General features: G+C 44.3%; 2 protein-coding genes and 1 long non-coding RNA gene across 8 annotated transcripts; 2 read left to right on the top strand and 1 right to left on the bottom strand.

Annotated features, from left to right (window-relative positions):
• On the bottom strand, positions 1,413 to 2,437 carry LOC110437399. Its single transcript, XR_002455499.1, has 2 exons — positions 1,799 to 2,437; positions 1,413 to 1,704 (listed from the first exon to the last, which is right to left on the bottom strand). It is a non-coding gene; the product is annotated as an uncharacterized LOC110437399 (long non-coding RNA).
• LOC8080641 (probable serine/threonine-protein kinase PBL12) lies at positions 12,946 to 15,720 on the top strand. The gene is made up of 3 exons (XM_021464535.1): positions 12,946 to 13,815; positions 14,022 to 14,158; positions 14,739 to 15,720. The coding sequence occupies exons 1-3, from the start codon at positions 13,224 to 13,226 to the stop codon at positions 15,477 to 15,479; spliced, it is 1,470 nt and encodes a 489-aa protein (XP_021320210.1). The 5' UTR covers positions 12,946 to 13,223; the 3' UTR covers positions 15,480 to 15,720.
• On the top strand, positions 45,503 to 59,214 carry LOC8080639 (putative receptor-like protein kinase At4g00960). Of its 6 annotated transcripts, none has more exons than XR_002454670.1 (16): positions 45,503 to 45,620; positions 45,708 to 45,889; positions 46,301 to 46,430; positions 47,872 to 47,943; positions 48,041 to 48,184; positions 48,281 to 48,352; positions 48,572 to 48,640; positions 48,731 to 48,798; positions 54,575 to 54,688; positions 54,793 to 55,004; positions 55,162 to 55,372; positions 55,470 to 55,707; positions 55,820 to 55,970; positions 56,059 to 56,347; positions 57,205 to 57,360; positions 57,428 to 59,212. XR_002454670.1 is itself a non-coding variant. In XM_021464335.1 (15 exons), the coding sequence occupies exons 2-15, from the start codon at positions 45,820 to 45,822 to the stop codon at positions 57,258 to 57,260; spliced, it is 1,890 nt and encodes a 629-aa protein (XP_021320010.1). In that variant the 5' UTR covers positions 45,503 to 45,620; positions 45,708 to 45,819; the 3' UTR covers positions 57,261 to 59,214. The 6 variants fall into 6 exon arrangements, 4 of the variants coding, with proteins under 4 accessions (XP_021320010.1, XP_021320009.1, XP_021320011.1 ...); XR_002454669.1 differs by having other exon boundaries at positions 57,205 to 57,800; positions 58,638 to 59,206; XM_021464335.1 differs by having other exon boundaries at positions 46,307 to 46,430; positions 57,205 to 59,214.

The raw sequence follows: 71,797 nt of genomic DNA, 5'->3' as shown, positions 1-71,797 counted from the left end.
TCATAGAGATTGACGAGAACCAAACGGTTGTAAGCACATGAAACTCTGATCTCTCTCTCAACCCGTACGTCATTATGATTGACGAGAGTCAAGAGGGGGTGGAACAAGGAGAAAAGAAAAGGGGAGTGGTCTAGTCCTTCCAATCCACTCGCCATGGTAAGAGACGAGGAATTAGAAAGAGTGACGCACAAAGAACACAAGTGCCCGAGCTACTTGTAGGGTACCACGACCTAGGTACACCGAATGCACTAAGACATTCCTAGGGTTCTTAGCAGTGCGGTTGTCACCGCGAGAACCAAAGATATGCTATGGTCGAATAGGTACAAGCATACAAGAGTTTAAGCACGAAGAACCCAAAAAGGCAAGAAAAGACACGGGTTTCACTTTCCATTGATCTGCTCGCCATAGCAGCGACGGGAATCGCAGGATTGGAGACAAAACATTAAACAAGCAAAAGGGCTCAATCCGTATCTTACTGGATCGACGGGGATTGAGACCAAGAGAGAAGAACGAAATCACACTCTTCCAACCAACACGCCATAGAACGAAAAACGGTTGGTTAAAAAGAGATATGACCCCACGATCCAAACCTACTCGTAGGGCACCATGACTGTGCATCTAAATCAACACAAGGCTATTCCTAGGGCCCGTAGCGATGCAGTTGTCACCGCTAGGTCCGAGGGAATGCTATAGTCGAAGTGGTACGAGCATACGAGGTGGTTAGGATAAACACGCGAAAACATGGTAAAGCCTGATGGCTATGGCGAGGCGACTCGCAGCCATGAGCTCCACCTAACGAGTTGGCTTTCATAAGCCCCACGATTGTCGTCCGCTAGTCTCCCACTAAACTAGGTCACGAGTGGCTCGCCAGGTGCGGGTAGGAGGCGCACCGACAGCAAGTCCATGGTGACCACGCCTGTGGGTCGAAAAGGGTCGCTAACAATCATAGCACTAGAGAGTCAATTAAACGTGGGGAAACGAGTTACGTTCAGCATCACGATCACGGTGGGACGAACCCACGATCGAGACGATCAAACAAACTACCATTTTCCCCAACCGGCTCGAAGGCTCAGTCCTCAGGCAAATAGCAAAAGAAAGAACAACGACTACACGAGAGAAGGGACATGCTTAGCATTACGACCATGGCAAGACGAACTCGCGATCGCAACACTCAAACATATCACTCTCTCAACCGGCTCGAAGGCACGGTCCACAGACGACGACAATCACACAAAGAATCACGACTCGACCGCTAACAACACAAAGACAACGATGACTCGGAGTAGCACATTCCCATGGCACAAGATAGAGATAGATAGATAGATAGATAGATAGATAGATAGATAGATAGATAGATAGATAGATAGATAGATAGATAGATAGATAGATAGATAGATAGATAGATAGATAGATAGATAAATAGACCGGCACGAAGGCACGGCACAGGCATGGGTATAGATAAATCATGTATCGACAAGTATAAACGATGATAGAAAGATGTACAAAAGCAAAAGGGGTTTTTCGTCGGCGTCGACTAGGGTTCGACCTTGGTGATGGCAGGGCAGGCGAGGCTTGTCGCGGAACGCCTGGGTGAACTTGGCTAGCTACAACATGTCCTGGACCGCTGTGGTTTGCTGCTGGAGGCCGAAGTTGATCTAGGAGACGTCGCAGCCTAGTAAAATGGTACGGCAAAGCCACTGCTCCCTGCGACAGCGGTAAAACACGGCACGAAGGCCGGTCTCAGATAGGAGCATGACAATTACGCGGAAAAGAAAAGCTTCAGGCTTTGGTTGCTCACCGGCGACAGAGGGAACGACTCTGGCGAGGACGGGGTCGGGTCGGTGATGAACGGCGTGAGGACGAGGTAGCAGGGTGACCGTGGTCACCGCGTCCAGCGTCGCACGGCCAGGGTGACGACGTCGCGGCCCCCAAAGGAAGCACGACATCGGTGAGGACGCAGCAAGGCCATAGCCTTGAGCTTCGAGGTAGAGCACGACATCGCCGAGGTGCTGCTCGATGCAGCTTGCGATGTCGCAGGGTGGCGCAGAACCGCGTCGCCGTCGGGCAGCACGACGTCGCGGGGTCGGGGCTCGGCGCGGCGAGGGCGCGGAGGCGGCTCACGGGGCTCCGGGGGCGAGCTGAGGTGCGGGAGAGGTTGGGGTCGAGGCACTTGGCGCGGCGGGTGGCTCTGGTGCGGCGGTGGCGTCCGCGGGGCCGTCCGCGGTCACGAGTCCGCGCGACGTCGCGGTCGCGGAGGACGCCGGGGCCTCGGTCGCCGATGGTGGCGCTGCTCCCGGCCTGGAGCAGGGGCGCGTCGAGCACGGAGAGGAGCTCGACGTCGGGCTCCTAGGCGAGGTCGCGGTAGAAGCTCGGTGTCGGCGTCGCGGCGGACGGCTCCGGTGCGAGGACGACGCCATGGCTCGACAGCGAAGGGTTGCGCGGGGTGGTGCCGAGGACGAGGCGCGGTCGTGACAGTGGCGTCGCAGGGCGAGGACGAGGACGCGGCGAGGGCGCGGAGCTCCTGCTCGACGATGGAGTAGAGGCGCGGCTTCGACGGCGGTGGGTGCGCGGGGGCAAGGTCGTGGTCGGGGCTCTCGGGCGCCGTGTTTGCGGGCGACGTCGCGGCTTAGGGGTAGCTCGGCAGCGCTGCAGGCAGGAGAGGAAGTGGAGACGGGGAGGGGTGGCGGCGCCATGGCTGGGAGCGGAGCAAGCAGTGGCGGCGCGATTCTTATAGCGGTGCGAGGCTAGGGTTCCAGGGGCAGCGCGTCCATCCTTGGCGTCCGTGTCCGCAGCGGGACACGCGGCGGTGGATAACGGCACGCACGCCGAGGGGAAAAGGGGCAGGCGCGCGCGGATGTCCCTCCTTGGGGCGGCGGCGGCGGCTCTGCCTGGGAGCGTTCCGCTCCTAGGGCGAGGAGGGGCGCGGCTGCTGGGCCGGCCACGACTTGGGCCAGGGCAGGGGTGCCGACTGGGCCTTGGGCCGGTGGCGCCCTTGTGCACGTGGGCCGAACAGGGAGGGGATGGAGAGCAGGCCAGGCAAAAGGGGAGACGATGGGCCGGGGGTGCGCGCGCGCGAGTTGGGCTGGGCTTGAGGAGGCAGGCTGGGCGTGGGGATACTTGGGCCACGGCGCCACTGGGCTGAGCAGAGAGGGGAGGCAGGTTGGGCTAAGAGGAGAAGGGCGAGCTGGGCTGCAGCGAGAGAAAAAGAAGGAGTTGGAGCCCAAGAGAAGAAGAAAGGCTTTTCCATTTTGTTAAAATGGTTGAGAGGAAAAGGAAAAAGAGATTGAGATGAGTCGCCAAAAATTCAAGATAGATTTAGCGGCGGAGATTTAGAGATGAGATCAACAAGAGAAAAGGTTGAGAAGGGATTCGCTTCGCCTTTGAGATAGGCCCAACGAAGATTCAAGAAGACTTGATACGGATTGTGCACTCCAAAGGAAACTCAAAACCCTAAACAAGACTAAACTCCAAACCGACTCACGAACAGGGGCACTCATCTACAAACAAATCTACATGTATGCCACGATTTGTTAGCGGGTTAGGATCGGGTTAGACTATATGCTTCACACGATAACAGGAAAAATTTTAAAAAGCTCGTATTTTCGGTTTACGTAAAAATCTGGAATGTTACAGGTTTAATTATGTAATATATTTGTATTTGTATAATGTAAACATACTTAGAGACATAAATGTTGATATAATTTTTTTTTTATATAAATTTAGTCAAACTTACTTGTCGTAACGTCTCTACCTCTAATTTGTTTTCATTTGTGTTACTGTCGACGAACCAAACAACATGTTAGTTTCTCATGTTTTAAAGTCAGAACTACATTTTTCGGGTTGAAGGAGTGTGTAGTATTTGGTTCGAGCACCGTCACTGACAGATACTTACCCGGTCAATCAGCGCTCCAAACAGCCAAGCTCGCGGACGGAGCAAATGCCAAGGCGGTTCACTTGTTCATGGCCTTTGGCATTAGGCTAGCCCCTCCCCCCATCCCCATAAAACCAAGCTGTTTCATCAAACAAAAGGGAATTTTTGCTCCCGAAAGCTTAAATAATTCAGCAACAGGGCAGTGGATTCCAAGATGGCCGAGGCGACCAGCAGCAGCAGCAGCCGGCCACGGCCAGGTCGCAGGTCGCCCGGTCTAGGCAGGCGAGCACGCATCCGCCGCCTCCGCCGGCGCGCCCCCTCGTGCTTTGCTCTCGGCGCGCCGCGAAAAAACGTGCCCGAATTCCCGAAATAAATGGGTGTTGTTGGATGACCGCGACCCCGTTTTCCGGTCCGGCCGGGTGGGGCCTCGCCGCGCACACCATGCCAGGCGCCCAACCCCAGGTAGCTCGGTCACGACCCCAAATCCAAATTTATTATATGCTTTTGGGAGCTATCATCCATACTAGTATGTACTCACGCTGTCACGCATGCATGCCACTGCTACAACATTCACTTTTCAACCTTTCGAGAAGCACAACACTATGGCATAGTACTAGCTTTCCAATGCAACCAGTGACACCGTTTTTGTTTTTTTTTCCTTTGTTATATATGGCAAATCCTTTTTAGATAATGGAAGCAAAAGTCTCTTGTAGTTTGCACCACGAAACGAAGGAGATATTTTGTTGGGGTGATAAAATTTAATAATTTTATTTTATTAGATAGTTAGTGTCTAATTATAGACTAATAAGATTTAAAAATTTGTCTCGCAAATTATTCTCTAATTATTTTTTAGTTTGCAAATAGTAAATATATTTAGTATGTCATGCATTTATCCAATATTCGATGTGATAGTTAAAAATAAAAAAAATCATATAGAATCAAACATGCCTGAAATATATGCAACCATCTAGAAAGCACGATAAAAAGGCGGTAGCAGCCTACATATTTGGATCCAGGCATCCAGCCGGCGATAACTAATTAACCGTCGACAACGAAGACCCAATAGTATGTATATTGAAATATATATACGCTACTCTTATACTACTCCGTATATATATATGAAAAACGTGGGAAATAAAATGCTGATGCAACGTTTCTTAAGAAAAAAAAAGAAACAGATGTTGATGCAACGACCGTGATGCATGGCTAAGTTGTATGAGACTGAGTATGAATACGATGGTTAGGGTGCATGCATGAACATGACACCCTAGCTATAGCTCTCTGCCTCTCTGCGAAAGAATTCTAGGGTATATTCCAAATTTGGGACCTTTGGTTCTCGACTAGTGACGTACACGGCGGTACGGGGCCGGGGCGATGATCGCCATGGCTTCGTGGCCTGCATGTAGCCAGCCACCCAGCAGACAAATAAAATTCCAAACCAGCAGTCGTCGGGACCGGGACGGCAGAGCAGGGGTCCACGCGCCAGCTGTGGACGCAGCACGCGCCATATGGTAGGGATGGCTAGTCTCAGTGAGGGTTTCATCAGGATGTCATGCACATTTATTAGAGCGCTATGTCAGCAAAACTGTACTTTTTGCATGAAACGAAGAGGAGAGAGAAGAAAGTAGTTTCACCATGGTGAAACTCCGCTGGCGTTGTTTCCCACGTGGTGAAACAGGATGAAATCCTCACTGAGGACTAAATCGTTTCACCATCTTACATGTGATCCAATCATTTTGCAGTAATTAAATACTTTGCCCAGCCTAGGAAACATCAAGGTGAAACTCATGCATTGTGGAGGTTGTTTCATTGTTCGTTTCATTGATGCTCTGTCAGCGGATTTGTTTTGGAAACAGTGCATTGAAATAGGCCATTGAGACTGGCATTAGTTTCAAAGGTGCGTTTGCGTTTGCTTGACCATGCATCGTGCTAATTCTTTCGATCCGTGATCATATCGTTCTTCACTTCTTACCAAGTGGAATTGACTCCCTCGCATTTTAATTCGTTTATTTATGCGCGATGGAGATATTTTTGCAAATCGATGGCCATCAATCTTTTGATTGCGTGCAGAGAGACGGCTCGTTGCTGTAGACTGTATGTACACCAGCAAATGGGGCCTTGGAAATTTATATATGCTGTGACAATTGCAGCAGTGATTAGAACTTATTCTGTTTTTATTTCTTACTTAAGAAAAAAAAATCTTACGGTAGTCAGTCGTCGCTTTATCCTTACCGACTCACTTAAGTGAATAGTATACCTTATTAAGGCCTTGTTCAGTTTTAAAAAAATTTTAAGATTCTCCGTCACATTAAATTTTTAAATGTATATACGAAATATTAAATATAAATAAAAAAATAATTAATTACGTAGTTTGTCTATATTTACGAGACGATTTTTTTTGAGTCTAATTAGTCTATGATTGGATAATAATTATCAAATCAAATATAAACAAAAGTACTACGGTAGCCAAAGCTAAATTTTTAATTTTTCCCAATTAAACAAGGCCTAAAAAAACAGACTTCACTGAATTGGGACTGCTTAGCAAGTCGTTGTTGGAAATTCCATCCAGGCACTGTACCTGTACGCGACGTTGCCACTAGCTTTGGGAGTTTTCAGTGGAATGGACTCGGAGATTCGTGCGGCAATCACCAAACCTGAAAGCAACACCAGCAAAGTCGAATTGAAAGCCGGTTCGACAAAGCAGTTTAGCTACCACAAGGGAGGAAGTTTACAAGGACTAGCTAGTAGGTTGTGTTTAGGGATGAAAATGGTATGAATATTTTTCAACCGTATTTGAGATCAGATCTGTTTAGAGAGGTTTAGATCTCTCCGTATCCGAATCCAGATTATTCAACATCTGATACTGTATCCGTATCCCAATACTCAATAGAAAACAAATATAATGTCAGTGATATCTGTCTATATCTGATTCATTTTCATCTGTGCAAAATTTCATATTATACAATAGTCACCCTTGGATTGGAAAATATCGAAGTTTTTCACTACCATACCATATTCGGTGAAATTTTGAGATAGTTTTTGTATTTCTCTCTTCCCTGATATATTACACATACATTCTTGAGTCTCTTGTGTTTCCTGTTCTTGTAGTGTTAATATAAGAATGACACATTGTAATATTGATTGACAAATAGGCATTCAGGATGCTGTCGTCAGATCAAGGATCAGGCACACCCCTCCTTCTTTATGTTGACAATAATTCTGATGTGCTGGTCCATTTGGACAGTTAGGAATGATTTGATCTTTGGGTTCAGCCAAGTGTAATGATGAGAGCCAAGGAAATTTACAAAAAAGAGATGAAAATTTTATCTCTAAGGGCTAAGACTAAGCTTTCTCATTCTTTTGTTTCATGGATCCAAAATCTCTTGTAATCTTTCTTGTTCTCTTCATTTTCTCCCTATCTTTTTTTGTTTCTTAATCTGTTGTACTCTGGAACCGCTTTGCCCTTTTCTTTGAATAAATTCCTGTAGGGGCTTTTTGCCCCTCCAGTTTCATTAAAAAAAACAAATAGGCATTCACTGTTGTTATCTTTTTCTATTGAAATTTAATTATATGCATTGGAGGGGTATGTCTTATTGTGAAAGCAATGTAAAGTTACAAACACGTTATCACGGATTCCAGGATTTTGTTTGCCTGTACGTTGACGCGACATGGAACAAGGTCATCTAGTAGAAAGAATATATGAAAGCAAATTAATTTGGCTTTAGGATTTCCTTTTACGTTTGAACCCACATAGGATTAGTTGGACGAACAATTCTGCAAGGTTAAAAGTTTTCAATACATTGTCAGAAATCAGACTATAAGTCCATAACTACCCCAATAACCCCATGTGATATTATGAAATGTTCAAAAACAAAGACAAATCACCACTAGTTGAGGCATGCAGTAGACTCCTCACATCTACTGTATGTTACTTCCCACACAGCCTTTGTTATTCTGAACTCTGAAGTTTGAAGATTGGTGACTGCAACTTGAACCCATTTTTGATCATTTCCAAAGGCACATGTATAGTGATGCTAATTCTTTTGGTACATGGAAATGGAATCCTATAGAAACATTAGTAATTTGTATGAAGTTGCGCATTCATCTCAGCACAACTTATGATGGTTTAACTGCTTTCTCCTAAAGTACAAGAAACCCAGATTTTTTTTTGCTTGCTTTGCATTCTACTGGTAGCAAATTTCCATATACCGCAATTGACATTATTCATGCACACATCGCCGTCAACCTTTCTGATGGATATAGCACAACTCATGTTGCAACACAAATATCTTTTTCATATATCTAGAAGATGATCAGTACCTATCTGAACAGTAATGAGAGTACAATAATTTTGCTTTGGCAGGAAGCCAAGAAGTGATGCTAGTAACATTTCTTCCACTATTAGGACTAGCACATTGGAACTTTGGAAGATAACTAATTAATTAACAAGTGTCATTATCATCGCACGTCACATCAATTAGCAAAAATATCTTGGGATCTCGACCAGGCAAGTCATCACTGAAGAAAAATGCCAGGCCAAGAAAGATGGATCAGAGGTTCAAAAATCACGGTTAGGTGCTTCCCAATTCCATGGCTGCGAAAGCAAATTCATCAATTCGAAAGGGGGTGGTGAGGACGGAAACTGAAACTTGTACAGTGCCAAGTAGAAGAACACGAGAGATGCTTGGGGAGTAGGACTTCTCCACACAAGCTTGCCCTAATGGTACCTCATGTAAATTTAATGAGACTGATTAGAGGTGACCTGTAAATATCTTGCAAACGTTTTAATTTTGGATAGAAATTTGGAACATCATATCATTTGATGGAGACACCGGAATCCAATCCAGAATTCTTCTGGAAAACATACCATGACGGCTCATGTTGGTCATTTTTGCAGCATGTATTGTCCACTGTTAGTTGTACAAATACTGGTAATTGAGATCTACAGTGTAAAAATTTGATCTTTTGCATAATCACCAATTTAGATAAATTAGTTTTTTTTTCTTGCAGATTTCACCCTGAACTTTGAGTACTCAATAGGCCAAGGCAAAGTTTGCGTCTGTGATTTGGAGTTTACCCTACTCAATGCTTCGCTTTAAATAAAGATGAAAGTTGAGAGAATTAGGAGATTATTACAAACATTCATTGTTCCTTTTCACCTTTTAAATTAAATATCGGCATCCCTTTATAGCGCTAGTAAGTAGTGTTAGGTGTATCCTATATATCAGGCAAATGAAGAATTTGAGGGCTGAAATCGAACTCCAAATTGTTAAGATTGTTATTCTCGAAACTAAGCACTACTCGAGGTAACCACGCATGTCATATATAGCTGACATGTAATCGAGCATTTTAATGCTACATCCATCAAGATACACGGAAAATTTAGGCTTCAGAGGGAGATCGTACGTGCAAGACACGCATAAATTTTGACTCAGATTATTAGCCAAGTCCAAGTCCTTCCTTGCTTCTCAAGTATCCAACAGAATTAGCCGCAACATAAAAACATATCTAGTAGCAGAATTAGTCTACTCCATCAGTCCTCAAATAACTATCGTTCTATAGTACAAAGAAGCTCTACGCTGGCAGTGGAATTTAATTTTTACAGGCGGTTTCAATTAAAGAACGCCTGTAAAAATAAATTGGCGGGCCCAACTCAAAAACCTTCTGTAAAAATCAATTTTCATAGGCAGTTTTTCTAACAAAACCGCCTGTAAAAATCATGTATTTCTAACCGCATGTAATCATGTATTTCTAATCGCCTGTAAAAATTATATTTCTACAGGCGGTTTCTTACTGTAGAAATAATTTGAAATTGAATTTTTTTAGTGTTTCAAATGACCTCATTTGAAAAAACCATCAAAATGAAAGTTGTAGATCTCGAAAAGTTATGAAACTTTGTAGTTGATAATTTTTTTTCATTTGCAATCATCTTGTCGTCGAAAACTACGTTTGATTTTTTCAAATTTTAAATTCAAATTTTGTAAATGACCTCGGATGGAGAAATTACCAATATAAAAGTTGTAGATCTTGAAAAGTTACGAAACTTTATAGTTGACAACTTTTCCATTAGAATCCTTTTAGGACCTCAAATAATCAATATATGCTCAGTTTAGGATAATACGTGGGAACTAAACTCTAATATAGACACAACTGAGTGATAAGTGGAGACGTGGAGTGGTATAGGAGGCTACGTGCAAGGGCAAGGTCTCAGATTCGAATCCCACCAGCCGCGAAGCACGGATTTTAGACGAACAAAATTTGGAATAGAGGAAGTAAAAAAGAATCTAAAAAAAGCGGAAGTAAAATTTATTTGAAGATACAAATATTACACGTATTTTCTATAAAATCAAACTAAACTTGCGACACGAAAATAAAAAACAATAATTAATTTGGAATAGAGGAAGTAAAAAAGAATCTTTGTCTTCGGTAGAGTTTCTTATAACCGTGAGTTGACAGCTGGGAGATTCGTTAAGAGGACACGAGAGTACGGAAGGCGCGATGACGTAATCACTTAAAAACTTGTAGTGTCAGCAACTCTGCACGTAAGACCATGTTGCCTGTTACAAGGGCCATATATATTAGTATATACTAACATCATGCTTATGTGAGGGATGAGATAGCAAAGACTCTGATGATCTGATTTTCGACAAGATATGAACGAATCTGAAATCAACATAAATGCAGACTTTTTTTGTTCTTTGAAAAATTCTTTCAACAAAAGCTTACCGGAATTTGGAGTCAGCTATGGGTGATTTCAGTGGTTGTTGCTTCGTCATGTGAACAGTAAACAAAAGTAAAATCAGGCATTTGGAGCTCCGAGGAATGCTCTGTGTCCCTCTTTTTTTTTTCTTTTCTTTTTCTTGGTCACCGGAACAGCACTTTAAGAGCGATTTGGTCACCAACTGCACTGCATACAGTGCCCTAAAAAATTGGATGTCTAGACCTAGCATCACGAAGCGAAAGTCGCCGTATCAAATTACAAGTTTTAAATTACCAACTTGCCGAAATAGTTTTTTTTTTTAGGGAACTGGAGGGGCCTTGGCCTCTACAGGAAATAGTCAGACCAAATGGCCAAAGAAATGAGAAATTGACTTTGTGTGTTAACTTAAAGGCTCCTTGCTTTTGCCGCGGTTTCCTCTCGGAGCATACGCGGCGGCCATGGTTTTCTCTTCTCATGTGAACAGACGGGCGCTATGGAAAACCTGCCGATCGAGAGGTGATTCGGATGGTCGATTAGGTGAAACTGAAGCTAGGATTGAAAGCTGGAGGAAGAAATCAGGTAGTTAAGGAAGCAGCGTGTTTGACAGTGATGCTACTAATATTTTACTGCTTGGACGTTTTGTTCAGATAGCAACTCAAGCAGATATACCGTTGCTCTCAGGTCTTGTTTAGTTCGTCCAAAAACCAAAAAGTTTTCAAGATTTCTTGTCACATCGAATCTTTCAGCACATGCATGAAGTATTAAATATAGATAAAAATAAAAACTAATTGCACCGTTTAACTGTAAATCATGAGATGAATCTTTGATTCTAGTTAGTCCATGATTGGACAATATTTGACACAAACAAATGAAAGTGCTACAGTAGCGAAATCCAAAATCTTTTCGCATCTAAACAAGAGCCTTGTTTAGTTCACCCTGAAAACCAAAAAGTTTTCAAGATTTCCCGTCACATCGAATCTTGTGGCACATGCATAAAACATTAAATATAGACGAAAACAAAAACTAATTATACAATTTAGCTGTAAATCACGAGACAAATCTTTTGATCCTAGTTAGTTTATGATTGGATAATATTTGTCACAAACAAACGAAAGTGTTACAGTACCGAAAATTTTTCACTTTTCGGAACTAAACAAGGCCAAGGCCTTAGGCTCTTACCTGAAGGAAACAACCATTACCATTAGCGTCACTGTCAGGCAAGTGTGATACCTGTACATTTCAAGCCATCTATCTAACAAATTCTGTTTCATACTCGTGTACTACAGAGCATCTTCTGCAATCATCATTCTGCCAGCCAGACACAATAATCTGTATGGGTTCTGATTCCCAGCAGTCACACGTGCCCATAATCTGGCTGGCAGGTGGCACTGGCAGCATCCTGCATGTATCGCACGGCGCAGCTGCTGACTACGAGTACTCCTTTTCGTAGGAAGTTTCTGCTGGATCCGGAGCATTGGGGTGGCAATGGCAATGATCGACGTTCCATGTTCCTGGACAGAAATACTCACAGTACACAACAGGGTGGAGACCGGAGAGGCTCATATGATTGCAACTGAAAACAACGACATACCCAACGATGCTATCCGGATCTACCATTTTTTTTTGCTAAAACATGGGAAATCGGGATCGACCGTTCGCTAGCTGCTTGTACAAAGGACAGCACGTTGACGCTCCATAAGGAGACAGCAATAAGCCAATAATTTGGTGTCGTACTAGTTTTGAGCTGCATTATGTGAACAAGCTTGTTAACAAGATGATTGTTTTATTTTTTTTCTACGAAGAACAGTAGCTAGAGGTGCTGCGGCAAGCTGCCGATCAGTCCTGCACCCGTGTACTGCTACTGTTCACAAGCTGATTTTTCTTTTTTTTTTAATAAAAAACTTCTGCATAATAAGTTTTTGTTAAGCCTAAATTTGGCATGGTAGTAGATGATGATGATGATGGTAAGATATGTCCGTAAACAATGTTTTGTACGTAGATTCATGGCAGACGCACGCCCCGCAGCGACCTGTGCATGTGCGCATCGCACGGCGCAGCTTCTGAAATACGAGTATTTTTGTACGTAGGAAGCTTCCTCTGCATTTGTTGTAAGGGTGGCAATGGCAATGATCGACATTCCATGTTCCCGTACGGCAATACTCATCAGATGATTGCGGCTGAAAACGACGGCATGCCAACGATGCAATCCGAGATCGACCGTTTTCTGCTAATCAAACATAATTAAGGAGAAATCAGGATCGACCATACGTTCGCTGGCTCGCTGCTTGTACAAAGGACAACACGTTGACACTTCATAATTAAGGAGAGACAGCAATTTGGTATCAGTACTTGTGTTAAGCAGGAGACCGCCCGTTCCGTTAGGACGCCGCACGCTTGGACGACCTGCCGCTGCCGCTATATATACGCCACTAGCCGCGCGTGCTGTCTCAGATCTCTTCTATCTAGTTCAAGTCCTCCCCTTCCCTCTCGCCGCCGGCCCATTCTCTTCTCCGACTCCGGTCCCCCCGCAGCCGCGACTACCAAGTACCAAGCAAGCAACGCCAACTAAGCAAGCAAAGCAACTAAGCAATCAAAGCGCATTTGCCTCCGTTAGGTGGTTCCTGGAGCTGATCGATCGTGGTACCACACGCGATGTCTGCGACGACGCGGCAGCCGTGGAGGTCGCTGCTCTGCTGCGTGAGCGGCGGCGGCGCGGTTTCGGGCGACGACGACGTGCCGTCGCCGAGTCAGCAGCGGCGAAGGAGCACCAACCGCAGGAGGAGGGACCGGGGGGAGCGTCTCCTGCTGCTTCCGTCCTCGACGTCGGCGTCGCGGGTGTCGCTGTCGAGCCTCAGCTCATCGGGGACGCTCACCCCGGAGGACCTGTCCCTGACGCTGTCCGGCTCCAACCTGCACGCCTTCACGTACGCCGAGCTCAGGGCCGTCACGGCGGGCTTCTCCCGCGCCAACTACCTGGGATCCGGCGGGTTCGGCCCCGTCTACCGGGGCCGCGTCGACGCCGGCCTCCGCAAGGGGCTGGACGCGCAGCAGGTGGCCGTCAAGTACCTCGACCTCGACTGCGGCACGCAGGGACACCGCGAGTGGCTCGCCGAGGTCTTCTTCCTTGGCCAGCTCCGCCACGACAACCTCGTCAAGCTCGTCGGGTACTGCTACGAGGACGACCACCGGATGCTCGTGTACGAGTACATGAGCAACCAGAGCCTCGAGAAACATCTCTTCAGAAGTGAGTGGTTTTATTACCAACGCTCTTCATTTGTTTCACGTGTCTTGTGTGTCTTCATCGTTAACTTTTGCTAGTGGTACGGTCTGCAGTTAATGATGAAGTTAAGTAGAGTGGTTAGCCAAAAAATATAACTGGTGTTTAGTTAATCATATTTATTCAGAATATCTTGGTTCTGACGAAGCGTCGTGGCAACTGCGTGCGTGCAGGTCTCGACGGCTCCATGCCATGGATGAGGAGGATGAAGATCGCCGTCGGCGCGGCCAAGGGCCTCGCCTTCCTCCACGACGCTGACACGCCGGTGATCTACCGGGACTTCAAGGCCTCCAACATCCTGCTTGACGAGGTGAGCGATCCACGTCCAGCGTGAAAATTCTGCGTATTCTTTTCGTTGCGCTTACATTACATGCACTGGAGTCTAGTGGTTTGTAGCTTCGACGCTAGGAAAAGCATGGTCATTTTTTCATCAAAAAAAAAAAGCATGGTCATTTCTGATGCATATATACGGCTCGCTGCTTTCCACGGCAGCTCTTGTGTAACTGTAGAGAAGGATATAGTGACGACACCTACCCGTACTGCAAGATATTTGACCCTGAATCGTCCATAGGAGATGGATGTCAAAGTCGCGTGGTTTCGATAGATGACCAGCCCCGGCATGACTGCAACTTGGAAGTTTCTTGGATGCACTACCTCGATTATAAAAAAAAAAAATAAGAACCTGCATGCAGCTGCCTCATCCGTACTGCATTATTTTTCTTGGCATCAAATCAAAGCACTAGTAATATTAGCTTAAACAGCTTGATGCTGACAGTGACAGTCTGAGAGGGCCGGGGCGTTGTCTTAGCATCCAAGCATGCAGTACCTCGCTGTAATTGTCACCTATGACGATCTTTTGCCTAATTCAATCTGGTCTTTTGGATTTTCAGGACTACAACACCAAGTTGTCGGACTTTGGGCTGGCCAAGGACGGGCCTCAGGGCGACGCGACCCATGTCACGACACGTGTCATGGGCACCAACGGATATGCGGCGCCGGAGTACATCATGACGGGCCACTTGACGGCCAAGAGTGACGTCTACAGCTTCGGGGTGGTGCTTCTAGAGCTCTTGACGGGTCGTCGGTCTGTCGACCGGGCTCGGCGGCCAAGGGAGCAAAGCCTGGTGGACTGGGCCAGGCCCTACCTCAAGAAGCTCGACAAGCTCTACCGGGTCATGGACCCAGCCATGGAGTGCCAGTACTCGTGCCGAGGCGCCGAACGCGCTGCGATGGTGGCGTACAAGTGCCTGAGCCAGAACCCTAAGTCTAGACCCACCTTGAGGGAGGTGGTCCAGGCCCTGGAGCCCGTGCTAGACATGGATGACTACCTCCAGATTGGCCCATTTGTTTTCACCGTCGTAGTGGAAGACAACGGCGACAGGAGCAAGGAGAGCGGAGGCAAGGTTGTTGACAGAGAGAAGGTCGACATGACGATAGAGACGACGGTGGAGGAGAAAAAGCAGCACCAGATGAGCCATAAGGACCGGCGCTGGCAGAAGTTCCCAAACTCGACGGTCCACGCTGACATGGTGCTTCACCGGGACCGGGACGACGGCGAACTTGGGCCGCACATTAGGGCGCTGCGGCGGCACCGGAGGACGTCCAGCTACGTCAAGGAAAGAGGGGCGTAGTAGGCGCGTACAGTAGCTCTCGTGGTTAATTAGCATATGGCAAGTGCTAGTGTTAGGAGAGAAGCAGTGAAAGGAGGGTTTAATGGGTACATAATTAAGCTAGATCGTAGATGGGTGTGGCACAGCAAAACTCACAGAACCATGCCGCACTGGTTTGGTAGCGATGTTTTTTTGTTCTTATTAGTCATAATCGGTGAAACTGTCCATGGTGACATAATTATATATATACCTTGTCCAATGACATCACATTTGTCATCTCGACTTAATTGTGCAGCTGATTGGTCACTCACACTGAACATGTGTTGTGCAACTCAATGACCAAAGCGAATGAATTTGAAAATAAAATAAAATAAAATAAAGTGGATTTGAACCTGAATCGTTCATAGTTTTCAGATGAAGTTTCAGAAAATTCTAGCCTCAAATAAACTTCCTCGATCTGAGTTGTAGCAAGAACGAATTATTCTGAATCTGAAAAGTTCTAGCGAATTGAATCTGAGATTTGGCCCTGAATCGTTCATACTTTTCAGATGTTGGAAGTTTTTTTTTCTCGATCGGGGGTTAACCCGTTTATCATTAAGAGGTGGTGTAACTCGAGTTACAAAGTGTCATAAACATACCGGTAAAATAAAGTTCTAGCCTCTGTAACTCGGTGGTACATAGTCATTACAAAATAATGAATTGTCAAAAAGAAAATAAGAAAACAAGGATGGGACCTAGTATATTCTAAGCAACAAAGTCTCAGACTCAATATACAAGTTAAAACCACCTATCAATCTTCTTTTCATCTACAAAGAAAAAGCTTCATGCGGCTGCATGCTCTCTCTTGCACTGCTAGAGATGGTCACAATTGATTATTGAATTTGGTTTAGGGACAAGAGGAGACGGGATGATCTCATTTCTAGGATGGAATAGTCCTAGTTCGCTATTTGGTTGGAGAGATAGGCCGTCCTTATTTTTAGTTTGGCCCAGCTCCCACATGAAATGGGCCCATATGTATAATGTACCTCTTACATTTTTAACACTCACTTCCTGTAAAAGGATTAATATGGAGATTTTACATCTGGAAACGAAAATTATAAGCTGATCAAACCCATTTTAAACAGTCAATGTGATACTAATTCCACTGAAACACGGCCACAACCGGCCCAATCCAGAAAAAATGGACCGGGATATGTCATGTTCTACAAATTTTCCAGGTCGCCGAGTCCGTTCAAGCTCCAAAGGCCCAAACCCCGCCCTTGCAGTGCTACCGGACGGCCTACCTCGGAGCCTCCAAGGTCATCGTCTTCCGGTCAACCTCCCCGGTTAAAAGTCTCTACTCTCTACCCCTGATTCAGCCTTCAGCAGGTCAGCACTCAGCAAGGCCAACGAGCACGGCCTCTTCCGGTCCACATAAATTTCTACACTCCTTTCCTGTCCACCGAAATTCTCATGTGCAAAGGAAAATCATTCCTACCTGCACCATCTGCAGAATCGCTGAATCGTCAGTCTGACGGATTAAGCGTTACCGTCGCACAACAAAACCTGTTTTCTTTTATACACTCCTTTACTGTCATTTTTCCAAGCCATGAGTCATCACATATATTTTTCTCTCATAATTAATCAGCCAACAGTAGACGCGTATTCTGTTATGTGCCCTCGAAGACGCCGCAATTCGGCCACTACGCCTCAGAGAATGCACCGAAACCGGCGTACGCTGACGATGTAACTTTGCTCGATCTTGTAGTACATCTTTTGATGGCAAGGTTTGTCGTGGATTAGATTAGCACTCGGGACATGCGCATGACTCGGGGCAGGGAAAGCTTAAGTTAATGTCGATGTAAAAATCGGCGTAAGCGCAGCATTCACTTATTGGCGAATAGCTTACCACCGCCGCAAACGCCGGCATGCTCGACGCTTTCACGAGGAACCGGAAGAGCAGGCACTCTATTCTTCAGCAGTTCCAGTTCAGCCACACTCTCCGTCGCGTGGGGTCGAGCAAGGGTCTACCTCGTTGGCAAAGGGTCGCGAGGGTCCCGACGGGGATCCACAGCCAGAGCACGGCGTTGTCACCAGCTGCCAACCACCTCGCGACGGCCTCCTGGGCGGCGGCCTCCTGGGCGGCGCCACCGTTACGGCCGCCGGCTCCAGCATCGTTTGCCACACGGCCTTCATGATCTACCACCTCCCCCACCCGCTCGAACATGAGCTCGATCGGACACCGGACGCGGGTTCGTTTCCAGGAACGCCCCGGCCGAGGGCCCGCGCATGACGCGCGCGGACGTCGGCGTAGAGTCCGAACTGGGCACGTAACATAGCAGCCAAGGCGAGGGCGGAGGTCCGACACAGTCGGAGTCGGTTTGGAGCTGTCTACGGTACGGTGTGCAGAGACCTAGCCCAGCCCGGCCTATATATGTATATGTACATATATATCTCAATCGAAGGACCCTGTAGTCGACGCAAAATTTTTCGTTCTGATCGAATCACGAATCACGCACGGCAGCAGCCACTCGAACACGTAACTACAGGGTGGAGCACATACATGGAGGCCTCGACGGTTCGTGGAGGGCAGCAGCAGTACGAGAAGGCATTGGAGCTGCACCAGGCGGAGGAGGCGAGGTTGTTCGCGTCCAAAAGCATCTATCTCGGCCACAATTCCAGGGTGGAGCACATGGAGGCCCCGACGACACTGCCTGGAGGGCGCCACAAGAAGAGGGCGTTGGAGCTGTACCACCTGCTGCCGCAGGAGGAGGACGACGACGATGACGATGACGCGTACTGGGAGGAGAAGGAGGCGACGTTCGTAGCGGGAGCGGATGGAGCCTACACCAATTTCGAAATGCCCAAGAGGATCCACCGCGGCTACGACGTGGGAGTGAGGTCGGCTCGTATACGCGCCTTGCATGCCGAGGAGGAACGTGATGTTGCCTTGCGCCACCGCCACAGCAGCGAAGCCGCCGCCATGATGCGGGACATGTACGCCAAGGCCATGGCCAAGGCTGCAGCTGCCCCACGCAGCACATAGAAATCAGCCTGGACTCTGGAGCATCAGACTCACGCAACGCCGGCCGTGCTAGAGGATGTAGTTCTATTTAATAGTAAAAACGATTCGGAGACGGTTAACTGAACTGCTTCCTCTCTATCGAGCAAACAGATTTATAGTGTACTGTCTGTGGTTCTGTTTCTGAAAAGTAAAACACACAGAGGATACTTTCGGAGAGCATGAATCTATTGGCTTTCGGTTTAGTCTTATTAAGCTTCTTATACAATCTTTTGCTACATCTGACTACCAAGGTAATAAGGTCTGCTTTATATCTCTTTGCCGCATCAGATATACCTATTTTGCAGAAATTAGACAAACAACAAAGATAATTAAATTGTGAATTCGACTCTCAGCACTGAAGTATCTGTCGGTAAATGATGGGTCCATTTTTTTGTACAAGTGACCAGTCAAATGTTTCAGTTTAAAATTCCTGAAGAAATTCATAGGATAGATTCTGAAGCAAATAAGGTGCATATCAACTGTGCAATCTCTTCGCTTGATTACTATTTTTTCTTTCAAGATAGATGAAACCACATCTATGGAGCATTGGAAATTTCTGTCAATCAGAAGATTTCACCAGTATTTGTTCCTTTTTTGAAATAATTTTCGCTTCCTTGCATCTACCTCACAAACCTGCAAATAAACTTTGTTACGAGAGAAGCAGCAAAAGGACAGATTAATGTGTACTTAAATTTAAGCTAGATCGTAGATGAGTGTGGCACAGCAAGACACAGAAGAACCATGCCGCATTGGTTTGGTTGCGAAATTTTTTTGTTCAATTTTTTTGGTTCGTGTTAGTCATAAATTGGTGTAACTGCCCACAGTGACATAATTATATATACCTTATCCAATGACATCACATTTGTCATCTCGACTTAATTGTGCAGCGAATTAATTGGACACTGAACAGGTGTCACCTCAATGACCAAAGCACGATACTTTTTACATGAGTTCATTTAAGGCCTTGTTTAGTTTCCAAAAAATTTTGCAAAATTTTTCAGATTTTCCGTCACATCGAATCTTTAGACACATGCATGAAGTATTAAATATAGACAAAAATAAAAACTAATTACACAGTTTGGTCGAAATTGACGAGACAAATCTTTTGAGCCTAGTTAGTCCATGATTGGACAATATTTGTCAAATACAAACGAAAAAGCTACAGTGTCGATTTTGCAAAATATTTTGGAACTAAACAAGGCCTAAAATAAAGTTCTAGCCTCTATCACTCGGTGGCACATAGGCATTACAAAATAATCAAGTATCAATAACAAAAAATAAAGAAACAACAATGTGATCTAGTATACTCTAATTAAGCAACATATATATAGTCTCAAACTCAAGATACAGCTTAGAACCACCAATCAATCTTCTTTTCATCTTCAGAGAGAAAGCTTGACGCAGTTGGCCCTTTTCTCTTGCACTATGAGAGATGGTCAAAATTCATGGTTGAGTTTGGTTTATGGACAAGAGGAGACGAGATGATCTCATCTCTGATTTCTAGGATGGAACGGTACTAATTCGTTATTTGGTTGGAATGATGGGATCGTCCTTGTTTTTAATTTGATTCAGAGTATATATATGAAAAGCGGGATGATTGGAAAAATGACGTGAGTACTTGATGCAAAAATCTCTAAAACGGAGAGCAAACCCTAGGAGCTACTCCCCGTTGAGGATGCGGCCACTCCTCGTCAGCCCATGTGCCCAGCGCTTTCCAGGGCCAACGTCTGGGCAACCACCATGGGAGACGCGACGATCGTGGCTATAGTGGACGGTGTCAACCGCGCTCCTTCACCTCAAATGACCTCGGGCTGATAGACGCCTCAAGCGCTTTAATGAACGAATCACAAAGAGGAGGCAGCCACCACTCCTAAGTTGCCTGGAGATGATACAACCATCGGCGGACGAGCACCGTCCTCGCTCCCCAAGCGAAGCAGGTGGATAGCAACGCAGAACATATCTCATATCCTAGCATCCAAGCGAAGTGTGCACCTTATATCTTGAAGCATTTAAGACTAACTAGTGGGATGTCCTCTCCATTGACGTCGTCCTTAAAGACGTATGATGAATTCTTTAGTGGTGACCCTGGTAATATGCAGGTGCTACGTGAGTTGTTCCTAGCGGACAGTGATGTGAATGCGTGCAAGCAGCGCCACTGCTGCTCGGAAACTCGGGCATAGGCCTGCTAGCCAGTGCCACGATTCGGGTTGATCGACATCCAATATTACAGCATAGCTTTTAGTACAGTAGACATGATCCGAGTGATCATGTACAACTCTTCTGACACCCCCTGGGCGTCTCTAGGGTGTGATGTATTGAATTGTTCTCTACCTTAATACAAAGATGTATAAACCTTTTGCATGATCGAGAATCGAGAAAAAAGGGGATGATTCTCTTCTATAACACCTATGCAGAAATTATGTGTGGCCCAACTCCCACATGCAATGAATCCACATACGTATAATATATCTCTTATGTTAAATAATTAGGCAATTTCTAGATTAAAATCAGAATATAAAACATGACAAAACTGATGAACTAGATTAAGCATGTATAGTGTACTAGCATGACAGATCAACATATTGCATAGCATAAACACAATTATGAGTGTAAGCATATCTCGTACACTAGATAGATTAGACAGTATGAATGACAAGATTAGATCACGATGATTATACCTGCCGATTGTAAACATATTTGATAGTGGTGGAGATGCAGATGGCGATGACGATGGATCAAGGTGGAGGTCATCGATAAGCAATGGTGGAATGTTCCCATTAACGATCCCGCGAGACTGGAGACGATGAAGACGATTTGCCACTACAGCCTTCGAAAGACAAACCGTTGTGGAGGATTTAGGCAGTCACGTGAAGAGTGTTTCCCAAAAACCTTATTCATTTTCTCTCAATGCCGAAAAGATAAGGGTTCTAGAGATCTGCTCGCCCGGTTGTCGGTGCACGAGAAGCTACAACGACGATGCAACAACGAGAAGAGGCAAAAAAACCCTAGCTCGATTAGATGATTTTTGGCGTGGCGGATAGACTGCTTATATAGTCTAGGCGAAGAGTTGGATTTCGATGGACCATGCAGGTGTTGCATGCCCATGCCCTTCGCGTGCGCCTAGTGGGGCGAGTGCTTGTGGGCTTTCTTTCTCCTACTCACACTAGATTTGAGGAAGTGGAGAGAACTCCTATCATATACTTTAAAAAGATAAACCCACTAGATGAATTCTCTTTTCATGCAAGGTGTCCACATCATTCCTCCTAAGTGACCCACTAAATGTTGTATCTCTTCATGCATGGTGTCCACATCATTCCCCACTAAATTTATGTCACCCCATATTAATTACAAAAAATGACCATGTCATCTATATTATGTGAAATACTTTAAATCTTGAATCTATTAACATACAAGTTATGTACATACATTATTTGTTACATCACTAATTCCTCTATAATGTAACCAAATATTAGTTTTTCTTCTATTAGCTTAGAATTTTTTTACTAGATCTAATACAATAAAATACATGCAAGTCAAATTCATATATATGTATACATACATAATATACTGAACACCATATAGCAATGCTATGTATATAATAATTTATTTTAAAAAAATCCCGCAGCAACATGCGAGAATTCACCTAGTATTTAAGTATCGCTACCTCGACTTCAACAAGTAAGGTGGTTAAGAGTTTCCACATCCCCTCTTGCTCATATGAGTGGGCATTTGAGATTTATTAAGAATTTCTCAATTGGTTATTGGGCCAAGCCCATGTAAATTCCAACATCTTATATTTTAACGCTCGCTTCATATAAGAGGATCAATAGAGAGATCACTTGGCAGAAAAGATGTGGCTGAAAACAATGTTCGCTGATTTATTGTGAGACAAAAACACTGTTAAATGACAGATTCAGCAAATAAGCTCAAGCGAACATGCTCATATGTTTGAAAATGAGAAGGATGATCAGTTGATTTAAACAATCAAGGTGATACTAAATCCACTAAAACATAACAAATACGGCACAACAGATCCAAACCAGAACAAATGGGCCGCGATACGTCATGTTCTACAAAATAAGAACGGCTCTGGTACTCCTCTTTCTAAAAATTGCACATATCTCAAAGCACTCTACTTAAATAATTAAATATTTTTCAGTTTTGTTCGTTTGGTTTCTGCTCGGGCCCTTCCAGGCCGGATCGTGCCCAACCCAAACCCAGTCTGCTTGTTAATGACACCGAGATTCCGATCCCCTTAGTTCAGAACCGCCCGGCGTCCATCTCGGAGCATACCAAGCCGAGAGATGAGTTTTCCATGGCGGCGCAGCTCCATTCACGGACTCTCCAGCACAAGTCTATCTCATCTCCATCTTCGTTTGATCATCATGATGCCCTTGTTCTGTTGTTCGCTGTTATTCCATACTTAGAGCAATTCCAGCGGACCCCTACTTGAGACCTCATAGCTAAATATGGAGGCTTTGGTCAAAAAACACACTCCACTAGAACACCAACTCAAACCCCCAATTTGAGGTGGGTACCTAAATCCACCATTCAGACCCTATTCCCGTGGGAGAATGGGGGCTCATCCCTTGGGGAGAAAGCACGACCGCACCTCCCTCCGTCGCGCAGCGCGCTTCCCTAGCCGCTGCCATGTCTGTCCATCTCCCTTGCCATGGACGTCTGCCTCCCCTGCCATGGCAAGCGTGGCCATGGACATCCGCCTCCCCTGTTGTGCTCGTCGCGGCCCCTGCTGGCCGCACCTCCCTCTGCCCTTTACTGCGCCAAAGTAGCACAGTCGTGCCTCCCTCTGTCGTGTGGGCGAGCTTCCCTAGCCGCTCGGGTGCACTACCTAGCCGTGCAGCCGCCTTCCTTCGTCGTGCGGATGAAATCTACATGCATAGATGGGGAAGTAAGGTGTGACTCAATGACGTGTTGGCTCGTTGTGTCATTGTGTGTTGATATGTAATTGGGTGCTACTGCTAGAGTGAAATAAATTTGTTAGGCCAATGTAATACCCGATTTTAAGGACAAAACCAGATATGCACCATATGTGAGTCTTAGAAGTCAAATCTCACATATAGCTACAAATAAGGTGTAATATCAAAAGACAATGCATAAGTATATAACGTACTTAGTATAAAAGAGATAACCTTAGGCAGCAAACAACGAAAGATAACTCCAACTTCGGGTATTAACTTCACTCTACAGAATCCAACTGACTGGTTGATCACAAGCCTAAACTTCTCCTAAGGTTTGGGGAAAATAGCAACAGTGAGTCCATGTCGAACTCCACAAGTATAGCAACTAGATTATATAGCTCCCACAATCTCATGATCAATGTGACATAAATAATGTAAAGCATTAAATAATAAACAATGAGCATATTTAACACTCAAGAATCATCACCCTTAATGTAGATGTCCCCAAGGCCGCTCCTGACCGTGAGCTCGGCTAGTATACTAGTTTTAACACTCTGCAGAGGTTGTACATCTTTACCCATGAGTCATGATTTACCCTTTTGCCCGAGGTGATCAGCCTCTTAACCCACTTCCAAGGAAGGTCGGCAGGGATCACTATGAAGCCTTTCAAAGGTTTCGTCTAACAAGTTAGGGCCATTAGATTCACTCGGCAGGTAGATATAGAGCCCCCCTTCCATGGCACATAACCCACAGCCTATACATACGGACAGAGGCCACACTATACCCAACGTGTCTAGCCATTCTTACGCCATTTAAGGTAACCGCTAACAAGCTAGAAAAAGGTCCTCGTACTGAGCTAAAGCCAGAGCCATTATAGCCCTCATGGTTGCACTGTTGTCCCGGTTATCACTTACAGATAAATTATCAAGTGGCTAGATAGTCATTTTTATTATTCATTACTTAACATTAATCTAGTCATAGGATCATGGTCACAGAAATAAAATCCAAATGCTATACTTGCCTTACTCCAGATGCTCTTGCTTATCCTTTTGGTTCTGCTGGTCTCACTTGTTGTCCAAAGCTCTGATCTTGATCACCAAAAACTGCTCTCCGACTAAACTCGATTATCGATCACACAAACAATCGAAGAAAACATACACGAAACAAACAAGGCTATAATTAGAACAGTACACCAATCATATAAAAACAGTATGAAAAGTTTATAAAAAGATTCTACGCATCGCTACGAGTTCATAGACGTAAAGATCACGAAAATCGGAGTTGAAACGGAGAAGTTATGAATTTTCTAAGATTTTGTATAGAAAAGAAATTAATTAATTAAAGTCACGAAATTAAAAAGGTTCAAACTGAGTAAATAATTTTACTAACATGTAGAGCTCCTTAAAACGAATCCAACGCAATTTGAATGGACCAAAACGGAATTAAAATGAATATTTTATGGCCAAAAGAAAGTCAGTGGCAATTCTGTAAATTTCGTATTAAACCGAGGTGCTTTACGTTTTCAAAACAGCAAAGCGTACTTTCTAAAAGGCGTTATGGATCGCGGGTTAAGCATGAAATCTTCCAGGGACTCTTTAGAAAAAATGACCCCGAAGGGGTATCTTTTAATCGTGGCCGATGATTTCAGATCGGACGGCTCAGGAGAGGTTGGGGGGAGCTCGGCCGGCCGGAACAGTACAGTGGCGGTGGCACCATTGCCGGAATAGGCCGGAGCCTCACCGGAGTTCATGGTTAAAGCGATTCTGAGCACGATTTGAAAAACCGATTGCACGGGAAGCAAGAGGAGCTCAAGGGGATCTCACCTAGGGACTTTTCATCGCTTGAGATTGGACGACGGCGGTGTACGGTGCGACGTGGCGGATGAGAGCCCCCCTGCGATGTTCGGCGAGGTCTCACGGGCTACCGGGGTCGAGGGAGGGTAAGTGAAGGGACTCGGCGGCTTCGTTGTCAATTGGTGAGGCTCGGCCACTGCTCGGAAACGCTGGCACGGCTGCGGGTCTCGAGCACCACGGCGGCGGCGATAGCTTGCGGCTCGGCGAGATCCGAAACCCGGCTAGAGCAAGTCCAGGGTCGTGGAAACAAGAAAGAGAAGCGCGGAGAAGGTTTAGGTCTTTATAGGGGTGGCTTACGCGCGTTTGGAGGCAACAAATCCCGTGCCAATCGGGATTTGGTGGCACCGTATGGAGTCCGGCTCGAGGACGACGCGACGAAGAAGAAGGAAGGGAAGGTGGGTCGCTGACGTGCGGGCTCGGTTGACCAGTGACAGAGAGAAAAAGAGAAGGGAAGGCGCGGGGCTGGGCTGGGGGGAAAGAATGGGCCGGTTGCGCGTTTGGGCCGAGGGGGAAAGGGAGAGGGGAACTGGGCGCATTGCTGCTGGGCCTTCCAGGCCGAAACCGGAGAGAGGAAAAGGATTTGCTCCTTCTTTTGTTTTTTTTCTTTTAAAGCCTTTTCAAAACAATTTAAAAATCAGTTTGAAAATATTTTGACTTTTCCCAAAATCACACAGCACAAAGAGAATAAATGCTCCAATATGAATGCACAACAAGTTGCTACATTCTATGATAAATTTTAATTAAATGAAAAATATTATTTACCTATGTTTTTATGAGCACGAAATACAAAATTAAATCATTTTTCTCCTATTTCAAAAGTTGTAAATTTTTTGGTGTTACAGCCAACAAAAATGTGGAAAAACACCTAAAGGAGATCCGTCGGCGCCGCCGCCGCTCCATTCTCCGTGGGAGCCATGAGGAGGTCTCCCGACTCATCAATCCTGACGATGGTCGTCAGTAGCGGCTTCAGCCCATGGAAGAGGTCGACATGGAGCTAAGGAAACGCCGTTAAGGAATTGTACTATGAATTTTAACATCTGCTAAAAAGGAATTGCACTAATATATCCAAGTGGCGAGATAAATTAACACCCTACACTAGGGTCATGTCTGACGGAAAACATAAGTGATGCCTGAAATTATTACTTGCTGAATATGCTCAAGTATCCCATCAACTTTGAGCCTCAATTGACGACTATCCACACAAAATCATTCACTCTAGCATATGGAATAAGCGCATGCCTATCCATAGAATTAGAATCCCTCTAGTCCTCCACCATGGACTGCATAGTACTGAACTCAACGACGGTGGGTTCTGATCATGGTGGGCATCGTCTATGACACCATACCGGTTGCCAGACACTGTGGGGCGACATGAGCAGAGGTGCATCAGTGTCATGGTGTGGCGGCCATGGTTCATATGGTGGTGCGCCACGCCAGCAGCACCTGCATCACGGCAACAGCCAGCGGTCACCAGTACAGAGAAGCTCTACGCTGGCGGTGGAATTTAATTTTTACAGGTGGAATCAATTAAAGAACGCCTGTTAAAAGAAATCGTCAGTAAAAATCAATTTCTACAGACGGTTTTACTAACAAAATCGTCTGTAGAAATCATGTATTTCTACAGGCGGTTCTCTAAAAAACCGCCTCTAAAAATCATATTTCTACGGGCGGATAATTTGAAATTGAATTTTTTGAGTTTTTCAAATGACAGCGTTTGAAAAAACCATCAAAATGAAAGTTATAGATCTCGAAAAGTTATGAAACTTTGTAGTTGAAAATTTTTTCATTTGAAATCATCTTGTCGTCGAAAACTACGTTTGAATTTCTCAAATTTGAAATTCAAGTTTTGTAAATGACCTCGGATGGAGAAACTACCAACAACATAAAAGTTATAGATCTTGAAAAGTTATAAAACTTTGTAGTTGACAACTTTTCTATTGAAATCCGTTTAGGCCTTTAAATAATCAATATATGCTCGGTTTAGGATAATGTGGGGAACTAATATACACACAACAGTAAATGGCGTCGTTCTCCCCGCTTGCTGCGCTCCCGGGCCTCTCTCTCCCTGAAGCTAGTACCGGCGGCGACTCTCCTCCTGCGCCATGGATCCTAACCAGCTAAGTTCCCGACGTCTCAGTCTTCTCGCCCTCTCCTTCCTCCCCCAATCTCCTTGGTGGCTTTCTCAGAGAACTTGGGTCCCTGGTGCTGGCTTTTTCCTCCTCCGACTTGGTTTTTTGGGCTGTCCTTGTGGGTCTCTCTTCCCTGGAGCTTTTGGCATGGATTGGATTCAAGTTCTTGCTCCTCTGCTGGATTTTGAAGTTGGGGATCGTTTTGAGGATCTTCTGGTTAATCGCACTGGTAGGAAAGTCCATGATTTCCCTCCTTCTAGTGGTAAAGGTGCTCGCTCTGGTAGGAAACAGTTCTTCCTTCTTGCAACTTTCAGGCGGCATCTCTTTCAGTTAAATGAGGATACAGTTGGTATTGCTCTTCAGTCTTGCTTGGGAGGGATTGCTTCTGAATTTCAAGTTGCTTATCAGAGCCACAATCACTTCAGATTCTCTGTCTCGTGCAAATATATTGGCTTCAAAATCTATAAACTACGCAGATTTACTGGTCGCTCCTTTGATGTCTACTTTCATTTGTGGAGTAATGGAGCCCCTCACTGGGAGAGAGAGAAGAGATTATGGGAAGAAGAAGAAAGAAAGCTCTGGTCTACGGTTGTTTCAAAACACCAAAAGAAGCAAACTAAAAGTGCCAGCAAAAAGAAGGTCCATTTTGCCAACAATCTGCTTGCCAGGTCTCCTGTCTCCAAATCTCGGCCTTCAGAAGTCATATCTGCTCTGAAATTTGGATCTTTCAAGGTGGATATTCTGCCAGAACGTCATGCTTTGAGGCCTATCTTGAGAAGCTCTTCTATTTCTGGTCCTGATCGCTCTAACGATGAGTTGTTCCCGGTTGAAACAGTCCATGTCTCTTCAGAGTTCAGACGCTCGCGTTTTTGGCTTGAATCCAGTCTGTCAGTCTGATGCTCAGCCTGACGCTGCTAAGGCTGATGATTTTCAGAAAGATAATCTGCAGAGTTTCTCTTCAGTTTCAGACTATCAGTTTGCAAAGGTGATTTCAAATCCAGAGCCTGTTAGTCTCCCCCGGTTAATTGATGATGTGGTTAAGCGCGCAAATATATTGGCTTCAAAATCTATAAACTACGCAGATTTACTGGTCGCTCCTTTGATGTCTACTTTCATTTGTGGAGTAATGGAGCCCCTCACTGGGAGAGAGAGAAGAGATTATGGGAAGAAGAAGAAAGAAAGCTCTGGTCTACGGTTGTTTCAAAACACCAAAAGAAGCAAACTAAAAGTGCCAGCAAAAAGAAGGTCCATTTTGCCAACAATCTGCTTGCCAGGTCTCCTGTCTCCAAATCTCGGCCTTCAGAAGTCATATCTGCTCTGAAATTTGGATCTTTCAAGGTGGATATTCTGCCAGAACGTCATGCTTTGAGGCCTATCTTGAGAAGCTCTTCTATTTCTGGTCCTGATCGCTCTAACGATGAGTTGTTCCCGGTTGAAACAGTCCATGTCTCTTCAGAGTTCAGACGCTCGCGTTTTTGGCTTGAATCCAGTCTGTCAGTCTGATGCTCAGCCTGACGCTGCTAAGGCTGATGATTTTCAGAAAGATAATCTGCAGAGTTTCTCTTCAGTTTCAGACTATCAGTTTGCAAAGGTGATTTCAAATCCAGAGCCTGTTAGTCTCCCCCGGTTAATTGATGATGTGGTTAAGCGCGCCAGACGCCTAGGAGGTTGCACCCGCTGTTTAAGCCCTAATCACAATTGCTTTAATTGTTTTTCGGCGCCTAGGTGCGCTACCTGCATTAAAATTGGCCATAAATTCAAATCCTGCTTCAAGAAAAGGCGACCTGAGGTATCAGCAAAGGCTTTACCCAGTGCTTACACTCGGCAAAGATAAAAATAACAAAAAATCAAAAAAATAGAAAACAAAATTTTTTTTAGGGAGGGCAGCCATGAGCCAGCATCGGCCACTGCACCCTCCACCTTCTTTTTTTAGCAGTTTTCCACAAAATTCACATACCATTCGAACCTACGACCTCAAGCTCAAGCACATCACTCCTTTACCACTACACTAAACTATTAGTTGTGATTATATTATATTTCGATTCTTCATATATCATACTAAATCACATGTAAATTGATTATTTGAGCCTCTAAACGATTTCAAATCAAAAAGTTGTCAACTACAAAGTTTCATAACTCTTTGAGATCTATAATTTTCATTTAGAAAGTTTCTCCATCCGAGGCCGTTTACAAAATTTGAATTTCAAATTTGAGAAATTTAAATATAGTTTTTGCATGGCGACATGGTTTCAAATCAAAAAGTTATCAACTATAAAGTTTCATAACTTTTCGAGACCTACAAAGTTTATTTAGTCAATTTTTTCATCCGAGGTAATTTCAAAAAATCAAATTTTAAAATTTTCAAATAAAGACGCAGTTTTGAATGACAAGATAAACTCAAATGAAAAAATTATCAACCATAAAATTTCATAACTTGTCAAAATCTATAAAGTTTATTTTGGTTGTTTGATCATTTGCTCATCATCTGACACGGTAATTCTAATATTGTAGTTCTAGGAACTATAAGAGAGATGTAAAATTTGTGAACAAAATTATTTTTACTTTGCCAAATGAAGAAATATCCAAAATAAAGATTGTAGATCTTGAGAAGTTATACAACTTTGTAGTTCAAAACTTTTTGATTTGAATTTGTTTAGGGTTTCAATTTTTGATTTAAAATTTTCTACACTCGGCAAAGAGGGTCTTTGCCGAGTGTCAAAGAAAAACACTCGGCAAAGAGGGTTCTTTGCCGGCAAGCCGAGTGTTTTTTTGACACTCGACAAAGAACCCTTTTTGACGAGTGTTTTTCTTTGCCGAGCGTTTTATTTTTAGCACTCGTCAAAGAAGCTCTTTGCCGAGTGCCCGAAAAAACACTCGGCAAACCACTGGACACTCGGCAAAGAACCGGATTCTGGTAGTGCAGGAAAGCGAGGAGTCAGGGCAAACAGTGTCTCCTCCCCAAATCCCCCGATTGGGTCTTTAAATTTCATCGGGCACTCCATTCACCTGCCTGGCTCTCGCTCTTCCGAGTCGGTGCTCGCCCATTCCATCTCTCCGCCTCCTTTGGAGGAAGATCAAGACGACGACAACATGGCCAACTTTGTTGTGAATCCAACCTCGTTTGTTCTAGTGGGTTTGGAGGTGGAAGATTGGGCGCGTCCTGCTCGCAGGAGAATCATCGTCAGCGGCAACCCTCCGCGTCAACATGATGAGTATGGTATTGTCACTGTGCTTCCCCCTCCTCATCATGATCACTTGATCAGCTCTATGATACTATGGATGAAGTTGTCCAGTTCTTTGAGGAAGAGCAGAATGTGAGAGTTGAATCTAGTTGTCTCTCGCCGCTGGGGCTTTGTCTTGTTCAGTTTCATTCACCAGTTGCTAAGCAGGCGATGATCAACCTGAGTCCCTTACAGCTAGATGACATGCGGGAAGTGGTTGTGATTGAACATGATCAAGGCCTCAACCTTAGAAGTTGTCCCTTCACTAGAACATGTTGGATCATGTTTCTGGCCTTCCCCCTAGATTTTCAGACCAGGAAATCATTTCGCAGGAGGTTGGATACTTTGGCACAATTCTGACTTGGACCAACAATGCCAGATGCAAGTCTCGCATTCTCCTTAGATGCAAGGTCACGCAGATCAGCATAATCCCTAGAAGCCTGATTGTTTGCGAAGGAAATGTGGTAGGAGATAATGGATCCTCCTGGTCTGTTCCGGTTTTTGTGCTTAGCAGTCAACACAACGATCACAATGCAGGAGATGAAGATCAGATACCCCCTAATGGCAACCCTCATCCTGAGAATGCTCACTTCCTTAATGTAAACCAGCAGCATGGGAACCAATTCCCTGGATTCTTTGAGGATGTGGGAGATCTTAACCAGGTCTAGCAGGATAACATTGACTAGGGTTGGGAAGCCCCTCCCCCTCCTAATGGCAATGGCAATGGGGGATGGGGGCAATGGGTGCAACAAGATGGTGAGCTAGTTGATGAAAACGAGCTGTAGAATGTGAACAACCTGGCTAACATTGCAGTGGCAAATGCTGTGGCAAATGGACTCATGCAACACCCCGATCAACCACAGCATAGTCACTCTGTCAGTAGTGATACAGAGGCCTTCTTTAGAGCTCAAGGTGTCCCTGTCACCCTGGAGCTTCCTCTCCCAGAAGACACTACAAATAGAACAACCGCAGACAGGTCCCTTGTTTCTTCTGAAGTCAGAACTCAGAATTTCAACTATGACTATCAGATAAGAGCTATTGCCAATAGTTTGGGGCTCCACCAGAATATTGGTCCTGCACCTTCTGTGGAAATGCTGCTCAGGGAACTTGCTCTGATGTCTCAGAAGGTCCAGAGCTTCCTTCCTATGAAGAATCCCCTACTGACTGAATGCTGGAATTTCTGGCCTGTTGGGTATGCTCTTGACACCTGGCATCTCAGAACTGATAACCCTCGATGGGGGAATAATGCAGAAGCTTCTACTTCCTCTAGGTACAGGAGGCCCAGGCTGAAGTTAATTAGGGAAGGTAGTATAGACCGGTCTGAATTTCAGTCTGTAATGGAAACTGTCCAAACTTGCACTCCTCAGTCAGATAGCCATAAGGATCTAGTGATATATGATCATGAATTTGCTGCAGAACAGATTATGAAACAACTGCATCCTGAAAGAAACATTGAAAAACAGACTAACTCTGCTGATGACTTTATGGACCTTGATCAAGTGACTCCTGATGATCTGCTCTTGGAGGATTTCACTACAGCCGGGTATACTACCTAGGATTTTGAGATTCTAAAGTCCAACCTAAAAGCTCCTGTTAAGTCTTCTAAGCAGTGCAATGCTACTCCTGCAAGGAAGAAGAGGAAGGCAAAAGCCCAAACTCCTATTGTTGATGATCAAGTCAGAAGAAGTGCCAGATTTAAAATAGATGAAGTCAGGCAGCATATCCAACTTGAAAGAGAGCCTAGGAGGAAGAATGGGGAACCAAAGAAAACTGTTTATATCTCTACTGTAGAAGACCTCAAGACTGCAATCATGAACAGAAGCTTAGAAAATGAGATGGGCAGTGATGTTGTTGAGCCCATTCCAATTGCTGTAATGATTGACCTGGGCACCTCGTTCTGTGGTGTCCCTCCTGAGGAGTTGGCGCCAATTAGTCTGCAGCAAAATCCCACAGAATGAAAATGCAGATGATACATGATATTAGTATCAAGTGGTGGTGGTGGTGCTGCTCAGCTTTTTATGCTTCTCCTAGTAGCTATTTCCTATTTTGTGTTGCCTTTGCTTCTGTTCTACTCTCTAGAAAAACTGCTATGTATCACAATGATGGCTGCGCCTCATTGTTTTATCTCTAGACCCTTTTAATATTTTCCAATGAATAGTCGATCTTGGAATGTCTTGTGTTGGAATGTGTGTGGGATAAATGATAGTGACAAATGGGATCATATTAGAAATAAGATTGAGGAGAGCAATGCTAATATATTTTGCCTCCAAGAAACAATAAAAGAAGATTTAGACCTTCGGTTTATCCAAAAATTTGCCCCTAAGAGATTCGACAAGTTTGACTTCTGTCCTTCAATTGGGGCTTCTGGTGGAATTCTGGTTTGCTGGGTTTCTTCTTATTTCAATATAGTCACATTGGAAAAGCAACACTTTGCTATCAGGCTCTCTGTCATTTCTACCCATGATCTTAGCAGCTGGACTTTGGTAGTGGTTTATGGCCCTTGCAGGCAGCCTGCTAGAGATCTCTTTGTCAACTGGCTCTTTGATCTCGATATTGGGGATGATGATCTTTGGTTGCTTATTGGAGACTTTAACTTCTATAGAATCTGATGCTAATAGAAATAGGCCTGGAGGCAATTTCAATGACTCTCTGATCTTCAATAATATTATTAGTAGACTGGATTTGATTGAACTTCCAATTAAAGGTAGAAGTTTCACCTGGAGTAATATGCAGGACTCCCCTCTTCTTGAGCAGATTGACTGGTTCTTCACTTCTGTTGCTTGGACCACTTGGTTCCCTCTCTCGCTGGTGCTGCCTCTTGCTAGAACTACCTCTGATCATCTTCCTTGCAAAATTCAAATTGGTACCAGCATCCCTGTTGGGTATTTTCAACGCAAACAGAAAAATCCGCAAGCGCACGGATACCGATGTAGCTTTCACCCGGGAGTATTCCAGAGTATCGATTTTTCACATGGAACGTGAGTGTACTAATTAAGATTCAAGATCGCCCAAGGATAACTATATAACTATTTTTGGTGGGAAGAGAGGAAGTTTCCTGAGAGTTCTCTAGTTGATCTAAGAATCAAGAATTACTTCAAAGATTATTTATTTCGGGATATCAGAACACTAACCACAGAAAGAGATGAGAAGGGGGCTAGGAAGCTCTGACTACGGTCCTACAAACACCGATCCGAACGAGGTGGAATACGTCGACCGTTAGGGCTGTCACTACCCTAGGGCTACCACAACAATCCGCAGGATTGGGTGCAATTCCAGGTAATTGCAAGACTAAACACCACGTCTAATCTATTAATTACTACTCTAGCGTTATAAAGACTAGAGCACTTGATGCAAGCGGGAATCCAATAAATAACTTAAATGTAAATAAAAGTAATTAAAGAACTCAGAAATTATGAATTGAAGAACTTGGAGAACGATGAAGAACGAACCAGTTGCAGCAAAAGTATAATGTTGAGAAAGATCCGACAGATCCGGCTCCTCCTCCGCTCTTCTCTTCTCTCTCCATATTTTCTAGATTACAACTAGAACTAACTAGAACTAGAACTAGAACTAGATGAACTAGAGGGATCCTCTCTACTTGGATGAAGAATTAAAACCCTAGCTTTGATTCTGTAGAAGAGGTATGATCTCCAGGGGCCAGGGGGCCTTGCTTATATAGTCTTTTCAGATGAATCTAGGCCGTCGGATCAAACCGACATTGATTGAACGGTTATCCTTGATCCTTTAGGTCGGTAGAGCATGATCCCCGAAAAGGACTCTGATTGGGCACAGAAGGTGGGCGGGCGCCCTGGTCTCTAGGGCGGGTGCCCTAGGCCAGGCCCCGTTCTGCCTCCGCTTCGTTCCCGTGGCTTCTGGAGTCTTCTAGATGATAGAAAATTGCACGGCACGTTAATATCTCTATGTAAACCCGACGTGTGGGCCTTTCTTCTGTATTTTCTGATAACCCCCTGGAGAAATAGGCAAACACCAAAACTCGTGGAATTCTATCAGATAAAACCCTAAGTCTGGGTGTTGGTTGCATTTGGATCCTTTTCCATGATTAGTTGACGGTTAAATGTGAGCATTAAGGACCATCAACAATCCCCAAGACTAATGTTTATAGATTTGAGAATTTCTTGTTCAAACATCCTGGTTGTCTTGAACTTATCACAAATGCTTGGATCACCCCAACAAACCACTCTAATAGTGCTCATGTCATTAGCAATGTTTTTGGGGCGTCGCCTAGTCGTCGCCTAGGCGACAAGGCGTGCTGGAGTCCATGGGCGTCGCTGGCGCCACGACCTGCACGGGTAAGGCGTCCGCCTAATCGAATTAGGCGTCGCCTAAGAGTAGTTTGGCATCAGGCGGACGCCTTATGCCATGCCACGGACGCCGGATGCCAAATCGCTGGGAAGGGCGCCAAAATTACCGTGCTCCCGCGGGAAATCGACCGCACACGCGGGAAAAGGACCGCGCTCGCGGGAAAAGGCGCGGGAAATCGACCATGAGGGAACTAGATAGGCCGCGGACGCGGGAAATCGACCGCGCGCGTGCCATTTACCACGACTGCAAGCGAGGTCGAGGGGAGCGGAAAAGAGAAGGCGGCAGGCAGACCGGAGACCTCGAGCTCCGCTTGGCTGCTCGTCGTCCACCGGCGGGTCGCCCTTACCGTGGAGCCGGCCTTGCATCTCCGCCTGGCCTCCGCACCTGCCGTGGAGCCGCAGTCGCAGTCCGCTCGTCCGTCGTGGAGTCGCAGTCCGCTCGTCCGCCTCCAGTCTTTGAGACCGCATCTGCTCGCCCGCCTCGAGTGTCCGCCTCCATCGGCCGGTTCAGAGCTGCAGCTGCTCACCTACCTGCGCCTCCGCCTGGTGCCGTGGTATGTCCCCTGCCTCCTCTGTCCTCTCTGTCTTTGGTCTCCCAAAGGCCAAATCTCCTTGACGTGTACTCTGTTTTTCTGAATATAGAATGTCTGGTGCAGTCGTGCTCTGTTTTTTCTCTGAATATTGTATGTCTCTTGCTCTGCTTTTGATCTGAATGTATATTGTATGCCTCATGCTCTACTTTTACTCTGAATGTTGTATGCCTATGCCTTGTGCTCTGCTTTTGCTCACGCTGCATGTCCTTTGCTCTGAATATTGTATGCTAATGTCTGCGTATGCACTGAAATACTTAATATTGTATGACTCCACATACACTGCTATGGAGTACAGCACAAAGCACAACTGCAAAAGGGTCTTTCTTTGATTAGTATATAATGTCTGCCATTCTGTTTGTGTTCTTTCTTAATTAGTATGTTGTAGAGTTCAGCAGTTTAAGTTTGTGGACTATTTGAGACAGACTATGATGTCATTTGTCATGCTCATGCATGAACTAATGCTTGCTAATTTGTTATTTTGCCTCTTGTGTATTGTTTCCTATTTAATTCTTAGCAAATAGCAACTAATAACATGTTTGATTGCTGAATTCTCTAATTGTCATGCAGGAGAAGAGCTTTTGGAAGGGAAAGGAAGGAACTTGGGATCAAGAATTGGCAACAAACGAGGTATGTATGTGCTGCACTAGTATATAAAAATTCTAGCTTACAACGCCTTACAATGTGTGTATGGTGTCGCCTAGGCGTCCGCCACAAACGCCTAGGGGTTGTGAAGGGGGTCGGGCGCCGCGCCACGCCGCGGCGCCTCAAAAACATTGGTCATTAGTGCCAAGTTCAAGCTGCTTAGAAGAGTTCTCAAGCTATGGTCCAAGAGCTTCTCCAACCTCGCCAAACTGATTGACAACTGTAACCTCACCATTGCATTCTTTGACAAGTTAGAGATAAGAATGTTATCCCTGGCAGAATCAACTTTTAGAAAAATCATCAAAGCTCAATACTGCAATCTTCTTTCTATGTAGAATGCATATTGGAAACAAAGGTACACACAGAGAATAGTTCAATTTGGAGATGAAAATACGAAGTTTTTCCATGCCATGACATCTGAAAGATTCAGGAAGAATATCATATGTCAGATCAGTGATGAAAATGGCAGAACCGTCACTGAAAATAATGAGAAAAGCTCCCTTTTCTATCTTGAATTTAAGAAAAGGATGGGTACATCTATTGGAATTTCTATGCAATTTAATCTACAGCAAATTGTGCAGCCCCTCAGTGACCTTGACCATATCTGTTTCCCTTTTTGTAAGGAGGAAATTAATGAAATCATCTTAGATCTCCCAAATGATAAGGCCCCTGGCCCAGATGGGTTCAACAGTCTATTCTTTAAAAAGGCCTGACATATTATCAAGGAGGATGTCTGTAACATCCCCGATGTTACGGTTACTAAAAACGGATCATGTCATCATAAACATTGCATATTATAATTGTTAAGCTCACCCTGATGCATTAACTTAAAATAAGTTTAAATTTGGTTGAATGTGCTTAGGAATTTAAGTGTGCTTATAATGTGGATGGATGTTCGTGTTGGTGATTAAATCCCTTGGGTGAAAGTTTTACGAGAGTTAAAAGGCGAAAAACCCTAATTTTAAACCCTGGATTTGCCCCTTTTGTGCAATTTAAAAACTAAGCAAAATTTGAAGTTGAGTTCAAAAGCAAAGTTGTAGATATTGTCAAGATGTACAACTTTGGTGTTTTGAGTTTTTGAAGTTTCAATACAAAATTCAAAGTAATTTTGAAAATACAGATTTCCGGAAAGTGTCCCCTTTTCTAAATTGAGTCTTCAATTCAAAATCTATTTGGAATTTTGAAAAATGGTCAACATGAAAGTTGTAGGGCTTGAAAAGTTGAACAACTTTCATGTTGGGAGTTTTTCAAGTTGTTTTGAAAAATCAAAAGTAATTTTGGAATTTCTAATCTGCTCCTATTCAAAATTGAAAATATTTCCCAAATTGAGATTTGATTTCAAACTGTTTGGCTCAAATTCGTCCCTTTCCTTTTGAAATTAGTCTTGGACCCTTAAAGATGTTTTGTAGCATTCAAAATTCTGAACAAGTTTTATTTTAGCAGAAATTTGGTTTCTATTCAAAGTTTGGTCGTTTTTCGCAAAAGGACAGAAAGAGGGGGATAAGCTCGGTCTCTGTTCATGGCGGTGGACCGCCGAGCTTGGATCGGCGTTTGCCAGCGCGTGAACCACCGTTTCACCTCGTCCAAGCACGTGCTCGCGTCCGTGGCAAGGTGAAGCAGCTGCTGGCGAAGTGGAGAGCGACGTGTCCCTTCCTCTTGCGCTCACCGACGCCGATTGCCACCGGAGCACCGACGGACAGCTTTTCACCCAAATCCAAAATTCCCCGTGACGGTTGATCCATATCCAAATTCACCGTGGGCATATCTTTGTTACTTCCTTGCGCATCTCCAAAACCCATCCTTCTTTCCTCTTTCGCACCAGAGCACCGGAATTCACCGTTCTCCTTTCCGCCGGCGACAGAGCGCCACCGTGGTCAAGCTCGTCGTGGTCAGCCCATCCGGGCAACTCTCTGCTCTCTCTTTTTCTCGTCTTTGCTTCAACGTGACCCCGTGATGCTCATCGGCTCGTTCTTTTCTCCGTTGCTTCACAGCTGTCGCCGGAACATCATCTTCTTCGTCGGAGCTCGCCGCCGGAGTCGCTGGTCGCGTGGACGAGTATCACCCGGTTGTTCTCCGCTCCTTCTCTCTGCGTCAGCACACCCAGGGTGAGATGCCGATGCTTCCTGACCTCTTCATCCTATCTCTACCGGTCCAGGGTCACCGGCGTAAGCACCGCCGCGGCCATGTCCGCCGCCGCTCGTGGCCAGAGCTCATTAGAGCAGTAGAGTTCGCGTTTTCTAGCTCGTTCGGTTGCGGGTTGCTTGCTGATGCTCGTGCTCGCCTCAGTTTGGTTCGGGGTGGCCGGAGTTGTCCGGCGTAACCCACGCCGCCGCGTAGTGCCGCGCTCTGGTCAGCCGGGGCGTCGGGGACCTCGTTGTTGTAAAGATGAGAAAGGGGAGGGGGTTGGTTGCGAAGTCCTTGACTCGAGTGAACAGTCGTATGGACTGAGGGTTAGTTTAGCTTAAGCCGAGGGATCTTTTTGCAAGATCGCCATGGGGCGCGGGTGTTTGGCCGGCTGGGCCGCTGTGCGCGCGCAGTGGGCTGCTCAGCTGGGCTAGTGCTGGGCTGAAAGCCCAGTTAGGGCTAAAATCTGCGTTTTTCTTTTTGTATGATTTAATCAGTAGCTAGTTTTGTTATTTTTGCTATATTTAATCTATAGCTCTGATGTTCATGAAAATTTACATGTTATCTTATGATATGTCTGTGCTAATATAAAAATTATCAAACTTGTATATTGAGTAATTTTTCTGTGATAATTAAATCCATGCTTTAATTAATAAATGAAGCTTTGATGATTTATCTAGCTCTTTGTAAAAGTCCAAAAATTATGAAATTTGACATGTGAGTTTGTGTTACTGATATCTATCTCCATGAATAATCTCAGCTCTTTTTGATAAAGTATGATCTGTTCCATAATAAAGCTATTTAAAATAATTATAAAAGAAATAGAAATAATTAATCCCTTTAGGATTTGAGTGGTATTTTGGATTGATTGACAACCAGTGGTTACTTAGCATGATATGCTCCCTGGTTATGGATTATGTTATATAAATGATCTTTGTTGTTTGGTAGATACACAACATTGCTTAATGAAGATGCTAAAATTTGTTTAGTAGTAATCTATGCTTTGATAGCTAGATTAGTTTGTCTCTTTACCATGAAGGTAAATTGTACTCGAGGTAGTTATGTTTGTTGTTATCATTCAAGAACATGTAACCTGTCTTTATCATGTCATGAGCATCATTTTGATCATGCATATGCACCGTTACGTGTAGACTACGCTCCGGAGGAATCTAATCCTCAGTGGGTTGCCTCCGAGTTTGAGGATCCATCTGGTGTTGCTGAGTTGTCGGACTTCCCTTCCGGCCAAGGCAAGCCCCGGACATTAAACCCTATCCTTGTATTTTCATAAAGTTATTTATATCACTTGAGTTAATATGATGCATTAGGTGAATAGGAGTTGAGTGAATCCTATTTACTGCATTATCTACCTTGATGATTTCCATATTAACCTTGATACTTGTTTTATGAAAATGCTTAGTATGCTTAGCCTTGCTTATTAGATAGGTTTTCAAATGAGAAAGTTTGAAGGGTTGTTGTGGAATACTTTTATGGTTAATAATGTTTAAACTTGAGACCGGTCGGTGGACTTGCTTTAAGAATGGAGTCTTAAAGTAGTGTCTCCAACTGTGTCGATTAAGGACCGTTCCGTTGTTGGCCTGTTGTGATTGAGATCTTTGAGTACAGCCCACATGCGGTGGTAAGCCTTACCTATAGCTATTCCGATACTTGAGAACGGCTAACCGCGTACTGGGAGTGGAGAGATGGCGAGAGTAGCGTGTACCCACCTTACGGATCTGAGATGACTGGGAAACATCTAGATTGGCTGTAGGATGGTGGTGTACTGTACTCTCGGGTGACGCTGGACCCGTTCTTGTATGGGAGGATCTATAGAAACAGGTTGACATATGCAAGATTAAGTTCTACATATGTCGTGTGGTACTGAATCCCCAGCTGGGTTTAATCGATTCGAATCGCCGTGTTTCCTCGGATATGGAGCCTCAATCCTCACACCATCATCGTAGTAATAAGTGAATCTTTGGTATAAGAAAGAAGTGGTATGCTTATGAAAGTTTGTTTATAGTTTTGATTAGTCATAAATGATGACCTTGAGTTAAAACTTGAAAGTAGGTTTTACTCTTAGTAAGCTTTCATGCAAAAGAAATGCTTTGATTTTGCTAAAGCTTTACCTTGAATCCCTATAGCCTGCATACCTGAGTCTTCACCTCTTTTATAGTCGGTTAAGTCTTGTTGAGTACTTTTGTACTCAGGGTTTATTGACCCATGTTGCAGGTGAACCTTTTGATAATCCTTTTGATGGTCGTTGTTACTTCACTCTTGTGGAGGAAAGTGATGATGATGAATCTGATGTGTGACCTTGGGCAAGTAAAACTTGTTGTGTGACTTATGGTTTATGTAATATAAAGTTCCGAACCTATTATGTACTAAATACTTATGGTTTGTAACCGTTGAACTTAAGTTTCAATCTATGTTATGTAACCTTTCCGCTTTTACTCTGATTTATCTTATCTATGAAATGTTGTAATACTGTAATGCTTAATGAGGGAATTCCTGGAAAGAATGTAACGTGGATGATTCGGGTTTCCCGAGGACACACGACAGACTTCTTGAGTCATTTGGAACTCGTGCACGCCGATCAGAAGTCTTTGAGACAATGATGGGTGCATGTGGGCCACTTAATTCAGGAGGTTCTGCCACAATGTCTATAAGCTTTGTGATGAATTTTTCTTCCACCAGGCTGATCTCAAGAGCATCAACTATTCCTATATCACCTCGGTCCCTAAAAAAGATAACCCTGAGCATGTCAATGACTTCAGGCCTATATCCCTCCTTAATTCTTCCCTCAAGATCATCACTAAAATTCTTGCACATAGGCTTCAGGAAAGAGCTCTACATGTGGTTCATGGCAATCAGTATGGCTTTGTCAAGGTTAGAACCATCCAAGATTGCCTTTGTTGGGCTTTCAAATATTTGCATTAGTGTCACCATTCAAAAAGGGAAATTGTGATCTTAAGGCTTGATTTTGAAAAAGCTTTTGACTTGGTTGAACATGATCTTATTCTTGAGATGCTGAGGGCTAAGGGATTCCCTAAAAGATGGATTGCCTAGATTAAAGATATTTTATCTACTTCGACATCCTCTGTCATAATGAATGGTGTAGCCGGCAAGGAGTTCCAATGTAGGAGAGGTGTTAGGCAGGGGGATCCCCTCTCCCCCCTGTTATTTGCCATAGCTGCTGATCTTCTTCAATGTGTAATTAATCATGAAATGCTGCTTGGCAATTTGCATCCTCCTTTCCCACAAGATCCAAACACTCCATTCCCTGTGGTGCAATACGCAGATGATACAATTCTCATCTTACAGGGATGTGAACAGCAGCTGTTACATCTCAAGGATATCCTTCAATTGTTTACCCTGTCCAGTGGCTTAAAGGTTAACTATCATAAGTCCTGCCTTTTGCCTATCAACATTGAGGCTGGCAAGGCTGCCTTGCTTGCAAACTCCTTTGGTTGTGCTGTTGGAGTATATCCTTTCACTTACCTTGGCCTCCCTATGGGACTCACCAAGCCTCAAGTCAAAGACTATGCTCCACTCATATGTAGGATTGAGAGAAGGTTATCTGCTAGCTCTCATTTCCTGTCTTATGCTGGCAGACTACATCTTATAAACTCGGTCATCTCCTCTCTCCCTACTATTTATGCTCCCTCAAACTACCCGTGGCTGTTATTGAAATCATTGACAAACATAGAAAAAACTGTCTCTAGAGGGGTAGTGAATTCAAAAGAACGGGATACAACTTAGCTGCCTGGGATTTAGTGCAAAGGCCAAAGAGCATAGGTGGTCTGGGGGTGATTAATCTAAGATTGCAAAATGATGCTTTATTACTGAAACATTTGGACAAGTTCTACAGAAAAGAAGATGTTCAATGGGTCAAGCTTATTTGGAACAAATATTATTTAGATAGTGTCCCGCATCTTGCCAGCGAGAAAGGTTCATTCTGCTGGAAGGACATTCTCAGGCTTAATGGGTTGTTCAAAGGGGTTGCCATCTGTTCCCCAAATAAAGGAGATACTCTCAGTTTGTGGGAAGATATCATAAATGGTGAGGTGGGTGCCGAAGTATTCCCAAATCTTTACCCATATGCCAAGGACTCCAAAGCCTCCCTATGGAAATTGAAATGCACCCAGGAGCTACTAACCTGCTTCAGAATTCCCATGTCTAGGCAGGCTGACAATGAGTTCCTATTGCTCCAAAATGCTATTACCAGTCTGCCCCCAACATCCTCTCATGCAAATGATGTCTGGTGTTTCATTTGGGGAAACCAGAGATATACAGCTCGTAGGTTCTATCAACATCATTACTCATCTTTACATCCTCCTAGATCAGTGTTATGGCTCTGGAAGTCTAAATGTGTTCCCAAGATAAAGTTCTTTGGCTGGCTATTGTTAAATGATAGGCTTAACACTAGAAACATGCTTAGAAGAAGAAACAAGGTCTTAGAAGAAGGCTATAATTGTGTGCTATGTGCAGACAGTTTAGAAGAGGCTATTGAGCACTTATTCTTTGATTGCCCCTCTGCATCTGTCAGATGGTTTTCTGTCGGGATCACCTAGGAGGATAATCTTGGTCTGAGTGAAAGGATTTACATAGCTAAAGAAGCCTTTCAGCACCCTTTCTTCATGGAAGTATTCCTGATTGCTGTCTGGTGCCTCTGGAATGAGAGGAATGCTGTAATTTTCAACAGAAGACCTCCAAGTGTGAGCTCTTGGAAGGCTGAGTTCCGGAGTGAGGTCAAGCTGCACCTCTACAAGATCAAACCAAGTCTTCATAATACTATCCTCAGTTGGCTTAACGCCTTGTAATCCCCCTAGTTTGTTTGCCCCTAGTCTGTTAGATTAGTCAAGTTCTTCTCTTCTTTCTTTTCGCTTGTTTTTGCCTCCCTTGTTCTAACTCCTGGTCAGAGCTCCTTTCTGTAAGTTTTCTCTGAACTTTGTTTATTTTAATTCGGTTGTCGGGGGGGCTTTGCCCCATGGTTTTCGCTCGAAAAAAATATAGACACAACTGAGTGATGGTGGAGTGGTAGAAGAGGCTCAGGTTCGAATCCCACCGGCCGCAAAGTACGCGATTTTATACGAAAAAACGAATACACTATAGTTCGAAAAAAAGCACGATTAGCCAGTGGGTCTCCCCTACAATTAAATTTTTTTTCTATTTTTAAAAGCCGATTTTGTATTTTCTATAAAAAGATTTTTACAGGCAAGTGGCATAATCGGTTATCAGTTACCCGCCTGTGGAAAAGTTTATTTCTACAGGCCACCAGCGCAGACGGTTCGTCAATCCGCCTATAGAAAGGGGTTGCGAACCGCCTGTATAGTACCTCTGTGTACTAATGGGTGGGCGTGTCCATCATCAGAGATGGTGGACTTCTTCCTCTTGTGGGCAGCAAGCATTGCATCACACCACCTGCTACGAGAAGCGGTAGAGGCAGGAGCTTGCGAGTCCAAACCCCCTCATGGAAAAAAAATGGAAGAGCGTCGGAGATAGGGATTCCTATGCTGGAGGGACCGAGGAAGATGGAGGCGCTAGGAAAGCTCCCAAACCCCGCCCTTGCAGTGCTGCCTACGACTCTGCCTCTGCCTTGTTCGCTTGAGTTTGAGAGTTAAATGTGATATTTTTCTCTCATAATAAATCAGTCTATCATAGCTTATCATCTAAACGCATAAGATAGCGGAGACCTCGTGCCTCCGAGCCTCCAACGTTACCGTCCTCTGGTCAAGCTCCCGCGGTCAAGAGTCTACTCTACCGCTGATTCAGCCTACAGCAGGACCGGTGACAGTATCCTCTTCCACTCTACAGAAATTTCTACACTCTTTTCTGTCCACAAATTCACCATCTGCAGAATCGTCAGAATCTGACGAATTAAGAATCACGTTACACACCAAAACCTGGATATGTACTGTCATTTTTCGTCGCCTAGATGGAGTCAGTTAGGCCTTGTTTAGTTCTAAAAAAATTTGCAAAAATTTTTAGATTTTCCGTCAGAGTATTAAATATAGACGAAAATAAAAACTAATTGCATAGTTTGATCGGAATTGATGAAACGAATCTTTTGAGCCTAGTTAGTCCATGATTGGACAATATTTGTCAAATACAAACGAAAGTACTAAAGTGTCGATTTTCCAAAAATTATGCAATTCTAGATTCAGGATAAAGCAATTTTTTCTTAAGTTTGACTAAGTATATAAAAAATAATATCAATATTTATATATCTAATAAGTTACTTGAAATTTTATTTCATATTTAATCTAATAATATTTATTTAAAATCATAAATATTTGTATAATTTTTAATACAACGATGACTTCTTAGGAAGTAAGAATTGCACTCAAAGGTGGGATTTTACGAAATGTTTTTGACTCGTTCAAGGAGAGAGAGGGCAACTAGCATATGAAAATGAAACTGACAACCTAGCAGTGTACAGAAGAAGATTACTGCCAGTAGTTGTCTAGTGGACCAGATAAAAATTAAATGGCTGAAGTAACCGTCAGCGACTGCTCTAAGACCCTGTTTAGATTGGAGATAAAAATTTTTTAGGTGTCACATCAGATGTGTCGGAAGGATGTCGGAAGTGGTTTTTAGAAACTAATAAAAAAACAAATTACATAGCTCATCAGGAAACTACAAGACAAATCTATTAAGCATAATTAATCTATCATTAGCATATGTGAGTTACTGTAGCACTTAAGGCTAATCATAGGGTAACTAGGTTTAAAAGATTCGTCTCACGTTTTTCAATCAAACTGTGTAATTAGTTTATTTTTTATGTATATTTAATGTTCCATGCATGTGTCCAAATCCAAAGATTCGATGGGATGGACGAAAAAATTTTAGGTGGGGAACTAAACAGGGCCTAAAGAGTTTTACCAATTCAACTGAAAGAATCTCTAGTATGTGGCTTAAGACAACTGTAAATCTTGTAGCGTACTCCCTCCATTCCTTTTTAATTATCGTTCTAACTTCCCGAAAAATCAAATTTACACAACTTCGACCAAAAATATATTAAAACATTAATATTTATGATACCTATTTAGTATCTTTGATAGATCGTTAAATATTTTTAATAATAAATTTATTTAAAAATATTAATATTATTAATATTGTTATACAAACCTAATCAAATTTAAGAAAGCTTGACTGGCACGTACCCATAGCGGCATTTATATAGGGATAGAGGGAGCAAGCTCTTTGCACATCTCTCTTAGCTCAGTTCTCTTCCATTCTACAAGACAACTGAAGCCTGAGTGAAGAGTAAGAAGATAGACAAGCCTTTACCAGACGCATGCTATGTCCCCCTATTGGTAAGTTCCTGAATCCTGACACTCTTCCTTGCATGTTCACATATATACAAGTATTGATCAATCTTCTTTGTTTTCTTTTTCATATAGAGTTATACTTCATCTTTGTTTTCTGATTGGTTCCTCTATCAAGCAAACAAATTCAGAGTACACTCTGCTTCTGTTTCTGAAAAGCAAAACACAGAGGATACTTTCAGAAAGCATGAAGCTATTGGCATTCGGTTTAGTCTTATTGAGCTTCTTACAATCTTTTGCTACCTCTGACTACCAAGGTAAGGTCTTTCCTGATTTATATCTCTTTGCCGCATCAAATATAGTACTAATCAACAAACATACTTAAATTGTGAATTCGACTCTGAACACTGAAGTGTCTATCAGTAAATGATGGGTCCATTTCTTTTTTACAAGTGACCAGTCAAATGTTTCAGATTAAAATTCTAGAAGAAATTCATAGGATAGATTCTGAAGCAAGAATGGTGCATATCGACTGTGCAATCCCTTCGCTTGATTACTATTTTTTTCTTTCAAGGTAGATAAAACCACATCCATCGAGCATTGGTAATTTTCTGTTAATCAGAAGCATTTCACCAATTTTAGCTCCCTTTTTTTTAAAAAAAAAAAGATTTTTTTTCTCCCTTGCATCTACCTCACAAACCTGCAAATAAACTTTGTTTTATCCATAGTTGCAGCATTGTATGAAATAAGGACGCAGCTCAGTGATAAGGGTGGTGTCTTAAAAGACTGGAAGGATAACCAAATGACCCCATGCGGTTGGGCTAAGATTAATTGTCAAGACAACAAAGTTATCGCAATGTAAGTTCATGCTATTTAATAACTCACTGTCTGAACTGTGAACTGCCATCCCTGCCCAAGTCAATTAGGTCTAAACAAATTCGCATTCTAAAAAAAATGTGATCTAACATAGGATGATTTTTTTTCATTTTCATTAAGAAGAGAAAATATAGGGACCCAAATTCAAGTCAAGAGAGGACATGAACATGGGTGGTTGGGTGCATGACCACACCTCCCATCCAACCGGTTGAGCTAGGCTCAATTCTTAATCAAATTTGCATTCTTGCCTGTTAAGGTAGAGAAACCTCAATGGTTAGTAGGATGTGTGTAATTTCTTTGTTTTTCTTCTTTTTCCTCAATGTAAAAACTTGTTGCTTTTATTATCAATACAAGTCTAATCATTAGGGGAAATTCCTCCTTTGTTTTTGCAGAGAATTAGGGAAATCCCTCGTACCCTTTAGATCAAGTGACTTTTCGCATAACTTGCATTATAAGTCAATGTGTATAAAACACATATACATGTCTAATACACATCCAAAGTCAAAGCAGGAGGATCATGGACACAGGACTAAACTTAAACTCAGTAATCAACTTACATGCAAGCCTTTGATCATAATACTGTAGATTGGTGAGAGGACGGAACATGCAACACTTAGACTTGTCCAAAAAAACACCTTTCATGAATAAAGTAGATGTCAATCTAGATGTGCTTGATAAAGGGACAATGATGCCTGAGGGGGTGAATTATGTCACTTAAAACCTAAGGCTAAAATTCACTTATAAAAACCTACACAACTTCTAGCTATATGTGAACAAGGTTTCTCTAAGCGTTGGTATCTCCAATGCAAAAAAAAAGGAATTGCACCTTAGGTCCAATCCTATCAACTAATCTAGCAAACTAGACTAAGAAAGTAAAAGAGAACAATAGAAAGGAATACAAAAGTATAAAGAGTTAAAGAATGGAAACCCACTCCACAAACATGGTTGAAGTGATGACTTACAAGCCCTGGAATGTACAATCATAGTGCATGCAAGTACCGGTAGCAAAGAGGTGTGCAAACCTCATTAAACTCTAAGCTAAGACCTAAAGCAAAGTGCTAATGCGACCTAAACCAGCTTAAGCACCAACAGATGCTTTTGTTAATTGCCCTAATCTTCTTTTATAAATATCTAATAGTTTTATCTAGAACAAAAAAAAACTATGTCCGAAGGGATTGCTACTAAGTACTAATTGTTTTTTATGAAATTGGAGGGGTTACCCCTACAAACATTTATTAAGAAGAACACAAAGCCTTACAAAGTTTTACAAGAGGGAGGAAAAAGCAAAAGGGACAGTCAAGAAACAAAAAAAAAGAGAGCATCACAGGAAAATAGTTTTCTTTTGGATACCACATAATTAATTTAAATGCTTTCATGCTTCTCTTTATATATTTTCTTTCGTTTCTCATTTCTGTGTCTGCAGAACTTTGAGCTCAGTAGGATTAGCTGGAATCTTATCTCCAAGCATTGCAAAGATAACAACTTTACAACAGCTGTAAGCTCTCCTCCTAAATGAGGGTCAGTTATACATAAGCTTACTTTTCTACATTGACGGCCATATTTTCTGATTTTTTTTCATATTATCGATTCAGGTTATTAGATGGGAATGAAATAAGTGGTGGAATTCCTGAGGAGCTGGGGAACCTATCAAGTTTGACAACTTTAAATCTAGGAAGAAATCAATTTAATGGCTCCATACCTGACTCTCTTGGTCGACTCCTAAAACTTCAAAACCTGTAAGTCAGCCCATAACACATGCTGTCAAGGTTTTTTGAACGAATACATGCTATCGAGGTTGGTCAATAAATCTAACAATTTGATAACCTGAACAGAGATCTAAGCGAAAATGGATTGTCAGGGACAATCCCAATCTCTCTCTCAAATCTTTCATCACTGAATAATATGTAAGTTGGCTTTCCATGCTGATAAAACCAATAGACTTGACATGTGTCATCGATTCAACATTTTTATACTTACTGCTATTTTATTTGTTCAAACATGTCAATAATTGGTCCACTATCATATATCATACTCCCTCCATTTTTAAATATATTATGTTTTGGGACTGAACTAGTTTTAGCTTGTTCTCAACGTTATATATTTGACTCACTTTTACTTTGCAGAAATCTATCAGACAACAGCGATCTTCATGGTGAAATACCAGAAAATCTGCTCCAGGTTGCTCAATACAAGTATGTCAATTCTGCAATGCTGCAGACCGTGGAATATGTTAACTACTCTAAATTTATTTAGTATAAGTGCAATGTTCTATTTCTTTTCAGCTATACAGGCAACCACTTGAACTGTAGCCCACAATCAACTCCATGTGAAAAACGCACAGCTAAGACAGGTAGGTCACTAACAACTTCTCAATCCATATACACAACTGTAAGTTTCTCTTTTGTTAACTAGGTAAATGCCCGTGCGTTGCAACGGGAGACAAAAATTTCAACACTATCACAAAGAACACTTATTTAGCACGACAAACAACATGCAAGCTTTACAGTGCATTCAATAAGAGATATGCATGACCTGAGCAATGCTGTCCCTTTTTTTTCAAGAGAAACCCATGAGAAACCAACTTTATTTCATTACACCTATCATATCTGGTAGCTGAGCATACAACTGAGATATTGGTGTCTCCTTTAAAAAAAAAGTTGAACGGAAACAAAGCCATGACACTATTTTCTTTTTGAAATACTATTAACACTCTCGCTAGGAAGTAGTTGAACAAATATTACAATCTACATAATCTTAGTATAATCTGTTTGAAGCCACATTAATGACCATGACAATAATATGATTGATGACCATCAGTGATAAAGCAAGCATTGGATAGTGTTCTCGTGAATGAAACAAATGTCATGTGAAAAATTACTATGCATCTGACAGTGTTCTCTGAGGATTTGGTTTTCTAGAACGCCATATCTATAAATCGATAGCCCAACAAGAAATAGGAAGGCCACACCTTCGAGAATCCCTGCTATGATGGCTTCTTTCTAGCTTTGATTTCCCTCCAAGCAATCATGTATTGAGAACTCTGAACTGAAAACAAAATAGAACTAGACATAAATCGAATCTGAATACAAGCTAATTTGAAGCAAAACCAATTTCTGGAGCAAATAAAGGGATCCTAACTTCCCAAAATAATAAAAAAAACTCAAAATTGGATTTTATGTACGAGAAAAGAAATTTTAGGCACATTGATAATAATATTTGTTTAACCAATATGGTCTTGCTCTACACACGCTAACATAGGAAAGTTTCTCAAGCACCACATCCTAGCATATGAAATTCTAGGCACATAAATAGAAATATAAATGTTGGTTGTAGAGGGATATTGTGAGTGCACATCAATGGATAATGTGTGACTTATCATGTTTCATTTTCCATCTCTAACTGTAGATTAAACTTGCTACTACTACCAATATTTAGAAAAAATCACCAGGCCACCTTGGTCTCATGGCTATTCAAGATTACAGAATTGGTACATTTTGTTTACGCATAAGCATAATGCATATAGAAATTGTACCTAAACACCAGAAGGCATCACACTGTAGCTAGTAGGCCAACGGGCAATTCCTAGACTGGTATCTCTAATGAAAAACAGTTTTAATAAGGGCTGGACTATAACTTTATTTGTTTGTAGGCATCATATTGGGTAGGCGCACAAGCCATTCTATTTCTAGATTGAGGAAAGACTATTGGCAGACAAGGTGGAAAGAAAAGTTGAGAACACAGGAACAAATTAACATCACAGCTATCAGACCTACAGCCACTATACCATAGCCTGTATTGTTACCTTGCAACAGCCACATAACTTCACACCTCCAAATGTTAACTTGTTTATCTTTACTGATTTCCACACATCCTCTGCATATGGGTGGCCAGAGCTCTCAACTCTGTCCCATTGGTATATAGCTAGCTTATTTTGGTATTTCCATTTACTTGTGTCTGGTTGATCTTTAAGGCCAAAGACGCTATTCATATTGTCATTGGTTCCCTTCCATGGTCTGTAGTTCCTACTACACCATGGGTTACTATAATTCTACACAACGCACAATGGGGGAGAATATAAGCTCTACAACCATATTTCAGGTCTGTACCTCACTAAATTCCACCAGGCAAAAAAGGATTGAGTTCATCATATTTTAGGTCTGTACCTGAAAGCTTCGCTATTTCATTGAGGAAAAATATAATTTCTACAACATTATTTCGGGTCTGTACCTCACTAAATTCAGCAAGCATATGAGAAGACACAACAAAGTGAAACTGACCCCTATTGTACAGATTGTACGAAATGCAGTTCAGCACTGGCTTGCAACCACTACTTTTTTTTAAATGACTCTTTGCTCCATCAGAACATGAAAGACAAGCTAGGGGATTCTAGTATTCAGAAGTTTAGGAAAGACAGATATTCAGTTTCTACCCTTACTCTGCTATCCAAATCTTGCTAGGGGGTTCTAATATTCAGTCACCAGGAGAACAGACAGAAGCAACCTAGATTGTCATGCGAAAATCACAGTTTGGGAAAGTCCTGTACTTAGGATTTAGACCAATGGGGCTCACAATGGGATAGATCAAATGAAAGTTTAGATAGGACAGAAATTAAGAAAACATTCTCGAAGTGGTTCAAACCTTGATTCTCATTTGCTCCTATAGCATGAGCGGCGTTAGGACAATGGAGTGTTAGGACATGAGATGCAGTGAGGTGGGGTGACATGAGATGCAGTGCAATCACCTTAGAGCAACTCCAGCCCAAGTCCCTAAATTAAGCCCTTAAACTTTTATTTACAGACTACGATAAAAAAAGTAGGAGCTCAAATTAACACCAACCTCCAGTGGAAAAAACAGACCAAGGCTTAATTCTACAATCCTGCAAGTCTGTTGCTGCTCAATGGAGATCAAGGCTTCCTGACGCTAACAAGCACATTGCTGACAAATGGGTGCTGGCACTCGAGATGGCTAGGCAGGGACTAGGATAATTCTACAACACCCCCCTCTCCCTCCCACTCCAATGTATCTTCAACTGCTGGACCATGGATCGCCGTCTAGGCGTTCATACGCACTCCAATCATTGTAAATTACCATAGTGAGCCATTAAGGGCTACAAAGAAATATAATCCAGGTGGGCAGCGCCTCCCCCCCCCCCCCCCGCCTGTTGACCGTCAAAAAAAAAGACCAAAGTTCTTATCTCCTGTGGACCCACCTGTCATTGACAAATCTCTCCTCTTCCCCACATCCCCGGCACGGCCACGCCCCCCGTACACGAGATATAGTTTTCCAAACGTGTCACACGGCACGGGCACGTCCTCAGCACGACACGGCGTGACACGACACGATCAGGCACGGCGGCACGCCGTGTCGTGCCTAACGTGCAACCGTGTTCAACTGGCAGCACAGGCACGGCACTATGGAAGGTAAAACGTGCCGTGCTGTGCCAGCGGGCACGGTGACACGCCAGTGCCCGTGCCGGCCCAGGCACTATGGCATTGAAACATCTCCAGCAAATATCAAATATAGAGACCCTAAGATAGTTTATTTATAATTAACAAAGCACAGCCAAAAGCAAACACAAAGATAATAACAGATTCAGGAATATATTTGGACATGTCGTCATCATCTTCATCCCCAGGGACGTCGCGCATCAGCTCCTGTTCTGCATACACAGTAGAGGCACTTGCCTCCTCCAATGATTCACAGACAGAGGGTGGCCTCAACCGGCTACGACTGCCAAAAGCAAAAGCAAGAGGAGACAACAGAGATTAGAAATAGAAGAGAAGAAGAAAAGAAGAACTAAAATAGAAATAGAAGAGGAGATTAGGGTTAGGGTTTACCTCGCATTTGCAGTCGGCGCCGGCGGCGACGGAGATGAAGCATCAGCTAAAGCTTGGAGCAGCTGTGGATCAGCAGACTTGCTTCTTCGGAGCTCCGTCTGCGCGGCTGCCGCTGCGGCTGCCGCTGCCGGAGGCCGAAACGAAGAGTCGGGGTTGGGGATGCCGGTGAGCCGCCGGCGCCCCCCTCGCCCCTGCACGTCCCTCGGCGCCACGGCTGACGGTGACGAGTGACGACGACGAGAGGAGAGGAGAGCCGGAGAACTGGAGAAGGAGAGCGCGCGGCGGAGCGGAGCGGGGGCGACAGCGGGGCTGCGCTGCGGGGGCCGGGGGGAATGAATTAGGTTTAGGGTTTGGGGGGGAATGGGGGAGGCTGGCTGCCTTATATACAGCGGGAGGGGAGGGGGGATGGAATGGAACGGACGGCCAGATCATTACTCGTTGCGGGATCCAACGGCTGAAAAAAAAGGCCGTGCCGAAGCCGTGCCAGCACCATTTCCGTGCCGTGTCGCGTGCCAGCCCATGGGCCGACTATGCGGCCCAGGCACGGGCACGGGGTCGTGTCGGGCCAGGCACGGGCACGGAGGACGCCGTGTCGGGCCGTTCCTGGGCCGTGTTTTTTCGTGTCGTGTTCGTTTCGGCCCATCGGGCTCGGCCCGTTTGGAAAACTATAACACGAGAGGCCACGCCACGGGCCCCACGCCGCCGCACATCCCCGGCACGACGCCAGCTGCCCACACGGCCGCCGCCGCCGCCGCCGCCGTGTAGTGCGCCGGTGGTGGCAGCGCCGTGTGGCCGCCGTAGCCGAAGAGGCCGTACAGGTGCGCGCCGGGCAGGTAGGCGCCGCAGTGCGCAGCGAAGGAGGCCTCGAGGTGCGCCCTCCGCGCGTGCTGCCGCTCCCGCTTGTGCGCGTTCTGGTGCCCGCCCAGCGCCTGCGATGTCGGGAAGTTGCGGCAGCAGTAGTGGCACTCGAACCTCCTCTCCCCGCCGGCGGATGCCGCCGTCTCGCCGCCGCCCTCCCCGTCCCCGGCCGCAGCCGCCGCGTCCTCCTTGAGCAGCAGCAGCTGGTGGGCGGGCACCTGCTGCTAGTCATCGTTGGGGAAGTCCCGATCGAAGAGGTGGATGTTGGCGGTGTCCCTGCTGCTCGCCGGCGCCGTTGTCTTCGGTGCCGCGTCACGCGCGGGATGCGCAGGGGCTCGCCCGCCCTGGGCCGAGCCGCCGCCGCCGGAGCGCAAGGGGAGGCGTGGGTGGGGGGAGAGAAAGTGGGGGCGGGCCCACGTGTGGGGAGAGGAAAGTGGGTGGAACCACTGGAGGGCTGAAACTATAATTTAGGAGGACATGAAAAATGGGAGCCCAAGTAGAAGGTGTGTTAGAATTGATTTTTTGATTAAGTTCCTAGATTTAGAATAGGGACTTGTTTAGAAAGTGAGTTGGAGTTGCTTTTATGGATGGTTGTTGGTGGATCTCGCCACCACGTGCCTCCCTGTACCTTGTTGTCGTCGCATCCTATGGACCTTGCCGGTGAAGAGGGAACCGTCCTGAGATCCGCTGCTTGGCTTGGGTACGCCACATCATGGGCTCACGGCCTGGGGTGGATGGGAACCGTGGCGACGGCGCGTCAATGTCGAACTGCGACCCGTGGTCAGCTAGACGAAGAGGCGGCACGAACTGCGACCCGTGGTGGAGAAGAGGTGTCAGGGTTGTGGGACCACTGGGGCTGGGGGAAGGGAGCCATCATCGATTCGTCGGCTGAAACCTAGCCTCGCGCCAGCGGCCGTGGAGGGCGTGCTCCAGGCCGAGCAACGTCGGACGGTCGACGATAGGTGCGGGGGCGGACGATGGTAGGTGAGAGGCGCGGGGCGGACGAGAGCTGCAGCTTCGGCGTCAAGCGGGATAAGGGTGAGGCCATCATTGCTGATTAGGCGTTGGGTGGCACCGCCGCTGCCGATTGGGGAAGATGGATGGATGGGCAGACCAGCGATGATTGGGGACGTCGGGATGGCATGGATCCATGACGTGTGGTGAGGTTCCGGCCCTGGTGGAAGTGGGTAGGTTTCGCAAGCCTGTGAGAGTCTGAATGTTTTAGTGGTAGAGAAATATGTACTCACCTAAATACAAAGCAGCACAAAATCTGATCGGCCTTCCCCAAATGTGTGTTTGTTTTGTTGAATTCATTGAACAAAACACAATAGTTTAAACACTGGAACAAGTATTTCAGATATTTGCTTGGACTTCTGAAACACCAGAAAAAAAGTGCCATCTCATGATATACATGGATTCTCATCATGACAGGGCCTAAAATTAAAAGTAATGTTTGGATCTTGGTTGTTGTTTCTTCTCTACTTGGAGTTGCTTTGTGCATCATCTTTTGCTTTGGACCAATCATGTTCAGAAGCCTCAGCAAAGGTCAGATATGGAATTTTGTGCTACTTAGCACTTGCGGCTTCATCTACTTATCACGTTTTTGTTGGTAGTTTGTGACTAATGGACTACATCAACTTGTGATACAGGCAAACAGAGAGTAAGGGATAGATCAAATGTGGTTGTGCACCGAGATATCTTTCGAAAAAAGATTGTGCACCGAGATGAAGAGCTAGTATGGGGAACAGAAGGGAACAATCTAGATTTCACATTTTACAATTATTCACAAGTTTTGGATGCTACAAATGACTTCTCGGTAGAAAATAAACTTGGGCAAGGTGGCTTCGGTCCTGTTTACAAGGTAGTTGACCTTGGTTGATTATTTTTAACGTATCTAGAAAACATGCACGAATGCACACAAATAGAGAAATTAACATTCTTCATGATAGAAGACTGATGATCTTGCACATCGTAGTTTCCATTGACTTGAGTTTACAGAAAAAAATTCTTTTCCACAGGGCCGACTTCCTGATGGGTTGGAGATAGCAGTTAAAAGACTTGCTTCGCATTCTATGCAAGGTTTCACAGAGTTCCGCAATGAAGTCCAACTCATAGCAAAACTCCAGCATAGAAATTTGGTTAGGTTGTTGGGATATTGCTCCCAAGGGGAGGAAAAAATGCTGGTCTATGAATATTTGAAGAATCAAAGCTTAGATTTCTTCATATTTGGTATAACTGTTTCAACAATTAGCCAGTCCATTTTGTGCACTGCTTCTAAACTCTGTAGATGTTTTCTCTATTATGTTTATGTTTAATTGATGTGCAGATGAAAAAAGAAGGACCTTACTAAATTGGGATAAACGACTTGTGATAATCGAAGGGATTGCACAAGGACTATTGTATTTGCATAAACACTCTCGGTTACGGGTTATACATAGAGATGTCAAAGCAAGCAATATTCTCTTGGACTATGAAATGAATCCTAAGATTTCTGATTTTGGGATGGCAAAAATGTTTAGCTCAAATGATAATGAAGGAAACACAGAAAGGGTTGTTGGGACTTTGTAAGTTCTTTCCGGCTCCATTCTATGATGTTATTTGCTAGCAAAAATATAGCAACTCTAGTACAACAATTGGTTCTCTTATGCTGTATTAATTACATGTGTGCCCTTGTAGTGGTTACATGGCTCCAGAGTATGCTTCCGAAGGCCTTTTCTCTGCAAAATCTGATGTATTTAGCTTCGGTGTGCTAATTCTTGAGATTATAACCGGAGAAAGAAATTCAGGTTTCTATTACCATGGAGACTTCCTAAACCTACTTGGATACGTGAGTCTATATTCACATGTTTAAATTTATATTTTGGTTGTGTTATAGCTTTTGCAGTTACATATTCTAAGATGAAAAATTCTCATAGGCTTGGCAACTATGGAAAGAGCAAAGATGGCCTGAACTTGTGGATATATCATTGGCTACGAATGGTTGTACACTAGAGATGATGAGGTGCATCAACATTGCACTGTTATGTGTGCAAGAGAATGCGACTGACAGGCCTACCACGTCAGATGTAGTTGCAATGCTAGGCAGCGAGAACATGGCCCTACCTGAGCCCAAGCACCCAGGATATTTCCACGCAAGGGTAGCAAAGGAAGAGGCGTCCACAATTGCATACAGTATCAATGATGCGACTATGTCTAGCACACATGGTAGATAATATTGTAATAACTTTGTTTATCTGGATTTTCATGAGTATGTTTGACACTGTTTGTGTAAATTGAAACATGAGTAAACTATAAACTATTTTCATTGGATATCACTTTTTCCAAATAGAAGTCTAGGATTAGGGAGGTTGTTGCTTCCCCCATTGCTTGTCAAGTGAATTGTTGGATTTAGTAGTGAATTTTTTATGACAACGTAGGGGGTGATCCTTTTTTTCTAAAACTAAGATAAGAAACCGACGACACTCTCCATTTCTCCAACAGTCTGTATTGTCCTAAAATGCAAATTATCTATGTTCATAGGTTACCTATCAGCACTCTCACGAATGCCCTTGAAAGCATCTAGGCCCTTCGGCTTTGGTGTTTAATGATTAACATGTGATTTGCAGAGGCACTCTAAGTTGGATCATAATGATGATTGATTAATGGGCAATCGATGGCTTCCATCTCCCTATCTTGATTTTTGGTTTGGTTTTCAAAGGATGAGTGATCAGATTAAAGACAACTAGTTCTAAGTCTCATTTGGAGTTGAGAGACACTTAGAATAGTTTATGACTTTCTTTTTCCTTTATTTGTACTATAAAGGGGTTATGAACTAGTAGCTTGGTCTAGATGTTTCAAAGGATGAGTGATAAGATTAAAGACAACTAGTTCTAAGTCTCATTTAGAGTTGAGAGACACTTAGAATAGTTTATGACTTTCTTTTTTCTTTTTTTGTACTGTTAAGGGGGTATGAACTAGTAGCTTGATCTAGATGAGTCTAATGAGTGAATGTGATGAACAATTTCTAAACTCAAGTGAAGGTAATGAAATACTTCTACATGTACAAAATTCATATTTTGCAGGTACTCGTCAGCAGGGAGGACGCGCTGAAGGCATGCAGGGACATGAAGATTTTTGACTGTTCCTGCCTAGTAATGACATCACTTGCAAGTTTCCTGATGCTCTCGGGAGCTCAATGTTACACAGATACATCCTTGACTCCGGGATCAACAACCAAGGTAAGCTGGAATATGAATTTTCATCCTAGATCCAGCTCGCCACCATAAATTCTTTATCAAAGCACAGGTGGAGAGGAGCACTTCTGTGCTCATGGCTGAGGTAGCGACAATGGCGACTGCTGCCACCATCATCAGGTTGCTGAATATGAATACAGACTCCTTCCTAATGGACAATCAAGCTCTAGTGAATTTCTTTAATGGGGGTAACTTGGACAATCCTCCTCACTAGGAAATTAAGTGTTTCACTCAAATGTTCCTTAATGAGGTGTTCGGTAAACAAAATCAAGTTCTCAAGATTGCAAGAAATCTAAATGCCACAGCTCACTCTTTAGCAAGCCAAGCTTTCAGACATCCTGTTGAAGGACTAGGAATCTTTATCACATCATGTACAAATTTTAATCATGCAAACAGGTGTCCTTTGTCTGAGGACCTACAATCTGGTATGTTAAACTTTTGTACTCTAGTTGTGGTGTTTTGCTGCTAATAATATAGCTTGTCCATTTGTCAAAAAAATAGCACTAGATAGCTCAGATGAAACCCTAAGATCAATTGGAAGTTAACTCGTTTTCAAAGTTGGTTGAACTAATGAAAATAGGGGTTTTTTGTATCACTGTATTTATCTAGTGCTTGGTATAGAGGATCACTGGAGAAAGTGGCATGTGTATTTGAGATACTATTTGATGAATAGTGTTGCTTGTTGAGTGGCACGAGAGCAGATGGCACCAGAGAAAAGGCTCTTGGTCAACATCGATCGTGAAAGGAGCAAATAGTTCCTAGACTCACTAGAATAATCTAGTGAGGATCCCAAAATCCAATGCTCATTAGAGAGGTTCCAGTAAAGGTCTGAATCATCGGATAAATCTAGTGGGTACCATAGGATAAAATGCCACAAGGATCCTACAGTAAATAGTTAGATGCTCACTCTTTAGCAAGCCAAGCTTTTAGACATCCTGTTGAAGGACTAGGAATCTTTATCACATCATGTACAAATGTTAATCATGCAAACAGATATCCTTTGTCTGAGGCCCTATAATCTGGTATGTTAAACTTCTGTACTCCAGTTGTGGTGTTTTGCTCCTAATAATATAGCTTGTCCATTTGTCAAAAAATAGCACTAGATAGCTTAGATGAAACCCTAAGATCAATTGGAAGTTAACTCGTTTTTAAAGTTGGTTGAACTGAATGAAAATAGGGGTTTTTCTGTATCATCTAGTGCTTGGTATAGAGCATCATCAGAGAAAGTGGCATGTGTATTTGAGATACTATTTGATGAACAGTGCTGCCGCTTGTTGAGTGGCACGGGAGAAGATGGCAACAAAGAAAAGGCTTCAAGTCAACATCAGATCACGAAAGGAGCAAATAGTTCCTAGACTCACTCGAATAATGCGGTGAGGATCCCAGAATCTAGTGCTCATTAGTCATTAGAGAGGTTCCAGTAAGGGCATGTTAGAATGTACAACAGGTCTATATGCCTCGTGTGTAAACTGTATATTTTGCGAAAAAACACCCTGCTTTCTCGAATTGAATGAGGAAATACAACGTACCCGTCGTCTTGCGAGGCGATGAGCTCGGCGCGTGCTCCCAGGTCTCGTCAACGGCCCAGAGCAGCGATGTATGGGGCGCGTCGTCTCCAAGCGATGGCGTGGGATCTAGATGCGGCGCGTGCTATTTTGCTTCTTCCCCGCCAAAATCCTTCCTGGTAAGATGCAGTGCTGGTGCAAGGAGTGGCATGCGGCCCGGCTCCATGCGTCGCCTGCCCGTCTCCAGGCGACCGCCCACTTCCACGCCACAGGCTGCATCCACGTTGGCGCTCGCCTACTACCACCACCATTCTTCCCCTCTGAAAGCCCTAGTTTGGTTTTGGATAATTGATGAAACCCTAGTACTAACCTCTATGCTAAGTGTGTGTAGACTTAATGAGGTTGGTACATGCCAAGTGATGGAGCAAGAGATGATCATGGTGATGATGGTGATGACCACAAGGTGATCAAGTGCTCAACTTGGAAAAGAAGAAAGAGAAAAACAAAACCCTATGGAGATCAAGGCAAAGGTATTGCTTAGGGTTTTGGTTTTGGTGATCAAGACACCATAGAGGGTGTGATCACATTTAGGATAGATAGCCGTACTATAAAGAGGGGAATTCTTTGGCTAAGCGGTTATCAAGTGCCACTAGGTGTCATTGTTCATGTGCATGCATTTAGAACCTAGTGAGCTAACTTAACTCCTTCAAAGAAAATGATTGTGAAAATGCTAACACACGTGCACGCTCGTTGGTACACACGTTGTGGTGTTGGCACACTTTGAGAAGGAGGTGGAGTTTCAAGGGTAGAGAGGGGATGGGTTCCTCTCTCGGGATTCGGCGCTTTTCGAGAAAATGAAGTGCATATTTTCTATTGCGCCGGTGGGAAATTTGGAGAAGTCGCGGGAGTGTTTCTCGCTGAGAAAACACTCACCGGACGCTGGCTTCTGGAGCACCGGACGCTGCGTCTGAGCGTCCGGTGCACACAGTGCCTGGCCCAGCTAGGGTAAGGCACCGGACGATAGGCACCGGACGCTGGCTTGAGCGTCCGGTGGTTAGCGTCCAGTGTGCGGGCATTTTGCGACCCTCTCTGCGCGTGGGTCCGGTGAGCACCGGACGCTCAGGGTGCGTCCGGTGGCTTGCGTCCGGTGACCGTGCGAGTTTGCAGAGCTCTCTGCGCATGAGTCCGGTGTGCACCGGACGCGTCCGGTGCTCTGCAGGTTACCGTTAGACTCTGACTCGCGGCTGACGTTGGAGCACCGGACGCAGGTGTTGAGCGTCCGGTGCCCCTTTAAGAGCGTCCGGTGACCCCGAGTTAGACCCAGTGAGAGAGCCAACGGCTCTATTTGTTTGAGGGGTCTATAAATACGTGTTTGGCCGGCTTGGGGCTCACTCTCTTGGTATTCTAACATACTTGACATCCTTGTGAGCCTAAGCAAACACCTCCCACTCATCTCCTTCATAGATTATACATCTTTGTGAGATTGGGAGTGATTCCAAGTGCATTTGCTTGAGTGATTGCATCTAGTGGCACTTGGGGATCGTTCTAGCTGCGGTTTTTCTTGTTACTCTTGGTGGTTGCCGCCACCTAGACGGCTTGGAGCAGCGGAGGATTGGCACGAGTTGGTGATTGTTCGTGGCCATCTCCCGATGATTGTGAGAGGTTTGTGCCTACCTCGGCGGAGAGCCAAAGGCAACATTAGTGGATTGCTCGTGTCATTGAGCTACCTCACTTGTGGGTAGGTTCTTGTGGTGTCCTAGTGAGGACGAGGTTCGTGCTACACCTCTTAGCCACCGAACCACCAAGTGTTGGTTGACACAACGGGGACGTAGCGTGCCGGCAAGCACGTGAACCTCGGGAGAAAAATTGTGTGTCTCCATTGTGATTGTTCATTGGATTTCTCCCGGTGATTGGACTTCATATTATTGATTGGTTCATCCCCTCTACGCGGCGGTATAAAGTTCAAACCATCTCTTTTACATTCCCGCAAACTAGAGTAGCTTACTTACTTGTATAGAAACTTTAGGTAGCTTTCTAGTGTAAGTAGTGACATAGCTCTTGTGTGCCTAGTGATTATATCAACTAGAATTGTTGGATAGGTGGCTTGCAAACACCCCATTAGAGCTAGAGCAAAAAGCTTCGCTTTGTTATTTACTAACCTCTTGCTCTAGTGAGTTTGTAGAATTTTTAAATAGGCTATTCACCCCCCCCCCCTCTAGCCATATTAGGATCTTTCACCCTCCCCGCCACCATCTCTCGTTTCCTTTGCGTCAATCTCTTCCCCTGCTCGCAGTTGTAGGATGACGCGCCAGCGCGGAGGCCTGAAGGAGCAAAACAACATGTTACTAGGATGGGGAGCACAAGGTCTTGGTGCCGTTACAGCAAGAAATGAGTGCAGACGGGGGTGAAGTACGACGCGTTGGCGGCTCTCTTGATGCCTGGATCTAGCGCTGGTGATTCCCTCATGGTAAAAACTTGTGAGAGTAGTCTATGGTTGTTCTATAATTGAATGGGAAATAGTAGCTCCATGAGCAAGCTCTATGAAGTGAATGGGAACTGAATTTTTTCTTGCTACATATGCTGATGGGGAAGAAGGTTAAAAAATATAGAACATGGTTTTCCGGTGTTTCTTTTGTTGTTGTTACTGATAATTTATTTGTTCATTATACAGCCTGACAGTTCTTTTATACATTTAGAAGAACAAAAAGCACAATGGAGAAAGAAAATTAATAGCTTTGTTTTATATATGATAGGATGAAAGATTTTGTACGAAAAAGACTACATTATTGAGAGAAGATATCTATGTCCTTGAACAATAACTGACTTGCAATAATGAAGATGCTTTTTCCTGCAACATACGTATATGCAGTGTCTGTTTTAGCAACCTTATATGTGGATAGTTACCGGTAGTGTGGATGAAATTGGTTAAGATTATCAAATTTATGTGCTTCCAAGTAAGATATATATCTGCTAGATTCAGACATGTGACTTGTAAAAGAAAGCTCATTTTGCTTTTTGTTGTCTAAATGTTTCGTATACGCAGAAAGGTCATTGTGATATATATTACTCTAGATCAGTAGTGCTGTAGATGAGTGGTGACTTGCTTTTTTATAGTTTATTAGTATGTTGTTTTTGCCTGTAAATTGAACATCCATGTTTTTTCAGATGCTGTCAAGCTAGTGCATGCTGGTGCATGTAGGGAAGGGATCCATTGATGAAGTGCCGAAGTGCTTTCAATCCATTGGAGCAGTTCCCTACAGAACACACTGATTATCCATGTTGCTTCCTTACTATTGTACAAAATACACTGATGCAATTGATTTCGGTTGACTAATTTGGTGTATCTGTGCAATGTATTGCCGCTTGAATATATCTTAAGCGTTTCATCGGATAAATCTGGTGGGTACCATCTGCCACAAGGATCTTACTTTAAATAGTTAGATGGAAATAGTTGTTGGGAGGCACCGGAGTGGTAAGATGCTAAAAAAATATATGATATATTTCATTCATTCTGAAATAGAGTACACTGTGACTTCTAAAATTTGTATTGAAATACAATGTATTCTAGTAATGACTATGTTTCGATTTGGTGGAGTTTGTTAAAAGGAAGCCAAACTCTAAAATTAAAATAATATATGGGTACATGTGTCATTTAAGTGTTCTCATAAGTTATCTTATAGAACGCACTGTATTAGACAGATGGAGCATGAGACAAAATACTAAAAAAATATGACAAACTATAGTTATGGATAAGTTGTAATCATAAACCAAATAGATCATTAACTAATAAGATCTAGTTAATCAATAAGTACCCTCTTTGTACTGGGAAAGAAAGTCGTTTTAGGAGGGCAGTCTTGTTTAGATCCATTTTTTAAATTTTTTGATATTGTAGCAATTTCGATTGTATTTGGCAATTATTGTCTAAAAATAGACTAACTATGCTCAAAAGATTTGTCTCGCAAATTACAGGTAAACTATGTAATTAGTTATTTTTTATCTATATTTAATGCTTTATGCATGTGTCGTAAGATTCAATGTGATAGAGAATCTTGAAAAGTTTTTGGATTTCGGATGTAAATAAACAAGGCCGCATTTTGGCTCTATTAGACCAACCCCAACAAGCTATGCAAACTGTTACACAAACCTATTTTGGGTCTTGTATAGTGAAAAAATACTTCCAACAGAATAGACAAATGGAACATCTATTTTAGGTACAAGGAGGGAGGCAACCCAAATATAGGTTCTCTTTCCGTCTTCTCTTTCCTCGATCCCAATGCAGTCTAGTGGCTCTTTCCGTCTTCTCTCTCCGAGACCCCTATCCCCTTCTGCTGGGAGGATCTCGACGCACACCTCGCCTCCATCTCCGCCAGACGGGTCGGGGGGCAGCCGAAGCGAACTGGACGGACGCGGTGCACGGCGACGCGAGAGGTGAAGGACACGAAGCCATACCCTTTGTAGGAGCACGCCGACCCCGACCCCGAGGCGCGACGGTCGGCGAGGGTGTGGAAGTTTGTGATGGCCCCGAAGTGAGAGAAGGCCTCCTTGAGCGCAGCGCCATCAGCATGCGGCGAGAGGCAGTGGATGAAGAGCCGACAGTGCGAGGGTGACATGGCGGCTCCGCTTGGTCGTGGACGACTCCTCTGGCTCCGCTGCCGCCGTCGCTGGTGGGGCTCTCGGTGCAGCGCACCGACCGCCGAAGAAGGCCCACAAGTAGCCGCAGGGGCGGGATCATCGGGGCACCATGGCAGTTTTGGGTCTCTACTTTTGCAATAGCTGTTGGAGAAGGAATGTTTTGGGTTGTTATCTATTTACTCTGCGTGACCTAAACCAAAGGATCTAAGAGCATCTCCAAGACAAAGCTAATAATATTCCTAAAACTAAAATTTATGTTATTAGGATAAAAAATAGCAGTCTAGCAGCTCCCCAAACTTTTCTCCCAAGATTTTGTTGCTCTAGAAAATTGAGCCCGCGCCCCTCGTATCTGCAAACCGACGGCCCGCCCCCAATCTTCCTCTCCTACGCTCATCCTCTCCTGCTCACGCTAATTTTGTGAATGTTTGCCGCGCTCCTAGCTCCACCTGCCAGGCTGCACCGTTCATGTACCACGGCAACTGTGGAATGCCTTCGCTAGAGCAGCCGCATTGCCGCTCAGCCGCGCGCGCGCAACACCACGCGTCAGGCGCAGAACGTCCTTCTTAAGAAATTAGGGATAGTCGTACAGGAAGATGCTCCTGATGCAGAGGTGGAGGCAAAGTTCAAGAACGCCTTTCGAGGAAATCTCACTACAAGGAAGAAACGGGTCATGCAGACGCTGCTCAACGGGGGTTGCGACCTGGCTGACTTGGAATTGGACACGGTCGGGTTGGATGTGGAGCTGCAGATGTAGCCTGCTTGTTGACCATGTTTCTTAGTGGAATAAGTTACCCAATGTCAACTAACCTACCTATTCTTGTCTGGAATGTCTGCGGCCTCAACGACCGCACAATGCGTTCCATGGTGCGCAACCTAGTGCTGTTCTACGCCCCTTCAATCGTCTGTCTCTAGGAGACTAAACTCGCCACTTTTTGTAATGCTTGGGCTGTCGAAATTCTAGGGAACATGTTTGATTATGTTGTTCTTCCATCAATTGGTGTGGCTGGAGGGGTGTTGTTGGCGTGGCGCCGGGACATGTGGCAGATAACAGGGACATTTGTTACAAGTTATGCGATCTCCACCACCCTGCAAGAGCTTGGAGCTACGTCTCCCTCGCGGAGAATTACAACTGTATACGGGCCACAGTCTGACCCGCTCAAGGTCGCGTTCCTGGACGAACTTGTGCAGCTTCAGCAGTCCTTCCTAGGTCCGTGGCTGATTTGCGGTGACTTGAACATGATTTACCACGCCCACGATAAGAGCAATGACCGTCTCGATCGACACTGCATGAGGCTCTTCCATGACTTTTTGAATCGGCTTCAGCTTGAGAAGATCAACCTCGTAGGGAGGCGTTTCACTTGGTCCAATGAGCGGGACTCTCCTACCTTGGAGCTTCTTGATAGGATGCTTGCAACCATCGGTTGGTTTGCCGATTTCCCTAATCACTTCCTAAAACCCTCTCTCCACTGATGCTTCAGACCACTGCCCACTACTACTGTAGCTGCGCATGGCTACTTCTACTAAAAGGAAATTTCACTATGAACCTTACTGACACTGCATTCCGGGCTTCCTTGACGTCGTGGCACACACCTTGGCTGTCACCTTCCTGTAGGCTAACCCATTTAGGGTGATGGATGCCAAGCTAAGGCGCATGGCAAGCGACCTCACTGCTTGGAGCAACAAAAAAGTGGGCAACAAACGTCTTCAGCTTGCGCTTGTGAGGGAATCTATTCTCTACCTTGATGAAGAGTAGGAGAGGAGACAACTTGATGAATGGGAGCTTGCGCTACGGCGCACGCTCAAGCTCCGGGTACTGGGCCTCGCTTCCCTCTCTCAGACGATCGCGCGTATCCACTCACGGTAGCTCTACCTAGCTGGGTGACACTAACACCCGGTTCTATCATCTGCAAGCTTGCCACTGAAAGCGGGAAAACTAGATCCACTCCTTGAGCTTGTGCAGGATGAGGGCATGGCGGCCACGTTGTTTGATCATTACAATGTCGTCCTCGAATTAGCGTTCAACAGATCAACAACAGTTGACTTTCAGGGCATTGGCGTCCTAGTGGCAGAACTGAATGATCTAGAGGTGTTGTTCTTGGAGGCCGAGGTGTGGGGCACCATCAAGGAGCTTCCAAATGACAAAGCCCCGAGACCTGACAGGTTCACCGGCCGCTTCTACAAAGAGGCATGGCCAATAATCAAGCTTGACGTCAAGAACGCCATCAATGCTTTTCTGGTCGGTAGTGAAAGAGCATCTAGGCCCCTAGTTATTTCGGTGATTAATGACAATGTTGATTACTATGACTAACGTGTGTTTTGCAGAGGCAAAGTCATAGGTAAGGTCATGGTAATAGGTACTCGATGGACAGGGACGTACATGCCTACTTAATAGTGGAAATCGTTTTCGGTTTTCAAAGGATGGATGGAAATCATCAAGACTAGACTAGGTCTAAGTGCCATATGGTGAAGAAGAGCACTTAGAGTAGTTTAGGACTTTGTTTTCCTTTGACCGTACTATTAAGAGGGGCTTTGATCTAGTAGCTTGACTTAGGCAAGGCTTTAAGGTTTAGGTGTGGTGCACACTTGGTAAACCTAGCACTAGGCAGCTCAGAGATAGTCCTTAGATCGAGAGGAACAATCTTCGTTTTGGAGCGATCGCGTTTCGACGAAGTTAGGGTGCCCAAGGGGGCACCGGACGCTTTGTGAGTGCGTCCGGTGAGGTCCTTAGCCGTTGGGAGTTCTCGGTGCTTAGGGTTAGGCACCGGACGCTGGCACCGGACTCACCGGGCAGCGTCCGGTCCCATACCCAGGGAGGTTGTAAACCTGCCCTGAGCACCGGACGCACCGGGTAGCGTCCGGTCCCATGCGCAGGGAGCATGTAAAACTCCCCAAGCACCGGACGGTACCACCGGACGCTGAGAGTTAGCGTCCGGTGACCTGTCAGACGCAAGTACAGTTAGCCGTTATGGAGCACCGGACGCTCAGTGCAGTGCGTCCGGTGCAACATAAAGTGCGTCCGGTGACCCCGTTTTTAGTGGAAAACAGTTGGCTGACCTTTGGACTTCGTGGGTAGTATTTATATTCCTCCACCTCGTCCATGAGAGCTCTCTTGCCCATTTGAACACCTGAGAAACTTGTTGTGGAGCAAGAGAACAGCAAGAGCCTAGAGAGGATTGAGATTTGAGTGATTTCTTGAGAGAATCCTTCTCTAGTAAGTTCCAAGAGTCAAGTGTGCATCCACCACTCTCTAGAGCCTTGTTTTGGCCAAGTGAGAGTTCTTTGCTTGTTACTCTTGGTGAACGCCATCACCTCGACGGTTCGGTGGTGATTGGAGGCACGAAGACCGTCCGGAGTTCTTGTGGGTGGCTCGTGTCAAGCTTGTGAGCGGTTTTGGGCGATTCACCGCGACAGAGTGTCGAAGAATCAGCCCGTAGAGAGCACTTGGTCCTTGCGCGGACCAAGGGGGAGCAAGGCCCTTGCGCGGGTGCTCCAACGAGGACTAGTGGAGAGTGGCGACTCTCCGATACCTCGGCAAAACATCGCCGAGCACTTTCTTCCACTACTCCTTTACATTCTAGCATTTACTTTGTGTTTTTACATTCTTAGAATTGCCTTGCTAGAATAGGATTGGAACTAGGTTGCAAAACTTTTATCCGGTAGCTCTCTAGGTCACACTAGGCACAAAGGGTTGAATTGGAGCTTATAGGTTGCTTAAATTTTTAGAGAAGCCCAATTCAAACCCCCTCTTGGGCATCTTGATCCTTTCAATTGGTATCAAAGCCTAGTGCTCATTATTTAGGCTTCACCGCCTAGAGAAAGATGTCTAACGGGGATGGACCGCCACCCATGTTCGATGGGGATGACTTCCCGTATTGGAAAATACGGATGGAGTCATACCTTGAGGCATGCGATGTAAAGTGCCTAAAAGCCGCGACCGAAGGGTTTACCCCTCCGGCAAAAGACACCGCTCTTACTCCACAAGAGCAAGAAAATGAGAAGTGGAATGCAAAGGCCAAAAATCACATCTTTAGAGGCCTTTGCAAAGAGGTGTTCAACCGCGTTAGGAGCCACAAAACCGCCAATGCTCTTTGGAAGGAACTTTGTGCGCTCCATGAGGGATCAAAGAGTGAACGCGAGGAACGCTATCACTTAGTGATGAACAAGCTTAATACATTTGAGATGCTTCCTAAAGAAAATGCTAATGAAATGTATTCTCGCTTGAATGTCATTGTAGAGGAGCTAAATGGACTTGGGCTCACTCAAATGAGTGCGGCGGATGTAGCAAGGAAGATACTATGTGTGCTTCCCATTGAGAAATATGGGCACATAGTAACGGTGCTTCATCAAGGCGATCTTTCCACCGCTACACCAACCGCCATATTGGGGAAGATCAATGCTCATGAAATGTACATGCACATGAACCCCCAAGATGGCTCCTCATCGGCCAAGAAGGAAAAGAAGGACTTGGCCCTCAAAGCTTCTCACAAGGGCAAGGCCAAGAAGATTGAAGTTGAGTCATCAACTTCAAGTGATGATGATGCATCAATTGCCCTCTTGGTGTGAAGAACCACAAAGATTTTGAAGAAGCTCAACAAGAATGGAGTCAACTTTGACTCCAAGAAGAAGAAGTTCTTCACAAGTAGCAAGAGAAAGCCCATCTCCGAGATGGATTGCTACAATTGTGGTGAGCTTGGCCATCTTGATCATCAATGTCCAAAGCCCAAGAAGGACAAATACAAGAAGAAGAACAAAGAGCAAGATGATTCAAGTGATGATGACAAGAATGACAAGAAGCAATACAAGAAGAAAGGTGGCAAGAAGGAGCACTACAAGAAGAAGAATGGCAAGGCTTACATTGTTGGTGATTGGCTCACCGACATTGAGAGCTCAAGTGGTGACTCCTCCGGTAATGAGAGTGATGATGAGAAGGTTGCCGTCATTGCCATCGATGCTTCATCACCATCATCTTCACCACCATCTACATCCTCTACACACCTATGCCTCATGGCTAAGGGTGACCGGAAGGTACAAAGTGAGGATGAGAGTAGTGAAAGTGATAGTGAATACGAATCACCTTCTTATGATGAACTTGTAAAATTGCTTAACAAGTATACTAAAGTCATAAGAAAGTCTAGAAGTGAAAATAAAAAACTTGAACTTGAAAATGAAACACTTCTAGCAAAGCTTAAGTCTAGTGATGAGCTTAGAGACCAAAATGAGATCATGACCACTAAACTCAAGGAGCTCAAACTCTCTTTAAAAGAGCTCAAAGAAAAACATGATAAACTTGAGAGTGTTCATGATGAGCTTATCACTAGATATAGAGTAATGAAAGAAGAGCTAACAACTCTAAAAGCAAACTATGACAACCTTGAGATTGCTTATGAACTTGCAATTGATGAAACACATGTTGCTACTAACAATGTTGCTAAGCTTGATGTAGCCACATCTTGTGATGACTTACTTGTGGAGAGCACTAGCAAATGTGTTGATTGTAAGGGCAAGAAAGTGGTAGTGGCCGAGAGCTATGAGGACACTATCAAGATCAAGGATGAAATTGTCATGCTCAAGAAAGAGTTGCAAGAACAAGCCAAGCACAAGACCATTGTGATTGAGTCACTTGATCAAGACAAGAAGCTTGCATATGAGAACAAGTTACTCAAGGAAGAAAATCAATATCTCAAGCTTGGTTTGATGTATGACAAGCAAGAAGAAGATGAGACATTCATCTTGGATGAGTTAGCTAGCAACAATGACCCAATCATCAAGAAGCTAACTCAAGAGAACAACAAGCTCAAGAAAGAGAAGGAACATCTAACCATGGGGTTAGCAAAGTTCACAAAGGGGAAGGACCTTCAAAGTGAGCTTTTCATGAACACCGTCATGAAGATGGACAAGAGTGGAATTGGCTACAAGGCTCATCAAACAAAGCTCATCAAGTCACTAGCCACTCATGATCAACCAAGCAAGCCAAAGCCAAAGAGATGCTTTGAGTGTGGCCAAGAAGGACACTTTGCTCATGAGTGTAAGGCACCACTACCACCACCCTTGCCCAAGCATGCAAGACCATTTGCCTTCAATGCTCACTACATTGTAAGGAAAGACAAGAGTGGCAAGGTCAAGGTTAGCTTCATGGGGCCGCCCAACAAGCAAAGGCCAAAGAAGATTTGGGTGCCAAAGCAACTAGTAGAGAAGGTCAAGGGCCCTAAGCAAATGTGGGTCCCTAAATCTCAAGCTTGATCTCTTGTGTGTAGTTGAACTACAAGACTGGTGGATCACATTGGGTAATTGATAGTGGTTGCACTCAACATATGACCGGAGATCCCCGGATGTTCACCTCTCTTGATGAAGATGTTGACAACCAAGAGAAGATCACATTTGGTGACAACTCAAAAGGCAGGGTCAAGGGACTAGGAAAGGTTGCTATATCAAATGACAACTCCATCACTAATGTGCTCTATGTGCAATCATTGAGTTTCAACTTGCTCTCGGTTGGACAACTTTGTGATCTTGGATTTGAATGCCTATTCAAAAAGAAGGAAGTGATAGTGACCAAGGAAGATGACAATGAAGTGATATTCAAAGGCTTCCGACACAACAACTTATATGTAGTTGACTTCTCATCCAATGAAGTTGATGTCAAGACTTGCTTATTCACCAAAACTTCACTTGGGTGGTTGTGGCATAGAAGGTTAGCACATGTTGGAATGGGTGTTGACGGTGGATATACCATAGAAATCCACATACAAAACACCGTCAACATGCCTCGGTTGCAAGGGGAAACGACATGACATGAACATATTTTATCCATAACTAGTTCCACTTGTACTCTTAGCTTGTTTATGCAGGAACAACAAATTCAAGACATTATTTGACAAAGCCAACATTAGAATCATCAAGAGGAGATCGAGGACAACAGGTGACACCCTGGGCCCATAGGGAGGGGGTCGCCCGACCCCTCTTTGGTGGGACCCAGGTATGCCACCTAGTCCACCGACATAAGGGACCCCTGTGGACACTGCTGGTGGGCCCAGAGGCCCAGAAGTGGGGTCGCCCGACCCCACATCAAAGGCGGTTCCAGGGTCGGTGGCCTCCCACCGACCTTCCCCACATGTCCCACATGTTGATTTGCCCCTGCCATTGATCAAATGGCGGTTGTGAGGTCGGTTTGATCCAAGGGTGGAGAGAAGATGTCACGCGGATCGATGACGTGGCGATGGAGTAACCCCTACTCCATCTCCCTCTATAAAAGGCAGCCTCCATCCTTCATTTCAAGTGTGCAATTCCAAGGCCAAGTGCATTACAAGTTCCAAGCATACAAGTAGAGTAGTAGTTAGTCTAGAGTGGGAGTTAGAGTCGAGTCGAGCGAAGCTCGGGGTCTCCGGAGTCGTCTTCTGGAGAGTCTGGTATAGCTCTTGTACCTTTCTACTTTTGTAAGACCTTCCTTTTATTAATATATTATTCTTACTTTACTTTACTGAGTTCTTACTTAGTGCAAGTCTTTTAGTCTTGTTGTGCATTTACTTTAGTAATATAGTTGTCTTAGTGAAGTTAGTGACCTGTAACCACTCCTGTGTGTGCATCATCGTCCTATCTTGTATAGGAGCTCTAGCTAGCTGCAACTAGTTAGCGTTGTAGGATTAAGTGTGAGCGTGGTGCTCATACTTAAGATTACCTTTGATTACCGCTGGCTTGAACGGAAAGTAGGAGCGCACTCCCTAGTAGGTGACAGATCGTGGGCGGCATTAGGTTCTCCTCACGTACAGGCTAGTTCTTAAAAGGTAAGGCGTCCATAAGCCCAATAGTCGCTTTCGGTAAGGGGTTAGGTGAAAAACCTTCTAAGCGTCTTACCAGCTCGGCTATCCCTCGCACACAGTTAGTAAGGCTCTATCGTAGTTAAGACAATTATCTATTAAAGTAAGTCACAGAAGTCAAGTTAGATACATAGGAGTCCTTTACTCACTCGTTGTCCTCCCACCTAGCTAACTCTACCATTTACCTTTAGCATAGGACCTTGGATTCACCACTACCCTTCCTATTCGTTATTTACCACCCTTATTCACTAGTTGATACTAGATAACTCAAGGAATCTCATTCCCCTTTTTGTTAAACACACTTAGCTGCTTTCCCTTGGGAAAATATAAATTACGATACCTTGGAATACTCCTTGGTGAAGTGCTACAGCGGTACATTCTGTGCGCTTGCGGAATTATCCAATAGTAAATAGAGTTACCCTACCAGGGCACTTCTGGCGCCGTCGCCGATATCCGGTGGTTGCGTTAAGA

Source organism: Sorghum bicolor, chromosome 7 (assembly GCF_000003195.3).
Source record: "Sorghum bicolor cultivar BTx623 chromosome 7, Sorghum_bicolor_NCBIv3, whole genome shotgun sequence".
Taxonomy (NCBI): Eukaryota; Viridiplantae; Streptophyta; class Magnoliopsida; order Poales; family Poaceae; genus Sorghum; species Sorghum bicolor.
The sequence above is the reverse complement of the archived record's forward strand: the minus strand, read 5'-3'. Positions and strand labels throughout refer to the sequence as shown.

What these genes read in the sequence shown, in the direction of transcription:
- LOC8080641 (XM_021464535.1), top strand. Translation starts at nt 13,224, where the DNA reads ATGTCTGCGACGACGCGGCAGCCGTGGAGGTCGCTGCTCTGCTGCGTG. An exon ending in CGAGAAACATCTCTTCAGAA is followed by an intron (nt 13,816 to 14,021) that starts GTGAGTGGTTTT and finishes GCGTGCGTGCAG; the next exon opens with GTCTCGACGGCTCCATGCCA. An exon ending in CCAACATCCTGCTTGACGAG is followed by an intron (nt 14,159 to 14,738) that starts GTGAGCGATCCA and finishes TTGGATTTTCAG; the next exon opens with GACTACAACACCAAGTTGTC.
- LOC8080639 (XM_021464334.1), top strand. Translation starts at nt 45,820, where the DNA reads ATGAAGCTATTGGCATTCGGTTTAGTCTTATTGAGCTTCTTACAATCT. An exon ending in AAAACGCACAGCTAAGACAG is followed by an intron (nt 48,799 to 54,574) that starts GTAGGTCACTAA and finishes TCATCATGACAG; the next exon opens with GGCCTAAAATTAAAAGTAAT. An exon ending in GTTCAGAAGCCTCAGCAAAG is followed by an intron (nt 54,689 to 54,792) that starts GTCAGATATGGA and finishes CTTGTGATACAG; the next exon opens with GCAAACAGAGAGTAAGGGAT.